The 60,948-nt window shown below is 38.5% G+C and overlaps 1 protein-coding gene across 3 annotated transcripts; it reads left to right on the forward strand.

The window, feature by feature from the left end:
* The first annotated feature begins 28,422 nt into the window (after positions 1-28,422).
* Positions 28,423-54,828, forward strand: ECI2 (enoyl-CoA delta isomerase 2). 3 transcript variants are annotated; one of them, XM_066545436.1, is made up of 12 exons: positions 28,423-28,503; positions 38,197-38,252; positions 38,744-38,931; positions 42,801-42,963; positions 44,244-44,342; positions 46,047-46,238; positions 47,053-47,122; positions 48,488-48,590; positions 50,170-50,290; positions 52,358-52,447; positions 53,319-53,462; positions 54,280-54,828. In XM_066545436.1, the coding sequence occupies exons 4-12, from the start codon at positions 42,841-42,843 to the stop codon at positions 54,433-54,435; spliced, it is 1,098 nt and encodes a 365-aa protein (XP_066401533.1). In that variant the 5' UTR covers positions 28,423-28,503; positions 38,197-38,252; positions 38,744-38,931; positions 42,801-42,840; the 3' UTR covers positions 54,436-54,828. The 3 variants fall into 3 exon arrangements, with proteins under 3 accessions (XP_066401533.1, XP_066401541.1, XP_066401524.1); XM_066545444.1 differs by lacking the exon at positions 38,197-38,252 and having other exon boundaries at positions 28,427-28,503; XM_066545427.1 differs by lacking the exons at positions 38,197-38,252; positions 38,744-38,931 and having other exon boundaries at positions 28,428-28,503.
* Positions 54,829-60,948: the final 6,120 nt, after the last annotated feature.

Raw genomic sequence — 60,948 nt, forward strand, 5'->3', positions numbered from 1 at the left:
CAGCTCCTTGCTTACCAAGCTATTACACTGGCAACTGTGTTGAGATATAGATATAGATATAGATATAGATATAGATATAGATATAGATATAAATGTTAGTATTTCTCTCAGTTCTGTTTGTTACATCTCACCAATTTCATTACTCCTTCCTGTTTCTTCTTTCAACCAAATTTCTAATATCATTTCCTCTCAGCATTCTTCTAGAGACAATTTCTTCATCAGGGCCCCACAAATACCTTCCTGATTTGCGAAAGTGTCATCTGTATTTACATTCGTGTTTGTGGGTCAAATACCAAGCTCCCAATCACTTCAGCATGTGTCTGCAATGACTTGCTGATGTCGACATGCACCAGCTTTGGGCCATGCACTGAAAGTGCAACGTAGAGCTCCATCTGCTGCTGGAGGGGCCACTTGCTTGGATCATCACCACATAGATTCCTGCAAATGCATGTAGGGAGGACACAAAGTTTGTGCCACTGAATGGTCTTTGGGAGTTCTACACAGTCTGCCATTCATGTAGACTTCCACATGAGACTTTCTGCTTTGTTCCTATGCCCAGGATGCTTGGGCAACATTAAAAACACTGGGTGAGACTAGTCTCTACCAAATGAAATGTTTGGAGTCACAGAATTGGTATTTTCTACAGGAAAACAGCTGCACCACTGGAAAATTTTTCTCATTAATTTTAAGAAAAAAATTCAGGGTTTTTTTGATTATAAAAATCACCTGAATCTTCTGTAATATGATGTAGAAAAATGGTTCCCACTCTTCCAAATATCCTTGAAAGAAAGAGAGGTATGCAGGCTAAAGTTAAAGTGGTAACTAGATATTAGAGACCCACAAAATATTACTGCAGGAGCATGAATAATACCACAAGACTAGAACAGACAGAAATTTAAAATATAATTTTCTTTTCTTAATATTTTCTCACAGAAAATTGTCTTTCTTTACAAGGAATCATCTACTTCACAAGACTATTCCTATTCTATTACAGATATCTGAAGAGAAATGAAAATAAAACTATAAAAGCTAATAGTACATATTTGGGAGCAAGGTTTTTGTACTCTAATTGGTCAAAGCAATAACATAGAGGAAACTAGATAAAAATTTTCAAGGAGAACCGACTTTTTGCAAGACTTATCAAGAACTGTGCTTTCTAAATTATAGCATGCTTAGGTATAAAATTGTTTTCCTATTTTAAGTTTAAAAATAATCACAATGTGGAATGACTTCAATATAGCTGATACAATTTGTTCGTCCATGACAGCATTCCATATAATTAGATAAACTTAATAGATCCAGGTTTCGATGAAAACTATCATTTGTGGCAGGTTTGACCCTATACAGAATGTACAAAACTCTGCATCTTCAGCCCATGTATTGAAAATGATGCATTTAAGCTATTTTGTTTTGCAGTTAAGTCCCCAAACGTGACCTCTCGCGCAACAGGATCAGGAGGCTGTAAGACTGTGAAAGACCTCTCGGGCAGCACTCAGCCAGCCTCTATCACAGTGCCGGGGATTGCAACAGAAACTTGGGCAATACACCAAAAAGGTCAATAAAAAGAGGAGAAAGACCTACTAAGCTGAAATAAATGGGATAAGTACATAAATCAAATGCTCATTGCCAAACCGTTTTTGACCAAATCCAGGAAAGACGGAAACAATTTTGCAAATGGCAAACCTCCAGAACAATGATACCTTACATATGGCTCAGGGAATGTTGCCTTTGAAGTTAAAAGGCAACCAAGTGTGAAATCTGTGATCAATATAGGAAGCAGAAGGAAAAAGCTAACCAGACACAAATAAAAATTCCTGATGGCATTTTAATTCCACATGCATTAGACAGCTCCCAGGGAAAATAACTGTATATACTTTAAATAAACTGCAGGCAAAATATGCAGTGCTTATCCTTAATAGTATACCTACATCCCTTATCAGTTAGGAACTCCTTCATTTCCATTTTCTTTTGATTCTCTAGGTTTTGAAAGGATGAGATTTTACAAAATTAAATAAATTTATTCTTCTTTGCTAAGGAGTATTGTTGATATTTTTAAAGAACATTCAAGACATTCATGTAGCTACAAATATTTGCTCTTTAAGCATTTAGCAACATTAGGAAGTATCATCAGCAATTAGAAGAAAAATGCATTAAACCTGAAATTAGATAAAACTTTATATTATTCCCACTGAAATTTCTTGTGGTGAAATATTGGCTGCATGATTTCAAGAAGGCCTGGCTCCCACTGATGCAGATAATCCAGTTAGGAAAAGCTTGGTGAATTGTCTGAAACTGCCTAAAACAAATTTTCACTCTGCTATATTTTTCAGAAATGAAGTATTCCCAGCTTTGACTAGAGACAGTTCTAAGGAACAAAGTTGGGCTCCAAAGATCAATTTTCCTCAAAACATTTGAGGAAAAAAAAAACATTTCAGTTTCTTTTTCTGATTTGTTTTCTGAAAATGAGATACAAAATTTTGATTATATCTTTTAGCTAACACCTGTTGTGTTGCCATTTAAAATAGGAGTGCTTCAGCACCTCAACTGAGCTCATATTTAATATCCTCTCCAATTTTAAACAGGTGAACAGTGTTATTGATTTCAACAGTATCTCGTATGTCTTTTAACAAAACAGAGAACAGAAGAATAACTGGCCTCCCAGGGCAAACTCAAACATACACAGCAGTCATTTCCAATGTGCGTTAAGCTGGGTAGGCATGGCAGGAGGCTGTTTTGGCAAATATCACTCCCCTTTGATGAAGAAAGATTTGGGAAGCTACAGGCTTGCCAGTCTTGTCTCAGTTCCTGAGAAGAAAACGGAGCAATTCTTCCTGAACATCATTTTTGGACAAATGAGGAAGACAAAGGTGATGGGACTACTTGTTCAGTAAATACAGGTATGAAAGTGGATGCCATTTGCCTTGCCTTTAGTAAAGCTCTTGACACAGTCTCCCAGAGGATCTTTTCATCCTGTCTGGAAAGGTATGGCTTACTATACCTTTCCAGATAGGAAAACTAGTTGGACTGTCAGCCTCAAAGAGCTCAAAATCAAAGGGTAGTCAGTTACTAGCAATGCTTCTAAGTGTTGATCTTGGTACTGGTATTGCTTAACATCTGCCTTAAGAAACAAGGCACAACCAGTCACTGTCTGCTACCAACACGCTGCTGGCAGTAGGAATAATCTTGGCCACAGAGCTTCAAGGCTTCATGGGGATGGACCCCATCTGAGTATAATGCTGTTGACTAGTGCCACTAGAAGGCATATACAATAATTGCATAAAGAAACATAAAGCACACGTCCTATATGTAGAACTTACTTCATATTGACCTCAATTTATTTTCTTTTCATCTGTCTAGATACATCAGAGCAGGGAAAAAATCTACTTTTTAGGTTTTTGAAAACCAGCAGCAGTGTCTGTTGTGACTGAGATCTCAGGGGTATCAGGAGCACGTTGAAGTACTTACAGCCACAAATTAGGAATCCTTTCTCATTTTCATAAAAATGGCCTCCTTGATTTAAGATTAGAAATCCAGGATGGGATTTTTTACAGCTAGGCAGGCTCATCAAAAATGTTTCAGATCTCTCAAATTTATAATATGCCATTTAATTTTCATGGATTTAATGCACAGTTTTGACATGTTTCTGTTGCAGAAGTAAACTCTGAATAAGCTGGATGAAAATCATCACTTTTCTTTTGTCTTCCTTTCTCTGTTCCAGTCATTTGGGTAACTACATGTGTCCTGAACATTTTCTAAATATGAGCTGACACTGTGCTGTGCAAGTCAGGGCATCATATTTAGTTTTTGTAACTACTCTATTCTCAAGTGACCAAACACATTTGACTAAGAATGTATAGTGTACCTATGAAAATATATATGAAAATATGAAAGATTTATTGCCATTTTTCCATTTAGTTAAATATGTGAATAGTATCCTAAGATAGCCTGTCAAATGTTAATGGAAGCATTGGGAAGGAAATCTCTTTAGCAAAGTTCTTTTTTTAAAAACTAAAAAACAATTGGTCTGGGAATACTCTTCATTACTCTTAGGGAAGAATAAAGCATTTATAAAAAACCAAAAAACCCCAAAAGAGACTTCATGCCTCCTGCTAGTGTCTGTCATGACTGAATAGAAGATGTATGAGACACTCCTGGAGTTGGTCATCCCTCTTGACACATACCTCTTGAGCCTCTGACCATTGTAAGAGACCTACAAGGGCTTGTAGCATATCATTTTGTGTAGGTCTGTTTGGTGGTGCAGGAACAATGCAGGTTTTGTTTGTTCTCTTTGTATCAGCCCTAAGCCCTCACAAAAAACACACTTTGAGCATTGGATTAGCAGCTCCTCTATACTACAAATAAGCGGACAGCCTTGAGGTTTATGCAACCCATCCTAAAGACCTTTCACACCAAATACAATCATCTACAATAACACAACAAATAGCTTTTGAGACTGATAGGAGACTACTGTGGAGAGCACTATGGATGAGAAGTATGGCATTCATATCCAGGTTTAGGTCTGCTTGCTGACTTTGTATCACAGGTATGCAGTAATGCCCTTATTGATGAGAGAAAAACCTTGGACACAAACCATAAAGCATCTGCTGCTGGATTCTACTGGAATGGAACTCCCATAAAGTATAAAATAACAAGTCTCTTAAATTTCCTATCTTGTTTTAATTTGAATTCATTCTTTCAGGAAGGAATTGAGTATGATCATTGTTAATACAAATACAAGACTCCTGCATTTTACCACTAACAGCAAAAAGCCAAAGCAGAAAAAGCAATTATACCACCGTTGTGGTGTACTGATTAATAAATATACTCTAAACTACAGATTACCAAGCTTGTGCAATGAATTTCCAGATCCCTCCTAAAGACTGTCAAAAGCAGTTGCTAATACCACTAACATCCATTGACTTCAGAAGTGTAATCAGGACAAAAAGAAGCACATCTAAGCAAGTGTACATTGTCTTTTAACAGCATGACTACATCTAGACCAGAAACAACGTACTGAACTTCTAATCAAAAGAAAAGAAAGTATAATTTGTTCCTTTTTTGTTCTTTTCTAAGTAAATATTAAGTAGAAATACAAATGGTTAAACAACAATATATATTAACAATATATATTAACAAATTTTGAGAGTTCTCCTCAAAATATAGTGATACATTTTTATCCATGCAAACAATATCTTATGACAAAACTTACTAAGTGAGGTTCCTTCAAAAAGAACACTTAGACTTCAGCTGACAGAGCAAAATTTACAATAAAACTGAAGAGTATCAAATTGTGGGTCCTGTACAAGGCTGTGGATTTATCTTTACAAAATACTCAATGGACTGACTGAAGTCCCCTCCTTATTAATGAACATCAGGCTTTGCAATTATAGGTGGGAGATTTCTTTCAGCCTCTGAAGTTTGTTTTCAGAGCAATGCCCTCTCAAATTACTCCTGCAGTTTACAAAACATTAGTACACTTGACTTTTAGTGACTGAATTTCACGATGCTTTTCTTAAAGGCATTCACTGCCAACTAGTGACTGGGGAAACAAAATAACATGCATTTGAAATTTACCATACTTTAAACATGTTGCAGTTGACTTAGGGAAAAGCACAAATGCTTAACATCTGCAATATTCCATTTCTTGCTTTCTCAAAAAGGAGGCAAGGGCACAAATTGGTTTGTGATTTGTTTATAAAACTATTCATATAAAATACAGTTATTAGAGATTTCAATAGCTGAGCTCAGTACAAGCTGTTCTATTTAGTTGCATTTATATAATCTTTTTGGTGGGCAAGTCAAAGAACTGGGGAAGCCAAAGAATTTGACCTTAAATTGGCTTCAAAAATATTAACACTCCTGGAAAGCTAAACAATAATTTAATTGCAACCATGGGACAATCTACTATAAAATCTTCTGGCTCTCACAGTCTTGGCCCTGATTACATTTGTCCCAGCAGCAGTGATGTGTAATTCAACTGGAGGCAATGTAAAATGAGCAGGTGAGACCACAATCATGTCTTTTGAGTCCAGTATCAACCTCTCCACACTTTTATTTGAAACAAAGTTTTTTCCTCTTGATTCATATTACACATTTCTTCCCAGATATACTGGCAAAAAACCAGTCTCTCTTTCTCTTTTACTTTTTTCTTCTTCAGAGGTATATGGAAATTACACAGCACATGAAGAAGCTGCCAAGGACAGTTCAGCTCTAAGTGTCATAACAAGCATCATATTTCATGCATTTCTTAACCAGCCTGGATGTACTTCAGGAATGATCAAATGATCTTTGGCATGTGCGAGCGAAGGACACACCAATATACCATGTCAAAGCTACAGCAGGAGGAAGCTGGTATGAATGCAAAGAGTTTACCTTCTCGGAAATATTTCAGCCTTGAAACTCACCAAAAGCCCTCAGAAAGAGTTTCAAACCATAGAAAACAAAACAGGGAGCTGAATATTTACATCTTTTGCTCCTCCTGGATCTCTCTGTGGGTGGTATCCCTTCCACCCTTAACCATGCAGTGATTCTGTGGGATTTACTTCCAAACTTGCACTGATGGATTACTACCCCTCAGACTGACTCCTTGTTTCTGCCTCCTACCTTCTCATGTGCAGGCTGTAGAGTAGAACAAGAGCCCCCAGGAATCAATAGGCCTGCAAAGAGGACAAGAGTGTATTAGAGGCCAGGCTGCTGGGATTCCAGGCAGGCACAACAGAGCACCATGGTCAGTAACAAAAGAAACAGGGAAAGTGTCTGTGACCTCTATTACAACACAGAGCACCTTCAGTCTCAGTAATGCTGTGTTACTGACCGGTAAAGTGAGCAAGAGTGTCTGATTATAATAAAATACAAACCATCTGAGCCTGGTCTTTTGCCTCATCACCACTCAGAATGCTGAACTGGATCCCTTACCCCATTGTTTCTTTTGTGCCTGTCAGACACAGCTCCATCATCAAACTGTACCTGATGTAAAAGTGGATGAATCCCACATTTAAGAATGGCATTAGTTTGCATTGGTGTGTTAAGAAGACCTTCTTGTCATTCCAGGAAGTAGCAATTACTACTCTCATGAGAACAATCTCAACAATTTAACAGGAAATGTCAAAGGAGAGTGAATAAATTAAGAAAGGACCTTTTTAACTTTGGTCTGTAAAAACCTGAGCCAAAACCCACCCAAGACAGCAGGAAAACCTGGCACAGAACCTCTGTGTTGCAGCTACACAGCTAATGTCTGTACTCTAGATGCAGCCTGCAGACAAGAGTGGCTCAAGGGACTAATTTGAAGATTGCTGTGTTGTTATCTGTGATATCAGCAAGCTACAGATCCAGATGGATTTTGAGACAGCGTTTTCCTACCACAGTGGTAGTCAGTTGACAACAGTAGTTTTTTCCAGGAAACTTTAAAAGAATTCAGGAGAAAATAGGACTGTCCTTACATTGATCTATTTGCAACACATGTCCCACAGCTTTTTTAGCATCTCCTCCCACTATAGATCTTACTTATTCATGTATCCAGCCTCATTTTACTGCAGCTCAGATTCCTATAAAGTGTTTTGCATCTTCTTAACTTTCATAATTCTAAAAACAGCTTTCAGGAAAAATGAGGTTTGGTCTGCTCACAAGGACCTTCCTACATGAAGTAAGATTTTTAAAGTACTTAAAGTCCTGCAAATTTTATTTAAATAAAACACTGAGTCACCCACAATGAGTTCAGAGGTAGTTAGTTTCTGCCATGATTTACTCCTTTGCCCAATGGTTGAGATAGATTGAGACAGGAAGGGCAAGTTCTTACGGCACCAGCTAGAGCAGCAGAGAGGCTTCAGGGCACATATGAAGGGAGGAAGGGAAGGAAGGAAATTAAGAAGGAAGAGCACTGTTTTTTGAGACAGGAGGAGGATTATAAACTCTCATCTCCTTTAGCAGAGAAACACAGGACCAGATGGAACATCATAAATTAATGTGTTCAAGTGCCCTGCTAAGGCATTCCTGCTAACCTCAAGATTATTCTATTGATGGCCATTTTATGCTCATTTGTTCATTGGGCAAGACTGGGAAGATGCATTGCCTCTCTCTTATTTAAAACTCAGTGATTGCTTGTTGATAATAAAGGCAAAAAAAGATGTCTGTTTCATTCTTATTTAAGCAACCCTTTAATCTAATTAAATCCAGTTCATCTGCTTTCCTTCCTACCTCCCCCAAAGTCTTTAGACAAAACCAATGTAGTCAAGACCTTCTTTTCACTTTCATTTTGTTAAAAATGTTGATTTGAAAAAAAAATAGAATTTCCTTCAAATGTCACTGAAAGTTAAAAATAGGAAGGTATGAGAAAAGCCTTTTATAGTGTAATCATAACAGTACCACATCACTGTTGAGCACCACAATTAAAATGATCCATTGTGACAGTGATGTGATACATTCTGCATTTGGTCTTTCAGGAAGCAGAAAAAGAAATAGTGCAATTTTTGTTCTGTCTGTCAACCAATTTTTCAAATCGGGTACTCATATACTTTGAGATGATAAAGTATTCTTTCCTTTAGATGTTGTGATATGGGTATTCTTTAAACACATTTTTTGGATGTTAAAGTAACATTATTATATAGCCACCAAGACAAGAAAAGGAAATAATGCTTAATACTTAGGTCCATAATACTGGATCCAAGAGCCACAGTTTGTTTGGAAGACTGTGGCCAGGATAGTTATGTTGCCTTTTGCGAATTAGGTAAGAGTTGCAGGTGTGAAATTACTTTATATATTTAGATAATTAAATTAATTTAGGAGACAAATTTGTGCTGACATTTATAAACAGGGATGCTGCTACAGTTCAGCCTGAAAATGAATTGTGAAAACCCTTTAAAGGTGAAGCATCTAAAGAGGCATTTCTGAGCTATATGAGTATTGTGTTTTCTTTACAGTGAAGAGCCATCAGAAGAGAACTGTTTTCTTCAAAAAATAATCCTGTTACATAATGCATAAATGATTACAAGGGTCCACAGTACACTACAATTTCAGTAAGTTACTCTTAATTTATAATCAGCTTTAATAAGATATTCATGAATACTTTATTCCTTTATTCTGTGTGAATTAAGATCAAGGAAAATTGCAAACTTAAAGGAATTTTTAGATGCATTTATTAAGTAGATAAAAGGACAAAGATCTACCATTACACCAAATCTTGAATATGCAAGGAATTGTAATAAATACAAACCTAAGTTTAAGCCCTTATAGGTATTTGAAGTACTGTGTTACAAACTGTGGAGACCCCCATGGCCAGCCTCTAAGACCATGCTCTTGAAGCTCCCCTCCAAGCTTAGACACAGAAATCATCTTTTTGTGATATGAATGTTGCATAATCCAAAATATTTGGCCAGTACTTCTTTGCAGAGAGGGCTTTGAGAAATGCAGCTTCTTTTCAGTTCTTTCTGCCAATACAGATGACACAAACTTTCATTCGACAAGATCAAGGTGTCTACCTCAGGATGACACCAATGGAAAAACTGGTGTAGGGGAAAATTAACCTCATGGGGTAAGAGTTTAATTACTGCTTAAGCAACACAGCAGTTCACAGAAGAGCATGCTACCAATGGGTTGCACAAATCAATACCGAGTGGAACCAGAGTATATAAGAATGATAATTAACTCAGAAAGAAGGCAACAGGGGTTAAAAAAAAACCCAACAAAACCCCCATAGCTATTTATAGTAAGGGAGACAGGGAGAGAAGAGAGATGACTTGCCAGGGCAGACTAGGCTACTTTGTATCATTACATCTGAAATGGAACTTTTAGAGAAAAGAAATAAATTCCTGATGTTAATTGTAGAGGTAGGAATAATTGGAATATGGGACAGTATAAAGGCCGTTTGCAGAAGGTGTACTACTGGGAATACCCAAACTGACTGAAGAATGAACTGAAACCATTAGAATTTTCTGATATTTCTGCCACCTGTAACATTGTGACCTGGACAGGAAAGTTCTGGGCAAGGCTTTGTCATCCTGCTGAAGTCAAAGCAGACAACATCCGTTGCTCCTTCCTCATTCATAGATCTAGTCATTTCATTACAACATGAATTGGATTGGTCAAGCATATAACACTTGACAAATCCACACTGTCTCCTCTCAGTGACCTTCTTCTCCTTCATGTGGTGAGGACTGGTTACCAAGGGGACTTGAGCCATAATTTCCAAAAGATGGAAGCAAGGTTGACTGAAGCGGTCCAGCTGGAGAAAGATTGATTGTCCTTCTCGGACGTCCCGGCTAGCTATCCAGCACCGCTAGCAGTACAGGGGCACTATCCCCATCTCCGTGGTTCGGGACAGCACCTAACGCAAACGCTCTGTGCTGTGACAGCAGTACTACCTTGTGGTCCTGGTTTGGCTTATGGTTACAGTCAGCAGAAATAAGAGAGCGCTCGCCAGCTGTGGCGAATCCAGATTTATTGGGCCCCAGGGGAAACCGACAACCGAAGAGGACGAGAGAGGGGTTGCAACAGCTTGTAAGGAAGGAGGGACACAGGGGAGGAGTCAGTCCTTGGACAAATAGGGTTTCAGAGGGGAGTGGGATACAAAAGATTGACTTAGGGAAAACCCCAAAGGGGATAACTTGAGGGTGGGGCCCCAGCCCCTGAGCCAATCACTCGATGCTCTGGCTGGAAGTTTCTAGAGAGTTCTAGAGAGAAGGGTGGGAGTGCTGAGTGATGGACAGGGCACTGGGGAGGGATTTGAGAAAGGGTACATCAGTCTCCAAGGCAACTGGGGAGGAGTTGGGATAACTGGAAGCATAAAGGAGGGAAGGGAGAACCAGGGCAGAACCATTACATGATAAGGGGGAACAGAACAGTCCAACTTATACAGACACAACACAACAGTTGACCCATCTGGTCCCATGTATTTTTATGGGTCGAGATTTCTCAAGTGAATTCTCAATTGGCCATTCAATACTATCTTTCCTATTTGAACATGTCTCTGGGCACAAAGCTTGGGAAATGCTGATAAAGACAGAGGCATTTTTAAATCTTCTGCCACTAATTTATCCAGCACTTTCAGCCATGGGCCATTTTTGTCATTTATTCTTTTTGCTGCTAAACTAGGAGTAAGCATGCCCTTGAAGTTTATTGTCTGTTTTAGCTCTAGCTGAACTTTTTCCTCCCTGCTGCCATCCATGCCATTGTGGCAGCCTCTATATTCTTTCTTTGTAGTCTGCTTCTGCCTCTTACATACATTCTTTTTGCCTTGGAGCTGAGCTACATGTTCCCTATTTTGTCAAGCCATAATACATGTACTCATTTTCCTAAGTCCTGGCATGGACAACATTTTGCCCCTTAGGAGTAATAACTTGAGCTCCTTTGCTCTTCAGTGATGCCTTTCACAGGATCTCACCCACCAGATCCCCATGAATAGGCCAACTTCACTTTGAAGTTGAATCTCTCTCTTGCTCTTTGCCTATCTCACCCCATTCAGGATCTTGAACATTGCTGCTCTATGGTCACTGTAGACAAAACTACCGCTGACCACATCAAGAAACTACATCATCTCAGGTCATAGTATTCCAAGGGCTGAGATACTCAGTCCTACAACACCAGTAGTAAATATTGCTCCTGTAAGGCTGAAGTCCCAGGGCTCTGAATACTTGCAGAGGAGGGTTCACTATACAGCAGAAAATGTTTTCATTTTCTTTTCCTTCCTAAAAAAATGGAAGAAATAGCAAAGGCTGTACAGCATGTTTGTATGGATTTCATTATTTAGTGGAATTTATATCAGCTCTTGCAAGAAAGAATTATCAATTTTGGCATGTCACATAAATATATTTATTCTTCATAGAACAGGGCACTGGAGGATTTGAAGCCATGCTGTTATCCACTTCCCTTTAAATACCCAGCAATGACAACCATACCAGTCTCCCATGAATTAACTGGCAGCTGTTTATTTCTTTATGCCTCACTGTCTTTCTCCACCCTGTTGTCTCTTAAATTGTAAGCTCTTTGTGGCAGGAAAGCTCTTTGTTCATTGTTTTGGGGTGGGTTTTCCTGGACAGCACCCAGAACAACAAGGAATGAGGTTCCTAAGCTTTGCCATAATACTAAGCAACACATGTTCATCATTTTTTCTATTTTTATATCTTTATAGGTGACATTTTAGACCCTTTTTACCCTGCTCAGCTAGACTCCAGAAGCTGCTCCATTCACATCTTCACAAAGATAGTGGTTTCAGCTGCACTAAGCAGAAGATTGATCCAAATAATCTTCAAATATGTGTGATGCAAATAATGCCCAATAATGTCATTTACAGATATAATCACTTTTCTGAAGAGACACAGAAGCACAAAAACATGACCATGTTACAGGCTGCTTTTGCCAGAGAAAGTAAACTGATCTTTGTTATATTGAGTGGTTTTGTTCAAAAATAACATAAAAACAAATAAGAAAGAACATTATGTTGTTCTTCATGATAGAGGAAGATGGTTCTTGTTAATCTCCACTGAAGAATTGACATACTAGTACTTCAGTTTTTACAGTAGATGCTTAGACCCAGAGAAATGTTACTTTCCATTTTTGAAAACTTTGGAACACCAGAATGCCAGTGTTTCATCATGCCTTCAGTGGTACATAGTCATGTGGAACAAACCTCACCTTTAAAAAAATTACACACTCTCTACAAGCATAGGTGCACAATTTCATGGACGATGAAGAAAGTGAAAACAGTTTGTCTCTAAAGGTGTCAATTCCTCTTTTCACAAGTTTTCACAAACTGTTTCTTTTACAATTATTTGGTATGTTTTGTATTATTTTGGTATGACTTTTGCAATTATTTGGTATGAGCTTGGCAAGTGCTACTTAAAATGCCACTACATTAAGAAGAGAAGCAACAAAATAATTATTGCATCGGGAGATGAGACTACTCAGGTCACCAGAGAGGTGGTCCAGCAGTACTGACAGTCCCTCTCATCCCAAATACTTCAGTGTTTAAGAAAATGGTCTACAGCTATGTAATTTATTCAAGCATAATCAAAATAGCCCAGGATTACAAGAACACTGATGAAAGACTCTATGTTCTCATCTGTTTCTATATGTCAGACCCACTTTGTTGTGGAGGTACATTGAATGGAACATCTTTTTGTTCCAGCAGTATTCTGAGCAACATTTGAATAAATTAGTCTCTCCTTTCACCTATGTGAATAAATTTGCCAACACTTTTAAGCATCTGCAAATAAATAATAAGAAAAATGACCTTTCATGAAGTCTGACTTGTGTAATATTTTGTACTTCATGTGTATTTCTCTTGAGAGAATCTCTAATGCTTTGAAACCTGGATGTGTTCCACATGACTCTATCAAAATTTAAACAATTTAGTCCTGTATTAAATATGTGTGTAATAAACTCCCAAAGAAGATCCACCACATTTACTTTACACCATGACATTCTATCAAAGATCTAAGAACTAAAAAGCAGGTATTATAACTGAAAAGCAGCTATAAAGTTCTCGTAGCTTGCACATGCAAAATATTTAAAGCGTGCCTCTCAGAATTTATTTACATAATTTAGTATTTTGTTCCCAGGTCTGCTAGTCTTACTGAGATGCTCACAGAAACACTTCAAGACATGACTTCATTAAAATGCATGTGAAAAGGAAGTAGCTAGATAATTTGAGTTCATCTTTAGAAGATTCTGCAAACAGCAAAGGATTCTTGTGGGTCATCTAACCAGGCTGGCTTTTTGTGTTTGTTTTGCACTGCAAATAGAGTCCCTACCTTGCAGTACTCTAGCTATTGCAGCTGAGGACTCACAAGGGGAAAGAGACTAATGGACCAACAATTTTCTTCCTCACCCCATCAGTCCTGGCTGTACCAGGACATCATGTGAGACGGAAGACTGGGCTGCCTTTTCACAGCCAAGATCAAGTCCCTTAGAGTGATAAAAATCACCAGCGGTGACAAGTCTATTTATAAGGGTGATCAGAGGCTTACACTGTACAGAGTGGCTTTTCCATATGAGCAGCTTCTGTGAGATGGTCAGCAAAATTGGTAAAGTCAGTGTTTTTCCTGAACCTACTAGTACTGCAATAATTTCCATAACACTAACAAGTAATTGATGCTGTTTACAGTAGTACTCAATGCAGGTTTGTAGGGTAAGGGCCAAAGGTATGGAAATAGAAACAAAGGAAGACCTAGTGCATGCTGTTCTAAATGAGAACGTGTAACATAAAATTCACACAGCTTCAGAAGATCCAGGTGTCCACCTAGTGTTCCTCCAAAGCATTAATTTATGGGACAGCCTCCAAAGAGCTCACAGAGCTTTAATCACATTGCAAATTGATATGTAGTCTGAACTTCTGAACTAGACTTAAATAAAACAGATTCAATAAAATGCTGCACCCCTGTTCTCAGTGAAAAGAGGTTCAAATATCATTGTGTCAAAAGAGCAAGGCAGCTACAATTCCAGCTAAGAATAAATTTCTAGGAAGTGACAAATTTCATGTGAAACAACAACACAGGGACAGAATGTTTCTTTTGTCAGACAAGAAACAAAAGCTTCAAGGCACAAAGGAATCATGAAGGATTAATTACTTCACTGATACTGTCTTCCCGAAGTGGGTACTTCAGTGAATCGGCAGTACTTATGATGACATCTACCAAGAAAAATGTAATACCACCTTTCAGAATTATTCATTTTCACAGACCATGTTTACTGAAGCATTTTTTGTTTACTCAAGAGATTGTGGCTAGAAAGCCTAATATTTTTGATGTTTCTTCTTGCTATAATGCCCATCATGACTGTACGAGTAGAGGCATTTAATAAAAGGAACTGGGTGCTACAAGTGGAATTACTGCCAAACAAGCTGAACTACCCAGGATATCTGTTTGTCTACAATGTGCATATAATAACTTTGTCAGCTTGACATCCAGTTGCCTACATGCATTGAAATAAAAGATTTTGGTTCAGACTGTATTTCAAAGCCCTTTTGAAAGTACTCCTTTAGTCCAGATGGTAAATAAGGTTTCTCAGACTTTAGGGATTTTAAAAGGGTTTCGTTTTTTAAGATGATAAGCATCACAGAATTGCTGACACCAGAGTATTTGTATATTAGACATTTGGATAAACACAAGGCGACTGGATAATTATTCTGAGCTCTTACAGATGACAGAGGTTTGTGATTCAAAGAGATCAAGAAGATTTGGGGACCTTGCTCAAAATATTCAAGAACAACTGGATGGATCCAGCAAGAAGTGATCAGGCAGTTGACAGCCTGTGATACTAGTCCTGTCATTTTTATTTGGAGCAAGGAGAAGACAGCTTCCAGATCTGCCTGGAAAGAAAAGAAAAATGTCATAATAAAACACCTACTAGAACTTTACAAGAGTTTGGACTTCATCTGAATGAAAAGGGACTGTCAGGAAATAGTGATATCCTCAAACAAGACAGATTTGTTTGGCCCATGTTAAGTGTTGCTCTAATGTCCTTTTCATTGCTTCAAGAACTGCTCTCCTCCTCCCATAGTAGGCTCAATTTCTACAGACTGTGATTAAAGACCCAGAATGAAGCAACCTCAGGAAAAGGAGCAGCAAAGAATGCAAGTTGTGCTAAACCCAGCCCCTGGCCAGGTTGGTATTATTGCTGGCCTAAGTTTGAGCCAAAGAACAAATATTGTTAATAGTAAATTGCAGAGTTTGTAGAGGTCATTGGCAAATCAAAGCAGTGCAAAAACATAGAATTGATGTGGTAATCCATACTTGCTGGGACACAGCAATAAAATGTGCTGACAGGTAAAACAGAGACTTACAAAAGTTTAAGAACACATCTGCAGATTACAATATGGTAGATAAATACATTTTTGCAGAGCTTCATCAATAAATTGCATTTCATTAAATGCTTGACCAAAAAGGATAATTAAAAAGACACTACAAGTATAAGCATAACAAAGGTATCTGTAACACTTCTATAATACTTAAAGCAGTTCCTGTGCTTTATGGTAGCCAAAGAACACTGTAATGAAGCCTAACTCCTCTAATTATCTGTGGAAGAGACATGTATGCCAGATAAATTGCTCTCAGTAGGTATAAAAAAATCAGTCACTTCTGAAGACACTCCATCAAGAGGAGTATAGGAATGAAATCCCAGATAGAATACCAGAAAAAAATGGAGCAAGGGAAAAACTAAACCAAAGTTCAGTCAGAAAGTGTGCTGGCTTGTAATCAATACTTGCAAAGCAGGGACCAGCCTTTGCAGCATTCTTGTTTACAAATTGCATCAGTAGCGCAAGGGAAAAATGAAAACACTCCACTCTTGGCAAGCATGTGAATTTTTAAGCAGACCTCTTCTGGGCTTAAGCAAATCTGGAGCTTCCTCAGTTTTGTCTCAAAATTTGCAGGAATTCTCATAGCATCTATATTGTTGGGTCATAAATAGTTTAGGTTGGAAGGGGCCTTGGAGATCATCTACTTCCAAAACCCCTGCTATGGGCAGGGACACCTCCCACTAGGCGAGGTTGCTCAGAGCACCTCCAACCTGGCCTTGGACACTTCCAGGGATGAGGCATCCACAACTTCTCTGAGTAACATGTTCCAGGGCCTCACACCCTCATAGTAAAGAATTTCTTCCTAAAGTGTAATGTCAATGCAGCCTTTTCAGTCTGAACCCATTTCACTACAAGTGCAACAACTAATATAAGTGAAAGCCATTAGCAATTCTTCTGCTCCAGAAATTTTCCAGTTCAATCCAGACAGCTCCTGCTCTGCAAAAGCCATCTATATCAGCTTGCACCCTATGCAAAAGCAAAGCTGGACTTGTGACATTTCTGCAGGTTTGGCCCATGGTAACAGTCTTAGGCAACTGGCTGGGTTGCAGTAAATTACCCAGAATATAGAGCTGTATTAGGTATAAATTTACACTGTTCAAATAAACAGTGAAGTAAAGGGTGCTAAAAATAATTTTAAGGTTGACTAGTGGAAAGAAAATTAGTAGGTTGCCTCAACTTTACATTTAATTCCTTATAATTAACTTAGTGTACACCTAATGGCCTTACTCTAAGCAGACGGCTACCGTGTTTATTTATAAAACAATAGGTATGTGCTATATTTCTTCAATTGTGTTAAGAATCTTTGGTTACTAAGGAAGCATGGATTAAGCCTTACAGCTTGTGTTTGTCTGTAGGGATAAGGGGAATTATATTACAAATACACATCCATGTTGCTATGTTCCAGGTTACCAAAGACTACTAAACCCTGGATGTAGAGTTAAGCATCATTAGAATTTATGCTTCAAATGTGACCAATTGCTAAAGTTTCTGATCTTGCTTCATTTACTTACTCAGATTTCACTGCACCTTGTAATCTGAAAACTATTCCATAGGAAAGTAAGTATCTACAACACTCTTCTTTATCTGTACTCAGCTTAATTATTCGACAGAGAATGAATCCTTTGATTAGGTTTGTTTTATTTGGGTTTTATATTGTATTTTATTATCTGTGCTGGTCCAATACAAAGGATGCCCCCTTAATATCTTCCTTGCCCTCGTTTTCCAGTACTTCACCATGAGGAGGAGCTGTAGGGAGCTTTGTAACGACACAGAAAACTCCTGGAAAATTTATCTTTGAACACACCCTCAGCAAGCATTTGCTCCAGACTCCGCCACTGCTGGTACAAGTATTTCAGACAACTGCTTACAACAATTCTTCTGATCAGGATAAAGGCTGCACTAGACTCTTGTCCTCTGAAATTATCTAATGTAATTTCTATTTTAAAAAAAAATCAACAATTTAAAGTCACTAATAAATAGATTTAGCTATTTTTCCTAGCTTTTACTCTTTCTCCCAAATGCAGGATGAATGAAACATTGTTATTGCCGGGATTCATGCACAGTCACATGTGTGTGCATGCAAAGGTCCCTTCTGTGTGGGAGGTGGGATTTTTTTCCAAGTAGGAAAGTCTACCAGAAGCTGAAATCTATATTTGAAATGGCTGAGTTCTCTCCAGAGAAGAGAGAAAAAATGAATTAGCATGTATTACACTCCAGTGTCCTCTAAAAATTTAGTGTACACATTATTTATAAATCCCTATGGAGAAATTAGTAAAGAATTTAATTTGAAGGCTATAGAATTTTATGTTATTTCCTGCTCAGTTTTACAGCAGCTTTACTATCTAGTTATAGAGATGTAAAACACCAACAGCATACTGTGAACATGCTCTTCAAAGCAATAGTCATGACAAATATTTTACAAGCCAAACATGCTCTGAAATGTTTTAACTTTTATTTCTAACCCAGATTAATGGCACATTTCTTTATGAAGCAGAAATGTTTGAGAAAATTACCACAATTTTTTCACTTGTTAGCAGGAGATATATATATATATAATGCCACAATATCCTTCTTATTTTCATTTTATTTCTGTGTTTCATCATTTAGCCTTCTCTTTCATAGAAGGAGATTCTTCAGTAATTTCCTGGTATCTCTTCTCTCCCTACCTTTTCTATCATTCTCTTTTTTCCAATATACGAGCAGTAGAAATCAGCTCACTCTTCATGTCTGTTCATTATTTTGCTTCTCTGCTGCCTGCTGTTGTCTACCAGCATAACAACTGGTGCCAGTGACCGGTATGATCTGGACACCTTCTTGCTAGGAATTAAAAACAAGCTTGGTACAATTTCATTGCATGCCTCTTTAGGTTTGCATTTACCTTTGCAAAAGCAATTCCTATTTCCCAACTTAACATGTTCAAAAATATCATCCCAGCATATTCAATCAAAGCTAAAGTTTTATTTTAATTCCAAGAACGTCACAATTTTGTTTTCAGTGATATAGTAATTAGGATAATTTGGAGCACTGAGATGTTCCAGTAACAGCTTTCATAACTGAAAGCAATGAATCACTGTCATTGCTGAGGGTCTCTAGGCCATCGTAGGAATTGGAGCCATACATAAAAAGAGCTGCTATCATGGCCATAACTGCATATATCAGGTACTCTCTCCATAAAATAACACTCTATTTTCTTTGTGTACTGCCAAAACAGATCCAAAATCAACAACAGACATATTTAGAGTCTTTAAAGATGAACTAGTTTAAATCTTCTGAGAGGAAAAGTACAGCTCTGCACCTTCCAAGTAATTGATATTTTAATGTTAAGGGAAATATCTGCAAAGCACTCTCCACATATGACTAAAAGCACTGAACAATTAAAGGGTATTCATTGCATACTGAAGGAAGAGGACCATTATCCTCTCCTCAACTGAGCAGTTCCACCACAACAGAGAGAATAAAATTCTATGGACTTACTGCAGCAGCACAAAAAAGGCACAATTTACCCCTTTAAGCATGAGGCAACACTTGTGGCTCACAGGGCTTATAGCACTGTTGGGATGCACAGATTAAGTGCATATGTGCAGGAACGAGACTTCATGTTTTACAACAAACTTTACCTTGCTCAAGAAACAATTTTACTTATTGGTACAAAATGGGTGCTGTTAGACTGAAGGACAGTAACAACTTCTACTCTTGGCTATGCCAATTCCATTTTAAGCAGCTTGGGTTACTTTTTTGAGCAGAAACAGTCTTGACTTTCATTTCAGCTACAATTTAAGGCCATTTACTGGTTATGCTCAGGTTCTCTCCATAAGGAGAGCATACTTCCACAGGGCATTATAGGGCCCCAGGACTGCCCTGGTTCATTCTGTAATCAAGAGCCCAAGTTCTCACTTCATTCATAGTCATAAGATTCCTGATTTCCTTAGTGGTGATTCCATGCAACAGAATTGGAAAATGCCATGGTCTCCATTACAGCAACATAATTTAAAGGTTTTCTCAGTGAGTTTAACAGCTAGGGACTTGCATGAAAACAAAAACATTCTAAAATCTAATTGGGAAAAGGCATTCCTATAAACACTCTTCTCTAAAAGATGCAGCTCAGCTATGGGGATTAACCTGCCTTAGATAAATATTGATGGAAATTATTTAAAGCAACTAGTAACACAGGAGGAAGTCTGAGGCTGGGTTGGTGGGGAGCAGGGAAGAGGCAGGAGAATAGAGACTGAGGGGGTAATTTGAGAAAAGGAACTAAGACGTAGATAAGAAAAACTTACAGGAAGAAAAGAGATAATATACATAAGAGAAAACGAGGGACACTAGATTTTAAATATAAAGATTTCAAAATTTTGACTAGGTATAATAAATATGTTTTTACTTAAATTGACTCTCAAGTTACAGGACTCCTTAAGGGATGTGTGGGGATGTGTGTGGGGGTGATTTCCCTCAGGAAAGTACACCTATTATTCTAATGATTAATAGATTCTTTTATATCACCTGCTTATCAATCCAATTTAAAACCAAAATGATACCTTTCAAACAAATTAAATAAATCAGGTTAGTTCACATCATTTCAAAGTAGTATACCTCTAGTATCAAAGCATCTAGGTAGCAGGTTTATTTCCTTAACCTTATAAGATTTATATGATATAGAGGCATTTTGACACAATTTATACAGATGTGAACAACGATAGATTCAGCTCTGTTTTAATTGCTATTGAGCACAAAAATGATATTATCACAGAATTATTACAGCTCAATACCTCAGCATATCATTAAAAATAGAATGGATATCATACAAAATTTTCTAGACTGAATTAATCTGACTTTTTATCATCCAGTCACTCAATATCATGATGTCCTTATGCACACCTTTGCCATTGGCATGTATCATTCCTTCTGTGTTCCTACTGTTCCTAGTCCATCAAGACTTATTAGGCCAGTGGAAGAGGCAAGAGCAGTGCATGAAATATATTGCCCTGGTTTCAACTGGGATAGAGTTTATTTTCTTCCTTGGAACTGGCACAATGCTGTGGTTTGGATTGAGATTGAGACAAATTTTTATTACACACCGATGTTTGTTGCTAAGTAGTGCTTATCCTAAGTTAAAGATTTTTCAGTTTCCCATGCTCTGCTAGGGAGGAGGTGCACAAGAAACTGGGAGGAAGCATGGCCAGGACAGCTGACCTGAGATGACCAAAGGGATATTCCATACTACAGAATCATGCTGAGTATATAAACTGGGGGAAATTGTCCTGGAGAGGCCAATCGCTGCTCGGGGCTGAGTATTGGTCAGTGGGGGGTGAGCAAATATATTCTGCTCTGGTTCATGGGTTTAACCTCTCTTTTTGTTTTCTCTCTTATCATCATCACCTTCATCATCATCATCATCATCATCATCATCATCATTATCATCTTCATCAATCATCATCATTATTATTAGCTTCAGTTATTAAGCTGCTCTTACCTTAGCCCCAGGGTTTTACCTTTTTTTAAATTCTCCTTGCCATCCCATCAGTTTCTCTGTGTGTGTGCTGAGTCAGAGGCTGTGTGTTACCTAGTTGCCAGCTGGGGTTAAAGCAAGACATACATACTGACTGAAATTGACAACAGTTTCAAAACCAAACTTGCCTAAAACCAGAAATAATGCAAATAAGAATTACAAAGGAAAAATGTTATGTATTAGGGTAGCTTCCAAGAACATCATCAACACCCCACAAAATCACAAGCTCCAATTTAAAGGGGAATCACCAGTCTCTAACACCTGAGTTGTGCAAGCAGTTCAAGCAAAGCTCTGAGATGGACCTACACCATACCCTTGTCAACAGATTTATGGTGGACTGGAGTCTGCTAGGTCATCCAAGCCCTGGGCTGTGGGAGGAAATGAATTAGCAGGACCAAGTCTTCAAATTACACTGGGTACAAGCAGAATGCCCTGCTGTTCTTAACTCCAACCCAGCTATAATTTACTGCTAAAACTCCTTTGCTGACACTGGTCACCACATGGAAAGGTGAAATAATGAAGGAACTAAGTGTTACTAAACACGGTGATGTAGTCCAAATGTAAATGTTTCAGCAATCATGCCATCTCAAAGCGTGACTGTGCTCCAAGCTGTGTCAGCTCCACTATTTTTGTAGAGAGGGTAAATCAAAATGGGAAACTGGTCCAGCTAATGGGTTTTCTTGTGTGGGTTATTTTTTAAGTGCATCAGTCCTTTGATCTGGTTCACTGAATGCCCACACAAATATCGGTGTCAGCACTGCACAGTGGGCTGTGCAAAGGTGATCACAAACAAGCAGAAGCAGAGAATGCTGCCACTTACAATACCTCAAGGCCCAGAAAATCTCACATATGAGAAAAATCTTTACTACAACAATTGTTTGATAGAGTACAAAGCTTGTGATGCAGTCTTTGCTTACTGGAACCATTAATAGTTTCACTTTCTTCTGTCAATAAAAAAAATGTGTAGGGATTTAATGTCTTCCCCTAGCTCTCTGTCAAGTTTCATTTTAACATGCTAATTGATGCAGATTGCTGTCACTTCATAACATGCTTCCTCTAGAGGAGCCAGGTAACGGTCATATTTGTACCTATTTATAGGTAGAGTGCTTCCTGCAAAATAAAACATTTTAGGAATATAAACAGCCCAAGACAGAAAGCATACCAAAATCCCTCAAGGCTATGACAGAAACTGAAGCAAATCCCCCAGAGGCAGTGCGTTAATGCTTTAATATCATAAGCTGACGTAACTGCTGCTGAAAGAAGCAATCCCATTGCCTGTCAGGCCCCTCCTTGGCACCAGCATGAGCTTGCATTCATGTGTGTGACAAAAAGGATAAGTTGTTTGATCTGGGTCACAATTAACCATTATTCATTTACTTACTGGGTTTTACTTGGTTAATTGTAACTCAGATTGATTCCCTGAGTCGGGTCAATGCATGGCCATGAAAACAGCCCTGTCAGCAGAAAACAAAGCTTGGGAGTGAACTGGGAGGGACTGAGAAAAGTAGAAAAACTGCTCCTTTCAGTAGTGTGTTTGCTTATTCTTGCTGAAAGTTTCAACTCTAAAATGATAGCCCAAAACACATTTTTTTAAATTTCAAGTGGAAGCACAAAAAGAGGAATGCCAGTTATTTGGCAAAAGGGTCTGATGAGCCCACAATGAACACCTGCATCACTTAATGGTTCAGGAAACTAAAAGGCACTCCAGCTTAAGAAGATTTCAATTCCTTAAATTAACATCAATTCTGCCATTTTTTGATTCACATGTAAAATAAGGATTCTGTAACTACATCTCCTTATTGAATTCCAGGCAATAATGTTTCTTTACCAAGTGCTTTTAGTGTGAAAAACCAGTGGAACCCAACATATCATTTTAGATGCATTCAAACAGGATTTTCTCATTTCCTACATTTTCAGATTAATTTTAATGGATATCTTGCCAAAGTACTGACAAATGACATATGATATGTAACCTTTCACAAATACTTGTAGCATTTTAGAACAGGGGGATGAGAATGTACACATTCCACAGATTGTTAATAGGGGTTGCAAATCTATTATTTGAATAATATATTTGAAAACATACAGGTCTTGCAAAAGCTAAATTCATAGATTTTCTGGTTACTATGTAAAGCTCCAGAAAATATCTTCCATGTTATTTCCTTAAAAAAAGTTATTTGCAATTGCACTTTTGTTTCTGTTTTGGTTAGACATCTTTAGAATAATATTCCTATGCAGTTTAAATGTTTATTCAATTAACCAAGCAAGATGAGGAAAGTGTAGCAATTTCTGAACACCAATACACTGGTTAGAGAGAGAGGCCTGAAAATAAGATTGCCAAGTAGTTTAAGTCACTGAAACTGTGACTTGTAAGAGTAGCTAAGTGCTGGTGATAAGAAGTACAAAAGTTATGATGATGATGACTACAGTGTAAACAGCCTTCTCCAGTGTCTGAATGCTGTAAGTAAATAGTGGATGACCAAAGTAAATAGGAATCTGCCCACATTCTACCCACAGAAAATTATACTAGAGCCTGCACAACACAGGCACCTCCTGCAACTGTATTGCAGATGGATCAGAAAGACTGCACAGTGAAATTCTGGAAGAAAATATTGAGAGACATTACAGCACACAGGGAGAAGAACTAAGCAATAAATTACAATGTGACAGCTAACTTTATGGTACACTTGAGGTAAGTCCTTCAATAGCAGTATAGTGCCTAACTAATTACAGTAGTTTCCAGACAGGAGACTTAGCCCCCCAGATATTCCTTTGTGAAAATATTTCAGTGAGATAGGCCTAAACATATAGTCCAGTACATAGGGTCTTGATAAAAATTGTACGTATTGTCCAACCTTACTAAATGCTGAGAGTTCTGGAAAGATTCATAATTCAAGATAGAAGAGATTATATTTTTATTAGATGAGGATAATCTGCAGCTATATGGGATACATTAATTTACATTCATGGTAAAAGAACTGCAGTGGTTTGAAGTAACAGGGATGTTTTTGAATGGAACATTAGGGCAAAGTGTAAGAAGATTGTGGACCAAGAACTTGGTATTTTAGATCCAAAGTAAGCACAATGCTGCAAAAAGGCTATTCCTCCAGAAGTATGATTGCATGAAAATGAAGCAGCAATCCAGCCAAGAAAAGTGGAGTATAATTTGTTAGCTCCTGATTAAGTCTCATGTTTATATTTCTCTTTTGGTAAAAAACTCTGCTTAAGTAAATAGGTCCAAGTCTAATTCCTTCTTGAGTGTCAGGAACTGAGCTTACTTTTCATGCTGAGAAAAAAACAGGTCCTATGTAAACAGGAGATTCCAAAGACATCAGTGATTAATGCCCTTTGCTAATATTGTAGTTTTCTACACTGTAGCAGAAAAGCTATGAAAATCCCTCTCCCACATGTCTGAAACAGGTTGTCATCATCAATGCAAAAACCATTCTAAAATAATCACAAAGTAAGTCTTGCAGGATTTATTGGACTTGTTTTCAAGGGGAAAACCATTTGTCATGGAAATCAAGTTCTGAATAATAAAGTACACAACACATCTGTTTTCTGGATAAATATTTCCATCAAAGAGAGAACAGCTGCCTTGTCATCATAAAGAACTGCAAATATTCAACTCCTTAATACTGAGTTCAGTCCAGTAACATTACAAAAAGCTTATTTTAGAAAATTTATAGGAAAAACAATCAATCACCGAACACAATGAGTACAGAAATTATTGCAAAGATGCAAGAATGATCATCACAGAAAAAGAAAAAAAAGATGATTGTGCTGGTCAGACTGTAGAATGTTGCACAACTGAAGAAGAAGAAACTGGTGATACAAATGATAGTGTGATCACCTCAGCATATCAAAATCAGCTTTGATTGTGTCAACACCATTCCTCCCTTCCACCACAAAGTTGTGCAAAACACTTGTTGAGGCTTGTATCAACACATCAGAGAACCTGCAATTATGCTGAAACACACAGCACATAAGCACAGATTACAACACGCAATCATTCTGCAAACAAAACATGAGGATCTGGTGGTCTGAAAACTTAGTCCATGAATTGGTATTTCATAAGAAGGGCCTAGTGTTTTTTCTAGCACATAAATGTGCCTACATATAAAGGGACAGAAGAAAAGTGCATAACACTGAGCCACAAAGAAAGCTGTAAGGTTTGTGACCTTGATCCCCCAAGATCACAATTCCAGGAATAAGAATCCATCACAAAGAAGAAACAGTTAAAAACATGGTAAGAAAATAAACCATATCGCATATGTAAGGAAAAGATAACACCACCTATAGGACAGAGAGAGGTTTATGTGATGGGCTATTCATAAAAGGGCGGAGTGGTTATGTCTTAGCTCACCTGAGCACTGAGATGAATGCTAAGAATTTGAGAGAAAAACTAGAGAAGGAAAAAGAGAAAAGAAAAAAGGAAGGAGGACACCCGGAGGTATAGGTTTCTAGAGACAGACAGAGCAAACTGCACTCTTGTAGACACAATACATGGATTGTGATCTGTATCTTAGAGAGGTGATGAGAAACATAAGTCACTGAGGTTACAATTTCTCTATGCCACTCTCTGTAAGCACAGAATACTGCTGGAGTCTGTATTTAATCCTATAGTACGCAATCCATCTTTGAATGCAAAGATGCCTTCTTGCAGTCTTCAGGCAAAATTGAAAAATGTTCATGCATTTTCAGAAGCTCCAATGTGACTTTATTAAAAAGCCTGGTCTATTAAAACTGACATACATTCAGCATAAAGAAATTAAGCAAAATTAAACTTCTAGGCAGTAGCAGAAAATATGAAGATAAGCTAAAGGAAAGAACATGAGAATTTTACCCAAGGATAAAAGTGCAGCCAGGAAAAAAATCTTCATCTTACCATTAATAATAAAATGCTAGAGAGGGCATTGCTATGAGGGACTTGTTTGTCAAACAATAAATCTGAAGCAACCAACTAAATGAGTTCTCTAGGGAGCCCTCTCTAGATTCATTACTTTAGTGCTAGCAATACTACTACAGTAAACTTTCAATTGATATTCATTACATTACATTTCTGTTGTGATTTTTCTGGCCTTTACAAATAACAACACTAAATTTTTTGTGTTTGTAAGGTTTCAGTTTAAAAAAAAGTGTTCCTATAACTTGACAAAACAAATGCTAGCATTTTAGAGCCAAATTCTCTTCTTATTCACAGCATAAACTTTGATGCTATATCTCAGAGCAAAACTCAGCTCACAGTTTGTCTTTATAAGTTCAAAATACTGTCTCTAACAAGTTACATACTTTTAGGCCATGAGTTTTGCTTGATTAGGGGAAAATAAGGATATAGATCAACAGAAGTATTTACTACAGCATCTTCAGGAGAGTGCTCTTAAAGCCTTCTGCAAATGTGAAATAATTTCCCATCACAGTCTAGTGTAGCAGAGATGGAAATTGCTACTGAGAGGCTAAAACACAAATAAATACCTGCTTTAAGTAGGTCTGCTAGAACTGTAAGCCAATAAAGGTTGTTTCTGAAATTGAGAAATGCTAGGCTTTTAGATCTGTAATCATGAGTAAAAGTCATATATCAAGTTCAAAGAACACCCATACTTGAAACCGAAGGCTAGGTTAGAAAAAGTCAGCTACATGTGATTTGACTCAGGTCACACATCATGACCTCCACAGTATGAGGGAAAAAATATGCCATCCTGATTGTTAGTCTCTAACAGTTATGTACTATTTGGAAAACTGTAATCAAACACTTAAGAAAGGAGAACTCTGCAGGTCATTAGCAGCTTCAAAACATTTACCCTTGAGGAGAGTCTTAAACACATTTACTTTTGGGGAGAAGGGGGGAAAGTCCCTGGACTAAAAGGTGATTTTATTAGATGTCTTTCAAAAGGAAACTAACAGAGCTGAGTACCTGAATTGTGAGGATCTTCAGAAACATCTTTCACAGAGCAAGTAACACTAGCTAGGGAAAATTAAATATACCTTCAGGAGCTGAAGATGAAAGAGCAAAAGCTAAGCAATAAACAGTGGTATCTTTTAAATGAGATGGGGCAGACACAGTGTTTATTCTGCCCTCACACAGTGCCAGTGCCACTGACGTACAGACACCAAGTCAACCAGCAGCCTGCCAGGTGATTTGTGTATACAAACAAGAACACAAACATTTTAGGAGCTTCCTAAATAGAAACTTAGTACAAGTGGCTGTAATTAATGGTGCAATGCCCACTACAAGTTGCTATTGGAGGGACTGAGACAAGCTTATGTCTTTTCCCCCTGAAAGGGTTCCAGTTTCCTGTAATTTTGTTTTCCATTGACTGCTCTAGCGACCTTGGCCAACCACCAGGTTTGTGCCACGACTGGTTCCATTTCTGACCCTGCAGAATGTGCAGCATGTGGAACTGACTGGTCTTCTTATTACCCTTGCTGTGGGTGAGTTTAGGGTCTTGAGCAGCTCCTAAAGCACTTTTAGACTCACAAGTTTAAGGCATCAAATGGGATTTTATCCAAGGGTACTGAGGGAGCTGGGGCACTAAGCTGCTCTCCATCATTTATTATCAGTACTTTGGGAGCTAGAGAGGAGGAGCTGGAGAGGAGGAGACTCAAGGGTGACCCCATCACTCTCTACAGCTGCCTGAAAGGAGGTTGAAGCCAGGTGGGATCAGCCTTTTCTCCCAGGCAACCAGTGACAGAATGAGAGGACATAGCCTCAACCTGCACCAGGAGAGCTTCAGGCTGGATATTACAAAGAATTTCTTCACGGAAAAAGTGAAGACATTGGAATGGGCTGTCCAGGGAGGTGGTGCCATCACCATCCCTGGAGGCGTTCAGCTGCACGAAGTTCATCTAGTTCACTTGGTGGCATGGTTTAGCTGACAAGGTGGTGTTCGGTCATAGGTTGGACTCGGCGATCTCGGAGGTCTTTTCCGACCTAAATGATTCTGTGATTCCCGGGCACAGCCTTACACCACTACCACACACAGCCGGGCCCACCTGCTTTTAAGGACTGGGCGGAGCTCGGCCTCGGCCTCGGCCTCGGCCCCGCCTTCAGGCCGCCCTCAGGCCGCCCTCTCTGCGGCCATGGAGGCGGTGATCCATGCCCGGGGCGGGGTTTGCAGTCTCCTCCCCTCCCGCCTTCATTTCCCCCGGTTATGGCGTCCGCGGTCCTGACCTTTGTCCGGAGGCTGTGCTGGCGGCTGCCCTGCGGGACAAGGTGGGTGCCGATCGCTGCGGGGCTGCCCGGCGGGGCCCCCTCACGGGGCGGGCGGCAGCGGCGGGCCCGGGGGGCTTGGTGCCGTGACGGGGGTGTCGGTGCCGTGCTGGGGCTGGGCAGTTCCCGCTGCCACCCGCCGGGGCTCAGCGTGCAGAGCCGTCCGTGCTGCCCTGCCCTGCCCTCGCCGTGCCGCTGCATGCACCGGGCTGCATGGCCCCGGCGTTACTGCACCGGGCCGGGCGCCGTTCTCATCCTAAAAACGGGGGCAATCGCTTTCTGCTACACTTGGGGGACCCCTCCGGCCGTGTCAAGCACCTTTAAGTGTTTGAACACAGTGTGGGAGTGGGAAACCTGTGTTTGATGCCTTCCTGAGGCGAATATTTCGCACCAGAAAAATTGTTGGTTAGGCTGGGGGTGAGGTATCCATGTACTGAAATGTTTAAAAGAGTGTGTGTGTTCGGGCCTTTTCTTGTTTTCTGTATTTTATTTTATCAGTCCCATAGATCATGTAATGATCCCATAAATGGTTTGGGTTAGAAGGGGCCTTAAAGTTAATCTAATTCAACTTTCCTGCCAGGGGCAGGAACACCTTCCAGTGGACCCGGTTACTCAGACCCCCGTCCAGCCTGGCCTTGACAAAATCAAGTTTAATTTTGTGTCCAGCTAATTAGGGCTCCTCGCTAAGACTGTTCTGGCTTTCCAGACAATCACACAGTATCTTCTACGCCTTTATTTATTACATATTGCCTTTAAGCTGTTTCCAAATAAAGTGCTACGTGCAGGAGCGTTGCACTGCAGCAGCTGTGCGCCTTCAGGGTTAGCTGGGCAGTGGAAAGCAGAAGGGGTGGCTTGAGTTGCAATTACACTTGGAATTGTGTGATATACATTTTTATTGGAAATTCCACTGTGAAGTTGCTTGTATATGCTGCTTATAAAGTTGCTTGTATATGAGTGAGAATCACAAGGTATGCCAATTCATAGAATTTCCTCTTCCAATCAAAAATAGCTTAATACTCAAGAAAAAGCAAGGTATGTTAAATATACTTGGTAAACAAGTTCCTAAATAGAGTAGTGAAGCAGAGATTGTCATACCAATAGATTTAAAGATGTGTGATACTCTGATTGGTAGCAACATTCAGATTTGACTGTTAAAATGCACACTTTCATAAATGAAATGCTTTTACTCAAGTATCCAAATATGTCTGTTAGGCATGAGCACATCTTAGCCAGAAAACTGTAAGACATTTATGCATTAAATTGTAATATTTTTCACCCAAAGCTTTGTAAGAACTTATTTGAAGTAAGTACATGAACATTCTAAGACAGAGGGAGAAACAAAGAGAATTGTGTGACTTCTGCCCTCATTTAAAAAAAAGAATTCTCTAGGCAAGCTTTCCCAGCTAAATGATATTAATTTAATGTAGCTAAGTTGTTACAACGAAAGTGAGGGAAAGCAGTTCTAAATTGGGAAAGCACATAAAAGACTGGCTGCTGATCATCATTAGGCTGGTGGAGTCCGAGGTATTTGAAATTACAAGATTCTATGTGAGACAGCAGTTCATAAATCAGTATTTATTAATACATCCTGAACATGGGTTCATGTTTTTAGTATTTAATCAGCTATAATAAAGAAAAATAGTGCAATTTTTCTAATGCTGGAGCACCAGAAAAGTGAGCCTTATTTTTTGTCTTAGCAGTATGCAAGAAGAATTTTATCAAAGACACTGGCAACATTGGTGTGCTGGTGAATTTAGGAAGCATTTTTTGCAGTCTAAACTTGGAAAAAAGACTCTCATCCTTGAAACACTGAAAGAGAAAGACTTGTACAAATATAAAGGCAAACCCAGAATTGCTCTTACTTTATTTTGTTTTGTTTGTTTTTCCGAGCAAGACATTCAGACATGGAACTGTGGGTTCCACAAGCTCTTCTTGTGCTGCCCTGTTGCAGTACCTAATATTTCAAGTTTAAATTCATCTGAGATGGGGGGATGCTGACACAAATGCGCATTCAGAAGAGTCTTACTGAGGCCGTATGCATTTGACAGTCTTTGCACTCAGATCTTTGAGGTGGGGGCCCCCCAACACCACTGCTGTGAAGCCTTATCTGCACTTAGGGCAGGTCGGACAGACCAGTGGGCACCAAATGCTTGGTGTTGAGAAACCTCCATCTGTGCTATCCTTGTTTTGGGGGTTTCCTTTGGGCTAGTTGTAGTGTGATCCCAGCACTGAATGCCTGTCAGTGGCTGGGGGACATCTCCCAGTTTTATGTAGTTTAGAAGGGATCTGACTTGTATGTGCCAAGCACAACCTGGGGGAGTGGAGTTGGCAGCAGTGCAGAAACTTTCTCCATGAGCACTCTCCTGGTCAAACCCAGACAGTAGCATAGTCACACCCAAACTTCCTAGTGTGTTCCTTTGTGTTTCAGCAACTTTAAAGGAGGTCAGATCTTGTCAAAAATCAATTTCCCATGAGCTATTCTTCTATTTCTCAGAAAAGTCTTTTTCATAGCAGCACTAGTAAATGCTGGTCTTTAAGTAAAGTGAATTGAAAGCCAGTTAATTTTCTCTTACACTATTGGCTTCTCCTTGCTTCTGTAGCCTTGTTGGTCTCTCCCTGGGCCTGGAATACTTCCTGCTCACAGTAAATCTCCACTACACTATCTGGTTTTCAGCTTGGGAAGCAGCAGTCTTAAGACTTCGAGTTCACTTCCCTCTGTCTTTTGAGCAGCATTCCAAATCTCTTCTCGGCATCTGCTTATCATCTCATGACAAAACATCTGGATGTTTACAGCCCACCCACATGGCAGGAGCTCAGGTGTTCCAGCACAATGCACAACAGTCCTTATTCAGTCTCTGCAGCCTTCCTGTACTTCTGCCTGGGAGTTTTTTGATCCTGCTCCCTGAATTGCATACTCTTTACTTGGTAGTGCAGGTTTTTTTGCATTTGTTGGTCATTGTCTCAAGCACCCTTTAATAGATGTATGGCAAAGCAGGACATTATAATCCTTCTTTGTTTTCCTTTACCTCTCTCTGACTGCTGACCTACAGCCCCACAGACAACAGCTATGGCTCTTTTCTGCCTTGCTTCCCACTAAGCCAGTGAGGTGTAAAGTCCTGGGTCTTTAGAGCCCAGAGGCTTTGCTTTGCCATGAAATTGTGCTTTTATAAGGAAGTTACTCCACTGAGAGCAGAGGCTGAACTGATCTCTTGCAGCTGAGACTATTTCTTGTTTCATCAAATGATTGTGCTCAGGGGCCTCCTTCTTAGAAGCAGTTCAGTATTCCAGGTCATTCCCTGAAAAAGCTTCTTGATTTCTGTTAATGATGTATCACCTACATCACAGGTTTTTATTTGGTTCTTTTTAATATGTGAGGAGCATGTAAATACATTTTTCCACTGCTACAGACATGCAATAAAATTTCCTGCATTTGAGGAGAGCTGTGGATGCCAGCGCACCCAGAGGACATGTAAGCCTTGCCTTGTGGAAAACCTCTTTGAGGCTACTGCCATCCTGAAGGTGCCTCTGGTCCCCTTTTCTGTTCTGTTTCTTTTTTCCAGGTTTGGCCATGAGGACCTAATTGGCCTCAGAGAGGAAGTCTGCCTTGTATCCCTGGTGGGGAATGTATAGTTCTTTATGTCAGTCCTATTCAGATAGTTGTAGTTGGGTATGGACATACAAATTTTAGGAACTTTGTTCTGACGTTCTCATGCTGGCTGAGCAAAAAGGGCACTATTGCCTCTTCACCCACTTTCCCCCCACCAGGCCCTATTTCTATATTGTAGCAGCTTCCCTTTTCTTTCCTACTGTCTGCTGACATCCCTAATCCAATTCCCTTTACAAGGAGAAAGACTGGATTTTTGCAGTGTTGCTATGAAGTAATAAATCAGACTATATCCTTAAAAACCCTGTTTGCAAACACTCCCGAGTCTCCTGGGGGTGTGTACCAAAACCTCTGGTGCTGGCAGTAGAAGTTGCTTTTATGCCTGAAACTTTTCCCCAGATATGGGTGAGTTGGATCTTGTTTCCCTCCTGATCCCAATGAGGGAAACAAGACCCAACTCAACCCATGTAGGCAGCAGATGTCCTGCATCCTCCTGAACATCTGCCTGCTGACTTCCCCGCTCACTAGCAGTTGAATAGGAATGCATCCTGGCTCACTGACATGGGAAATGTGTCCACGTACAAGGTTTGTGTCTCATCCTCAAAACACAGACCCTGATCCTCCACCAGGAAAGCCCTGTGGAGTGTGGTTTTTACTCACTGGCGCTGTCTTACACAGGCTCTTGCATTTTGGTTTCTGAAGTTTCTCTGAAGTTGTGCCTCTTGGTGCTGTATTTCAGGCTGCTCTAGTGTGTCTTGCTCAGCTCTTTGCTATTCCCTATCAACCAACATCTTTTTCTGTAACAGATTTCCATTTATCAGCCTCCTTGGCTTGTGCTGGATTCTGTAGTGCTCAGGTATTCTGCTCTGCTCCTCCTGCTCAAGATAACCATGCTTATCTTTGCAAACTTCCTTTTGGTAGATCAGGTCTGTTGGTGTTTGTGATCTAAGTTATGTGGGTCACAGACCCTTGCCTGGCCACCAGAAAAGCAAGCAGAACACACACCTATTTTAAATTTTAAAATAGATTTAATAGATTTTAAACCTATTTTTCCCCTAAGCTTAGTCTTTTCTGTCTTGGTGCAAGTCAGTAGGAAGTTTAGAGAGCTCATCATACTTTTCTTACCTTTCAAGTAGTAATTTTTTTTTTGTTTTATATATTAAAGAAACCACTTTCTTTCCTTTCTTGAAACTTTGTGCCATTTGACTTTTGCAGTAGGTTTTTGCAAAATACTGGTAAAATCAGCTTCCCCTGGCATTTTTAAGGTAACTTTCAGAGTCTTTCAGAAGGGTTCTTCATACCACCAATGGATCTTGAATTTCTCTTTAAGGGCCAGGATTCTGAAACATAGTCGCTGGAATAAACTAATCTGCTGTGTTTTGAATATTGGGCTTAACTAGTCAAAGGAATGAACGACTAAATCTCTTAATGGGAAGCTTTCTCTGAAAATACTTGTTTTAATTGCAGGGGTTACTACATCTTGTCTGCTCATGCTGCTTTACCAATACAACTTGAAAGACAAAAGGTAGTGGTGAGATGATTCGATAGTTTTTCAGAAAAGTGTCTTGGTAAACTTCTGTCCTTATGTAAGCACACTCTTAAGCTATTTTGAATGGAAATACACACAGCAGTTAAAATCAACAAAATGTAATCCAGAGCAGCAAGCTGTATGTAGTTGAGCTGGATTTCACAGTCCATAGCTAATATCAAGCCAAGTTGTCTGGAAATCCTGAGGATGGATTGTTGTGGAACACAGCCTTCTGAACAATCCCAGTTCTCTAGGACTCTCTTTATATGTGAGATGCTCCATCTTTGTGGTTCTTTTCTGGTCTCTTTCCAGTGTGACCATGATTCTTGCACTATGGAACTCGGGACTGGATGCAGTAATCCAGGTGTGGCCTCACCAGTGTTAAGTAGAAGAGATTCCGTTCTTAGTTATGAATAAAAATTATTTTTTGAGGATTAGAAATATTGTGTTGTATGGATTCTTTGATGATTCTTTGGCCCTCCAACAGAGCAGCTACTGTTTTTCTGGTATGGTGTTCTGATAATATTTTTTCTGGCATAAGGTCTGGTGTAACAGGAATTTAGCTTATAGAATGGCCAACAATTCTTGAATAATTTGGTCCTTGTGAGCTAAGCATTAAACAGGGCAAATTTTAAGTTTCAAATATGCTGTCATTTCATACCATGATACACATGCTTGTAAAATTCTTACGGCTTCAAACATGTCAGTATAGTCAGCTTGTTTCTGAAACAAAAGAATCTGTTTGGTTTTGTGTTGATTTTCTTAATTGCTAGTATAAAGCCAGACAAAACACCTTTATATTCAGAGGAAGAACTTCCAAGTTATATGGGTTGTCCACCTCTTTCCCAGATCAATAATTCTTCATGATCTCTACCATGATAGCAGAAGCCAGTTTGACAGTTGTATCCTTGTCAAGAAACCATAAGCCATTAATATTAAAGTATGAGTGTTCTTGCTCTCCATACAGCCAACACGATTTGTCCCTGCAAGCCAAATCAAAATGGCATTTTCCTTTCTCCATGGATTTTGAGTATTTGTTCATAACTTTTTGTTAAGTCACCTTGGATAATGATGTGTAAGGAATGTATTGGAGTTTGCTGCTCTCCAAATGCTGCAAATAAACTGAGTGGTTCTCAGCAAATGTCACATGTATGAGTATTGCAGCTCTATATTTTTTCTGCTGACATTCTTATTTTTAACTTTAAAGTGTATTTCTGTCTGTAAATCATCCTGCTTTTAGAGATGTCTTACATGGACTGAGCATGTACAGGAGGTTCTCTCATGATTTCCAGTCAAGTCTGCTGGAAAGAGAGAGTTCTTATGGAGATTTCAGGAGATGACCCTAGTGTCCCTCCAAGCAGCTGTGATGAGGGCATAAATAAAACAAAACTGTGTGTGTATAGAGCACAAAGATCAGATCACTTCATATCTCAGTGAATGGTAATCTAGAGCCTTCATTCTTAGCTGTTCTTTAATGTTGAAGAAGAAGCTATCAAGCACAGCTGAGCCACTTGCACTAAACAACAGTGATTCAGCACTTCAATTTGCCAACAGACACATAATTATCATCTAGTTTTTATATGTCAAAACAGTGTAGGAGTGTAAAATAGTAAAAGCTGATAAGGATTTATACACTAAACTTGTTCTTAGAACAACGCTTGAAACATTCTAATGTAAAGGGGAAAATAATTTGGCTTTCATTTCTTTCTGTTTGTTAAAGTAGCAGTAAGTAAATTGTTTATAGAGTATTTGAACTGATGTTTTCTACTAGTAAGATACATTGGAAATATGAGAACATTAGAAACATTCTTATTGCCTAATAGCAATAAATTTTAGTTACTCCATGCTGAAGTATAGTGGAGTACTTCCAGGGATTATGCTGGTGGAACAGGAAGGGATACATCTTGGGGATTTTTTAGGAAGGCTGGAGTTCTGTCTACTGAGTCATCAACTCCTTCATGTTGTTGCCATGGTTAATAAAACTAGGTATTTCCCCAAATGAACCAAATACATTGATATCTAGAGAATAACTTTGATGCTGATAAGACCCCATGGATGGAACAGGGACTGTGAGCACACGTGCAAGAACTCTGAGCAAATGTAACTCTAAGCATTGTAACCAGCAGCTATTAAGCTAATTTATTAAATGCTTTTAACAAATTTGTTCTAACATGCCGTGGTCAGATCTCTTGTTATCTCAACCCTTTGTGCCCCACACTGGGCATCAAAAAGGACTGTTGTGGTTTAACCCCAGATGGAGTACCATGCAGCCACTTGCTCATGACCTCCCTTCTCCTAGTGTTCACTCCACATTTCCCAGTATAAGAGAAGAAACTTGAAAGGACAGACCTAAAAATAAAAGCCTGAAGCAATTTGCCTTTGTTAGTGTAAAAATTGTCAAGCTGAGGTTTCTTTTAACATTATACACAACTCCTGTTTGAAGGAAAATCTGCCTATACAACTTAAAGGAAGAGTGCTTTGCAGCTGAAAGTCTAACAGGAGCAGCAGGCATTGTTGATTTGGTAGGCACACATGATAAAGTAATTCAATAGCAAGAAAAGAAAAAAAACAATCTGAAAAGAGTATATGGTGAGAAGTGTGTATAGTTGATATGAATTTCTTTGGGAACAGCCTGTAATAAGATGGCATAAAGAAAGAAAAGTTTACCTTTCTTCTACAGCCAGAAGAAACTATCCAGAATTTATCTGTAGATACACCATCTACACTCTCCATAGCTCTCCTTCATTTTTCCAACAGTAAAGGAGCAATGAGTGTTCCAAACATGCCACAGGATGCTCATTTTGCTTTAGCATTTTCAGGTGCCTCTTCTTTTTCCCAGCTCAGGTATAGGTAGCTTGTAGGGGGAGAGTGACAGGAGAGATATGGCAGAAATGAGCCCTCTCACTTTAAGCAGTATAGGAAAAGCTCTTATATTGCTGAATAAATGCTTGGGCTATGTAAAAAATTTATGAGTCCTTAATGTTACATTATTATCTGTTTGGTTTCAGTAGAATATAATCAATGGCATGATGAATGATAACTTGGGGAACCTGCAGATTAAAATTTTCTAATCATTTTTATGTTAACAGCATAGACAATAGCTTCCTCTTGTCAGCAAAATAAAGTGAAGTACAACCTTAAATTTACTGCATGCAGAAAATGCTGCAAGTGAATATGGAAAATGATAAATATTTTCCTGGTTACCAAGGAAGCATGGTACTGCTAATGCTTTGCTCATTGTCATGATTATTTGGTAATTAAACTTTGTTTTTTAAAATCTTGTTAGAGATTCTGATATGAAGACTTGGTGGGGGAATGAGAGAAGTTGGTGTGTCAGGTCAGACTTAAATCATTATTTTCAGATGGTTCACTCACTTTCTCATGGTTACAGTTTAAATACAGGTTTCTATTCCCCTTCCTTACACTCCTCGTTTCCTAGCAGTTGCTACAATTGCCAGTGGTGACAAGCTTTTGCACCAGCTCTGCTCCTGTGCTCCCTGATGTAGCTGAACTAATGATCCAAAGTTGCTATTCCATCTCCAGATCCCTTTTGCCCTCCAGGGAAAAAAATCAGGAAAATTTTAAGGGAGGATCAAAGTGAGAGAAGTGCTACTGAAAGAAGGGGAATGAAGCCTGAAGCTGGTTGGAGTGGTACTGTCCAGGCACCAGCAGGCAAGGACTGCCCCAGTGACCTTGGCAGGGAGCATGTGTGGTTCCTCACTATGGATGGATGTGTCCCCACAGCAGGAACAGGGAGCGAGGAGGTCTGATTTGGTTGCTCTCCTCCTGTGTGACTTCACAGCAGTCTGTAAGAGCAGCACTTGCTGGTGCTGGGGTGGGTGAAGCTCTTAGGATAGGTTTTAGGCTCCTGAACCTTGTATAAAAATTGGAGGTCTGGCTGGCACCTGCAAATCAGGTGTGGGTTGGGCTGGGAAATTTGTGCTGTCTCTTCTTTGCAGGGATTCAGGAGAGGCATGCAATCAGAAGCTTGTTTTAGGTTATAACCAAACACTGAGCACCATGAGGTTTGTGGGAATTGATTGCTTTGTGTCATAACTAAAAAAACAAAAATACCCATATAACTCTTCAAACAGCACCAGCAAACCAGTATTTCATGTAATTATCTCTTGAGATGGAAAGAACATGAGCAGAAATAATGCTGCTTTGTGATGCTGCAAAACTGTGTGTGGGAAATGGCAAGGGGTGGTTGCCATGCCCTTCACTGTTCTGCATGAGGAAAGTGTGGAAAGAGCAATGGAAAAAATGACAGCACCTTGAGATCATGGCAAAGAAGGGATGTTGTACACATGGTCTGAAGTTTTATACATAATGGACAAAAGATGTTGCAGGATTCATCCAAGTGACAGTTTAATGTGCTTCTTGCTACTAACACAACTTCCTGTTCTTTTTCTTGCTTGTCTCCCTAAAGCTACTTAAAATAATGTTAAATGAGTGTTTTCCATTTCTGCCAGGAGTTTTAAACCCAATGTGTATCTAGCACCACCCGCTGCTTTTAATCCTAATAGGATTTTTAACTGCTTTTCTATGTGCTTTATTTCCCCAGGATCTACTAATGTTTAAAAGGAAACTTGTACTAAGTAAATGGAAGATAGATTTCAGGTATATCGCTCCCTTTCTTTTGCTGAGTGTGTCTGATATTTCCTGTGCGAAGAGATCTTTTGACTTCTATTTAATCTTTGAGGAGAGTGCTGTGTTGCTTTAAAAGTTTGAAAGTGAGCAGTCAGTATTTTACAAAAAGTTGGCATTTTTAACTCTTCTAAAGTCCTTATGCAAGGGACAGAACTACACAGAAGTGAGTGGCCTGCCTTTGACAGGCTTTGCAGTCTTTTTGTGATTAATATAAACAGTGAGAAATTACTTTCAGTGTAATTGCAGTCCTAAATTTAAGAGACATTTGAATGTTTATTGCGATAAGGGACATTTAAGTGAACAGGTAGAGTGAATAGGATGAATGAGGAGCCTCCAAGGTATCCTGAATGACTGAATGGCAGCAAAGAGATGTCTGAACCAAGGGAATAAATACGGAATGGTTGTCAACCTGCATGTTTCAGGTTCAGACAGTGATGCCCAGGATTTATTTCTTTTTTCAGAGTGTACAACTTGCGAAGTCCCCAGTGACTGGTCTTGCAGGAGAGCACAGGCGTTTGTCATGGACTCTGACTGCGCTGCCAAGTTGTGACTCATCTTGCTTCTGTCTCTCTGGTGGGAGCTGGCTTTTTACCCAGCTGGGGGAGGTTGCCCAGCCCTCACCACTCTTCTGTGGCTGCCTACAGTGAAGGTAATTTGTAGCAGTGGGGCAGTGGCAACTAACTAGGCACTTGGTGCAGGGCAATAAACAGGAAACTTTGCGAAGGAAATGATTTCACTTTGTTGCAGTGAGTAGATGAGAAAGAGAAATACAGAGGGGGTTTTTGATTGCCTTTCCTAGGCTTCTTTTTCTGCTTGGATTAAAAGCCTGTATGTCAGGTTCCAGGCTCTGTGCCTGCCTTGCATGGTTTCCACAAAGTCTTGTGTGGCTGCTGAAGTGGGGCCTGAATTTGCCCAGTGAGTGACTAGGAAGGACTCAGTGTCACAGCAAGGGAGCAGCAGATGGAGAGAGCAAGCTGTTGCACACTGTACTGCAGCAGCCTCTTCTGTTCCTCTGTCCTTGGGACTGTGGCATGGCACCACTGTGCAGTGCCAGAGGTGGCAGTGCTGCTGTGCCTGCTGAGAGGTGTCGAGTCATCTCTTCACTCTGTGTGATCTATTGGGATTGAGGGGCTTTCTTACTGCTGTTTGTGTGTGCCTCTGAAGAATTAAGTCCTGCCCAAGATGAATTAATTGTGAGATAAATTAATTTTTCCTTTGTGTTTTCATCCTTTGTTGTTATTTTAATAGAGAAATCATAGTAATCAGCTTAGCCTTAGCGTGTTGAGAATTGATGAGCATCTGTGATGTGTAGGAAATGTCTGTAGAGATCAGAAGGCAGAAGGAATGGGGTGGATCATCAATGTCCTGCAGAGATCTGAGCTACAAGCAGCAAGGAAGAATGAAAGATAAAAGGTCTTTTCTTATAAACAGACTTCATTAAACACCTAGGTTGCACAATTTCCTATTACAAAGTAGGTAAGGAGGAAAAGAAGAATGAACCATGAAGTATTTGAAGCGGATAGATAACAATTTTACCAATGTAAAATTAACGCAAACATTTAACTAAGAAGCAAAAAGTGAATATAACCAAACAGCAAAGTTCCTCTGAGCCTGGACTTACTGAAAAATCATTCAACTTTTCCCCAGCCAAACTTTTTTGATTCTCCTAATTGTTTTCTTTTCATCTAACTTCTCTACTTTGCATCCTTAATAAGGTGTAAGTAACTGTGGCCTGCTAAATGCAAAGAAACTCAAACCAAACCAGCCTTAACCATAAATATATGTGTTCATACCTTCAGACCAGCTGCTATGGCATCCTCCTCTCCCTGGCTGCTCAACTTTTGTTAATTTATGATCATTATCAAATTGAATATAAAGGAGATTCTTAAAGCCTTTTTATGACACTGACCGTAGCCAGACTGGAGTGAAATCCAGATTGTCAAACATGGTGTAAACCCAAATCTTCATTTTTAAACACTGGATCTACCTCAGTCATTTCCTAGACTGACAAGAAAATTTGTAGCAGATACACAGATCATCTTGGGGACAGTAGCATTCCAGTAATTCCAAAGATGGATAGTAAAACTGGAAGAAAAAAAAGCCAAACCAAAACAAACTACTCTTCCAGCACTCTCATTTCTTCTTCCTTCTTGTTAATGTGGCTTTAAAAACACATTTGGGAGTAAGAACTGAAAGTGTCATATTCTGGCACTCCAGGACAGACTAATGAAAGAGATGCAGTGTTAGAAATCTTGCATCTGTATCCATTTAGGTGCACTTTTTCCTGTTGAAGGTATTTTTTTGATGCTGGAAACAGAGTCCACAAGTTGGCTGAGTAACCTCCTGGCTATTTAAGGGATGAACTTGTTAAACTCTGACAGGATTTTCTGAACACACCAGCTTGAATGTTGGTTACAGTGAGAGTTGTTTACCCTGTGTTTGTCTGGGTGCACTGTTATCTTAATAAAGGCTTACAGCTGATGAGCTTAATTAACGTGACTTTCTGTTCTTGCAGCCTTTTCTGATAGCCTGTTCCATTTTGTACTGTTCAGATAGGTTTCTTGTTACTGGCATAAGGTTTTGAAGCAAATTTTGAAATCCTTTCACTTTGAAAGAAATTCTGTGTATAACAAAAAATATTCTTTCTGTGTCTGTCATTCAAACTTGGTATCTCCAAAATATCAGAACTTTGACTTTATGAACAAAGAAGGGCTTTGGGTAATAGGACATAAAAACAGTAGGTCTTACAAATATTTTTATAAGACATCATATAGCTGCATAAAATTAAAGAGAAATAAAATTAATGGGGAACAGTTCACATTCTTCACACTTCCTGCCTGCAACTTCTAGGCTTTCAGCAGAAAATAAATTTTCTTTAGAAAATTAGAGCAATGAGGACATTTTTGAGGTAGGCAGTAGAACATCTTTTAAATTCTCATTAGGTGTGTATAAAAAGGCAGTATTTCCGTGATTTTTAAATGATTGTCCTGTAACTGAAATATTAACATTAAATTGATTAAGCATTCTGTCAGTCTCCATTTAAGATACTCATTAATTTTTAAATGAGACTGATTACAAAATCTATCATATATGATGTTCCAACATGACAGGTGTGTCTGTAAGTTAGAATAGGGAAAGTTGGGCCTTTTATCTTTTTACTAGAATAGAGAAGAAAGGTTCATACATAAACTGCAAGCATTTTAAAAATAGTAAAAATGCTTAATGTATATTGCAATTTTACAAAAACAAAAAGCTGTGACAACATGCTTTTGCCCTCTTGAAATAAATCAAAATGCCTAGGAAAAAAAAAGTAGGCTGAATGCTTCCTCTTAAATTTCTTGTATCTACAGTCATCTGGGCCTATAATGTAATGGTGTTGACATTTGAAAGTTGGCTTTTGAGTCCAAACTTTATTGGAGTAAATCTGCTTTTACGAAATATTATAGAATTGGGTAAGGTTTGCTACTTTTGGGGGAGGTTTTGATGGAACTGCCTTTTTCTGGTGGGAAGTTGTTCTCCCAGAATATTTTGACTACCTTTCTTTTTCTCAAGTGTCTACAAGCTGGTTTACTTACAGTCCTTTTCCAAAGTACATATTGAAATTAGTCTTCACTTGTGCTGCCTTGAAAGGAGAGCAGACTTTCAAATTTAAGTGTTTCTAGCTAGAAGCATACACACTTGAAAAGACCACGAAGGAGCAGCCAGGCTGCATACTCATCTTAATTAATGGATGTATAAAGCTGCTAATCATAGAACCATTTAGGCTGGAAAGGGCCTTGGAGATCATCAAGTCCAACCATGAACCCAGTACTGCTAAGTCCACCCCTAAACCATGTCACCAGATGCCACATAGACACATCTTTTAAATACCTCCTGGCATGGTGGCTCCACCACTTCCCTGGGCAGCCTCTTCCAATGCCTGACCACCCGTTTGGATATTAGGAGGATTTTCTTTGCCGATCTAAGCTTCCACTGGTGCAACTTGAAGCTGTTCCCTCTCATCCTGTCAGTTGTCACTTGTGAGAAGATAGTGACCCCCACCCAGCTACAGCCTCCTTTCAGGCAGTTGTAGAGAGTAACAAGGTCCCTCTGAGCATCCTTTCCTCCAAACTAAAAAACCCCAGCTCCCTCAGTTGTTCCTTGCAGGGTTTGTGGCCCAGACCCCTCGCCACCTTTGTTCCCTTCTTTGGAGACATTCCAGCACCAAAATGTCTACCTTGTAGTGAAGAGCCCAGAACTGAATGCATTATTCAAGGTGCTGAGTACAAGGGAATGAGATTTAAATAATTAATAAAAATTAAAAATTTCCAAAGGTTAATTATATCACAGCAAAAGCAAACTTCTAAAGCAACTTTCTTGTGACTTTTAATATGTTTCTTCTTGTTGTTGTTTTGATTAGTGTTGTATGTAATGTTTCACATTTACTTTAAATGTCTTAAAAAGCAGCGTATTTGTTTCTCCTCTAGTCTTGCACAAAAATGAAGTAATGGGATTTTTTTTTTCCCCACTTACTCCCAGGCCAACACAAGCTGTTCGTGTTCCAGTGATTCACCTGCACATGACTGCAGCCACCATGCAGGTTAGCCAGAAGGACTTCCAGAAGGCTCAAGAACAGCTGAAGCTTTTGAAAAAGGATCCTGGGAATGAAATGAAGTTGAAACTCTATGCCCTGTTTAAACAGGTAGGCATGACTTCACTTATTTTGTTTGGTAAGGAGCCTTTATAACCTGAGGGGATGGGCCTGTAAAATTTATTTCAAATACTGGCTGTTCAAATGTATTGTGTGTTAACAGGCTCCTCATTTTATGTGCTCAAACTGTGTTCCTGAAATGTCAGCCCCTTAAAACCTAAATTCTGAGGGAAACCAAACATGTTTTTTCATGCTTTCAGTAGAACCTTTATTCAAAGAAATAGAGCAAAATTACATCCATTGTGTGATGCCTTCCATATAGCAATATTGATTCAGCTTTGGAAAATGGCTTATGCCTAGGCAAAAAAAGAGTAGGCTGAATGCCTCCTCTTAAATTTCTTGTATCTACAGTCATCTGGGCCTATAATATAATGGTGTTGACATTTGAAAGTTGATTTCTGGAGCTTTTTCCTCTTTTTTTTAGTATGGTCATTGTAGGTTTTGTTTGGGGCTTTTTGTTTGTTTATTTTTAAATCAAGGAACTGTTCCTCCACAGTTCAAGTGAAGGTTATTCTTTACCACAGCATGAAAGGAGACCTTTGAAGAAATAACTTTATGCCCATAGCAGGGCTTGTATTGGTATTTCGTGAAGTATTTGTGGATCAGGACTGACTGCAGGGTCAGTACAGGCTGTGGCTTTTTATGTTGAGGAAGACAATCAGTAAGTCATTTAAAAAACCTTAAAGACAGCTTTATTGTTTAATAATAGAGAGCTCATAAATGTCTTCCTTTCCATTCCTTTCCTCTTTCCCTCTTTTTCCTGTCTCACACTTGAAATATTTCTTTCCAATAGTTTATTTTTCTTCAGGAAAAGGGATCACAGAATACTTCAGGATAGCTCAGACTCTTGCAGTTCAGCTGCTCCAATGCCCTTGCTCATAGCAGGGCAAACTTTGAAGTAAGATCCAAATTAATAGTTCCTCTTAAAAGGTCTCTTCACACAGGTAACAAGTTTTAAACGTTCTTTTATAAGTATAAAATTTTCACGGTTTTTGCAGCAGGAGAACTTGACATGCATGGGGGTTTTGGAAACCAGCCTCTCATATTGGCTAGGTGCTTTTGGAAGCCCAGTACGATATTAGAAATAGCAGACACTGAAAATCTCACAGTGTGTGAACTGTCAGAAAATTGTCTGACCAGTATTCCTTCTCTCTGAGAGTTCAATTCTGTATCCTGATCAGATAGGCATTCAGAACAGACATCAGATTTTCTACCAAATCATCTGAACTTTAATCAAAGGTTTAAATAAGTCTGTTTCTCTCTCTTTTCAGGCTACTGAAGGTCCCTGCAATGCTCCAAAACCAGGTATGCTGGACTTTGTCAAGAAAGCCAAATGGGATGCATGGAACTCTCTTGGCAATTTGTCTCAGGTGACAAAACCCATAATTTCACTTAGATACTTCGTAGATTACTCTGCCTTGAAGTGCCTGGTCTTTAAGTGAGTAGCTGATGACTAAAAATATTACATGCTAGTTGAGCATCTCTGCTTCAGCCATCAAAATGTTTCATACTGTATTCCTCTATCACTTCCCTGCTTCAGTGTTTGGAGATTTTTTTTTTAGTGTGTAAGTCTCATTCTACGTTATTACTGCCAGCTTGTAACTGTGTAAGAGATCTTAGGTGGTGACTTGCGATGAGAATAGTGGTTTTTGTATTATGGTGCATTCTGCTCTTCCCTTTAAGAAAGATGGATTGAGCTTCTCACTTCTTAGAACAAAACACAAATCTCTGAATTCAGCATATTCATAACTTGGCCATTTAAAAAATTCAGTCTCTTATGCTGTTGACTAAAAGGCTAGAAAAAACTGGTATATTGAGAACCTCTCTTCATTCTTTCTTTCTCAATATATCTTGATATTTTTAGTATCTTTCATAACCTTTAGAGAAGTCAAGTGAAGCAAGCAGGGAGCATAAAGATGCAAGAGATACATAAGCATTCCTTTTTCATACAGGCTTTAGTAAGTCTGACTGCGTAGAGCTGCCATGGTTTCCTCAGCTACTATCAAATGAAGGAAACAAGCTTTTCAAGTCATCTGTGTCAGTGTTCATTAGGCCTGCTGCTCAGTAGTAGTTGCTGAGCTCAGTCAAAAAGATGCTTTAATATAGAGGAGGGGTTTTGTATTTTTCTTTTTTTTTTTTTAATGAAAATATGGTTGCATAATCTCATGAATATAAGATATTGTTCTGCTTTGGGTTTTTTGGGGTGCATTTTGATATTTTGTTTAGTTTGGGGTTTTTAGGGTTATTTTTGACATGGCCCTGCAGCTTTTACGAGTAGTCTAGAAATACTTAAGGAAAAGAATTGGCTCCTCAAGTTAGAGTAGGGAGTGGATACACAATTTAATGTGCTACTCATTATGGACTATAGAACTGTTCAAAGTATGTTATCCTTTCAAGCCAATAAGTTGTAACAACCAAGTACTTAAAATTCTTCTAAATTACTGCTTACTTTAGAAATAGGGAGACAGGATTCTTTAGGATTCTGTGTGTCATGTTAGTGCTAAATGAAAACGAATGTCTTCAAGCAATTTTAAAATGCCATAAGATCCATTTCAGTGATCTTATTTTCAGCAACACCTATTCTAAAATAAAAACTTTTGTTGGAGAAATGTCTGGCTGGAAAGCAGAAACAAAGGATCCATAGAAATGTGTAAATGCTGGGAATATGACAAAGGTCTCTCTGGCAATCTTAATCATGGGTGGGAGCACTCTTCCAGCAAAATAAATGTCATCATCCCAGCATCTATGCACTTTTCATTCTGTGAATCTATTGCTGCTGCCTTTAAGGTGACTTAAAGCATGTTCTGCAGTGCTCAAATACAATATGTTCCCCTCGTCTCCCCCCTAACTGGAATATATTATAATGAAGATTTTAATTTTCTTTTGCCTGAAGCAGTCACCTTCCCCTCTCCCTCCACCCAGGTACCCATTTTATTAGTACTGTAACTGATTTCAATTGTCCCTTTTCATAATCTTGTGTGTGTTATTTTCTTCTTACTTTTTAAAGTATTTTTTTCTTTTTTTTTTTTCTTTTTTTCCTACCTTATTTTTAAATTTCTTGTCTTTTGTTGCAGGATGATGCCAGACAGAAGTATGCTGAACTTGTCTCAAGTCTGGTCTCTGCAGAATCTGCTCGCCAGAAGAAAGAGGCTTCTCCAGAAGAGGGCAGACACGATGGCTATGAAACATTAATAGTTACTACCAAAAACAATATCACAAAGATAATGTTTAACCGACCTGATAGGAAAAATGCCATCAACCATCAGGTAAAGAAATGAACTTGTGAGAATTAATGATTTTGTTCTTCCTGAAAAAGCTACTTTAATCTTTAAAGGATCCTTACTACGGGTTCAACAGAACTGACTGAAGCATGGTGGTCTGACCTTTGTGAGGGATCCAACAACAACCTAAGGAATAAATATCCAGTACAAAATGAAAGCATTCAGCTAAAATTTTACAGATTAGGCTTTTCTGTGTCTCTTGATTTCTTTCAAACTTAGTATAGGATTATGGTCTAGAGTAAATTAAAATAGCAAACTGCAGGAAGACTGGCCTGTGTTTTGGATGCAAGATTTGACTGCCATGTTGAGTATAACAAAGCATTTGTGCAGCCTTTGGCTCAGTACTGCTGCACGTATGTGTAGGTGATCTTCTGTTTCCCACAGTTATCTTCATGAGTAAGTCCATCCTGTTGAAAGCATCACAATCATCCTGGTTCACAACTGCAGAAATACAAGAGCAGGGTCTTCACCCCACTGCTGCTGATTCTTTAGTATGTTATTTTGTCCACTTAAACTGCTGTATTGAAATTAGCTGTTTCACATCAGTGCTTGTTTTTCCAAAGGACTTTATTTTGTCCTTTAGATTTGCACTGTAAGTTTTCAGTCTTGCAAGCGCGTGTCTTTATGGTCTGAAGTACTTCACGTGTAATACCAAACTTTCTGTGCATGACAAATTTTTCGGCAGTTAAAAGGATGATAGCTAATCTGTCTCTTGAGTTCCTTGTTGTCAATGTCAATCTCATTTTTAGGTTCTTTTGCAGCATCACATTTGTACTTTGTTGATTTTCCTTTTATGCAGATGTACAGAGAAATTATCAAAGCACTTGAAGAAGCTGGAAAAAATGATTCTACCATAGCAGTTATAACTGGTATGTTTTGTATTATACCAAGGTATAGTACTGACATGAAATACCTACCTGTGTTTAGGCTAAGGTAAAACTAAGTGAGGAAATCCTTTCCTCTTTTAACAACCAAAGGTTTTCCGAAGTGTTTTGGCAAATTTTCTTTAAGCTGGTGTTTTAAATTCTCAAGCAAGCTTGCTGTTACATCAAAACATCTTTCTCACCTGAGAAGATGGAATATGGAATACTCCTAAAGGCTTCATTACTCTTGAGTTGCTGCCTATCTGGCCCATCCTCATTGCAGAAAAGTGTCTTTTTAGGAAATTAGCCAAAACTCAAGTTTTGGCTGGTAGCTAAGTAGTGTGACTTCAAGGTGAATTTGGGCTTGACCCTGTTTACTCTGAGGTAATTGCTTGCAAATTCTTCTCCACTGTCTGCTTTACCAACACCTGGTTCCCATTCCCAGGATGCTGGATTTCCTTTCTGTAGCACAGACTGTGCACCTCAGCCCTTACAAGATAAGAGAGGCGATTCACACAATTGAAGCTGGAAAGTCTAACACATTATATAGCTGTGAGTCAACAGCAAACACCTTTGTAAAACCTTTCTGTTCCTTTTCACACAGTGAATAAGAGCACTGCAGTGTAAAGTAGGTCTCATCCTGTGAATGTCCTCATGGAACATAGGGTAATTTAGGCAATTGGGTCATGCAGTAGTCAGCTTTTAAGTGCTTCTTGCTTTTTTGGTGGTGCTTCAAATTGACTTATACATTGAATACCAGCTTATGTTTCTTACTGAAGAATCCATCTTCCAATACAGTGATTTCAATGCAGTGCTGTCAGTATTATGCTTAGATTGCTGTGCCTTTTTTTAAATAGATCATAAAAATCTGAAACTCTACCATATACTAAATAGGTTATTCTGTCTCCTTTTGATTTCTTCATCAGTTTGAAGGTGGGTGAAGGGAGATGCATCAACTTACATTTCCATTGCCCTGTTTAAAAAAATGTTTCTCTCATCTAATTGTTTGGATGGTTGCAAATTGACAGAAAAAAAACCCTAAGGAAGTGTGCAGGGAAAGAAATAAAATATTTTTTCAATCTGATAGTTACAGAAAAAAAAAGAAAATTAATTTTCCCCATCAAATATTTCACAGCTAGCATTCTTTGGCTTTTACTGATTGTTTTTTTCAACAAATTGACAGTCAAAGCATATATTTAAGCCCTAGATGTCCTTTAAGTTATTGTGTATATTTTGAGAAAATCCCTATAATTACTTAATGTTATTAGACACTCAGGATGAAATTCTTTTGCAAATGAGATAAATCAAGGCTTCTCTTCTCTTTCCTACTCAGAAACCATTGGTGCATTTACTCCTATGTGTTCTCTGCAGGAAATGGAGACTACTACAGTAGTGGAAATGATCTGAATAATTTCACTAATGTCCAGCCTGGTGAAATGGAGAAGATGGCAAAAGATGGAGCAGTATTACTCAAGTAGAACATCTCAGTTTCATACGTACATAAGTTACTGTAATGGGAAAAATATTATTTGCAGACATTGTGAGAAAACAACAGCAGAGACCCAGATTCATCTACTTAGGTGACTGTGTCCATGGGCTCACCATGTGCATAAACACAAAGATCCTATGGGAGGAAGTGGTATTAATTGTATGAAATAAATAGATTAATATTAGAAGTCTTTTTAAGTGCAGTGATGCTAAAGACTTGATTTCCTTGTTTAGTCCCCAAAGTACATACAGGTATAATGACAAAAAGATTAAGTGTATGTGAAAAAATTGTGGTGTTTTTGATACCCAGCAGTGTCTACGCTTCCAGGAAATGCCAAAATACCTTCTCTGACAGACTTCTTTGAACAGAGACAGGTGTAATGAGCTTGTTCAAAATTGCCCAGTAATTCTGGGATCTCGGTTCTGCCTTTAAGTTTTAAATTACCTGTTAAATTAATTTATTTTCTAAGGCCGAGTAGATCTGGGATATCATCTCACATAAGGGTCTGCTTCTTTTTTTCCCTTACTTAAGCAGATTTTGTATTCCCTTAATTCTGTATGTGATAATTGCATCTGAGAGATGCTTGCAAATTGGATTGTTTCCTTAGGGACTTGGAAACAAGTGCCTATATATATAAACAAGTCTATATATTGGTGAAAAAGCTAAAATACACAGAAAATCAGCAGTTTTGGTTTATGTTTTAAGAAGTACTGCAAGTAAAGTACTTAGTTTTGCAGCTTTTACTTAGGTGAGTTGTCTGTGGATCACAGTTGCCCCTCAAAGTGCTTATGATGAAGTGTGAGCCTGTTGTGAAGATGTTACTCAGTGGTACTTGGCGAGTGTTCCAGCCTGTGGTGTTTTGTAGGGTGTTCAGCACAATGCAGGGTCTTGTGTGCTTTATGGTCTTTAACCTTGCTCTTGTGAGAAGTTGCTACTACAGAGGCACAGTGTTCACTACAACCAATGCACAGAGAAGCCAGAGAAATGGAGTTCTTACAACATTGTTCTCTTTTGGAAAATGTTTTATTTTGAGAATGCATTTTGCACCTCTTGGATGGAGAAGCAGCTGTCAGATGAAACAAAATGCTGTTTCTCACACGTGTGCAGAAGAGCTCTAGGGAATTCTGTGTTGAGGTAGCATCACAGTGTGGTGCCTGTTGGGGCTTCACTGCAGAACAGAGTCTGTGAAGGGAATTGCTGTCCCATGGGTGGAGTTGGGATGGATGCATAGGCAGAGGGCTCTTGTCAGTGTGCTGTATTCACCAACTGTAGCTGAAGAGGAAAACACTTCCATAACTTGATCACAGGAACCAGAAAAGCTCTGCTGACATGTACATGTTTGATTCTTAGTTGCTAAGGAAATGCAGCTGTTTCAAATAGTTCTTATTTTGTCAGAAATAATTTCTGAAAGGCTCAAAACCCATACATTACATAGTTTCTGTCTAGCTCATGGGTTTTGTAATGCAGTGTCTAATCATGTGTTTTGCAATTTGTTTATATTGGATGAAAAACACTTGAGGTGTGTCTCTTACATCTTGCATCTTCTGTTTTCCCTTCTCTCTAGAGACTTTGTGGGTCATTTTATTGATTTTCCTAAACCACTGATTGCAGTGGTAAATGGCCCAGCTATTGGAATCTCTGTAACAGTCCTTGGTTTGTGTGACCTTGTCTACGCTTCTGACAGGGTAAGTACCTTGGATGGCCTATCCCAAGACAGTCTTAAAGCCTCTTTCTGTATTAAATACTATTTGATTTGGGGTAATTTGAAAGAAAAGAACTCTTCCGAAAAGTCTAAAGGCTTTGTATATCACATCAAGGAACACCTACCTGTATTAATAACCAACACAGGGGTGCATCAGCCACTGATTAACAACCATGGAATTTCCCATGCTGTAGTTATGCTTATCAAGTTACTGACTCCAGCTTAAAGACTTTTCTAAGAGCCCCTCTTCTAAGCTGGTGTGAAATGATGTTTGTAAGGCCCCTTTTAGGCAAAAGTTTATTATGGAATGGAAGTTCAGTAACTGGCTGAAGTAATTAATTGCAGATCACTGATGACTGTATCACTCCTGACATATGTATGATTTATTCACTCAACTATGGCCCATAGGTCTCTTTTTCTAGAAAAATCTTGCCTTCTCTCACTTTCACCCCTCTCATCTGATCTTTTTTTTCTACAGGATGAACCTATTTTTGTTGTTTCTCAGTTTAAAGAACAGTCTATATTCATCCTCCCATGGAATAACCTTAGCCATCAGTGTACTTAGCCTATTAGATGTATCTCAGGTTTACCTTCTCTCCTCAGTTCTTTCCTTTTTTTGAGTTGAACAGCTGCCATTTGTTCAGCTTTTCCTCATGTGGCCTGCAGTAATATTCCTCAGGACTCCTTCCAATTGCTTTGAGTCCCTTAAGCATAGTGGTACAAGCTGGACACACAACTCCAACTCGTGTCTTACTGATGTGAAATGGAGCAGAAGAACTTCTCCACATTCTGCAGGCTGTATTTCTGATTTGACATCCCACTGTGTTATTTGATTTACATACTGGTGATCTGATCTAACACCTGGATCCCTTATTGCAAAGTTGCCAGTAAAACAATTTTCCCTATTGTGTATCTCATGCTACATACCAAGTTGTTCCCAACAAACTTTAATTTGTCCATCAGTAGTATCTTCTTACTCATACCTCTCAATTTTATCAACACTATTTGGAAGTCTAGTCACTTGCCCTCAACATATCATCTCCTTGTAGCCATAAGTTAGTATAGATTTAGTTGAAGTTCAATCCAAATACTCATGAAATGTCTTGTCCTGTTAATATTATCCTTCTTTCATGAATGGCTTGAAGTTCATACTTGAACTTCCTTTTACTTGTATGTATAATCATTGATAAACGCATCTTATTTTTTGCCTTGTATTTTTTTCTAAATCTCTGTATGATTATATTAGTTGCATACTTATTATCTGACATAGTTTTCACTTTCTGTATATTTGTGTTTAAAGTCCATGGCAAGCTCATTAATATTTAGAGTCTGCTAGTACCTTCCTACCAGCACTGGGACAGCTTTTGCTTGAACACTTGTTAACAGTTTTTGGAGGATTTCTATAGGATCTAACCTAGCCTTTCACTTAGATTATCTTTCATGACAGTTTTCCTATTACCTTCAAGTTTATTGAAGCCTTCTCAAAGTTGATTGTTCTCTGTTCTAACAGATTGTTCACTGTTCAGTTCTGACTTGCAATTATGGTATTATTTTGTATGACTCCTTGCTGCATTTCTGGCACAGGCTTTTTTTAGATTTGCTTAACATTTGGTGAAAAAAGATTCAGTGACTAGAATTTTTCAGGAGAAGAATAAACTTGGCTTCAGAAAGGCAAAAATGCTTTTTGCCTCATAAATTATTTGGAATATGTATTTAATAACATTTAAGGCAAATGTGCATGAACATCCTTTCTGTGAAGATTTTGCACCTACACATTAGTTTCTCTAAGTGCTGTATTGAATTAATGTAGCTTCATCAATAGGGTTGTTGGATGTGGAAATAGAGTTACACAAAGTTGGCTGTGGGGTGCACTGAGAGGATGAAGCAATGTTACCAGATGGTATTTGAAGGCTATTATGGCAATAGTTCAGCTGTGTTTGGTGAACTCTGTCTCAGTAGAAGATTTAAAATTAAAATGAAGTCCTAGTATTTCAATTCCATGCTTTGATCTAAGGTTTCCTTTATTTTCTTCTCTTTTTTTTTTTTCCAGGCTACATTTCACAGCCCATTTAGTCAACTTGGGCAGAGCCCAGAAGGATGTTCCTCTTACCTGTTTCCAAAAATTATGGGCTTAGCCAAGGTAAGAATGTCTGCACAGCCTCTGGGATCATCTGACCTTTGTGTGTTGGTAACCTCTGATTGTGACAGCAAGTGTAGTCTTCTGTCCATAGTCTTAATTTCTCTATCTATTTTAGAAATAAGGAAACTAATTTATAGTAAAAAGAAAAAAAAAATGGGAAAAAACCTGAAAAATCAAGAGACAGCAGAATCCTTTTAGAATCCTTTTTTTTTCCTCAGAACAGCATAAATCCTTTTTGCTTCTTTTGATATCCAACAGAAAAAATCTGGGTAGTTTTAAATACTTATCTTATATTTCATGCATTAATATAATTTTGAGTATTAGTATTTTGAGTAATTAGTATTTTTTTGAGCAGGGTTTAAATCTATAAAGAGCAGAGCAAGTGCTTCATAGACATCCAAGTACCAAGAATAGTCTGTTCAGTGAGACACAGCTTGCCAGTACATGTTCTAGAAATTTTGGAATCACTGCAAAAGTGAACACATTTATGATGAGGTAATTTCAGATTGCAACCTGGAGCTCTGCTCAAAAAGACATGCACAGTCCTAGTGAACAGTAGAAGCTGTAGGCCAGTCCCTAGTGATTAAGCCCAAGGGTTGATTCTGGGGTGTGAAACTTGCTTAACTTTTTCTTTATGGCCTGGATGATGGGACTGAGTACCCTGCTCAAGCAGGGCCTTTGAAGTAGACAGTATCTGGAGGTTCCTTAATAATTACAATAATAATCATCACCATCTATTCTGTGTTCTTTTCAGAGGGCAGATATTAACAAGCAAGAAAGTAAAATGAATGTGATGTGGAAGCATGAAGCTTCTCTGTCAGATAACTCAAGTCTTGTGTCTTGTTGAATCACGCTCTTTTGTTTTTTATAGGCAAGTGAGATGTTGCTTTTCAATAAAAAGCTGACTGCAGCAGAAGCCTGTGCCCAGGGACTTGTAACTGAAGTCTTCCCTGACAGCAGTTTTCAGAAGGAAGTTTGGGCAAGATTAGAAGCTTTTGCAAGCCTCCCCAAAAATGTCAGTATTTTTCATTTTTCTCCACCTTGTAAGCCTGTAGCATTCGCAATTCTTCTGCCAAACCTATCCTGTCGCTTGGTTTCACTTCATCCTTAATTGAAATAATGAGGCTCAATATATTTTCCTTCAAGCACAGATTGGTCCCTCTGCTGCTGGGAATCAGATCCTTCTCTTCTACTCTGCATCTAAGACACTGCACTCTCCACAGAGATGCAGTGGCTGAAAAGTTTTAAAAATTAACTGATTAATCCACCTGTGCAGTGCCTCTGTGAGTGCCTTAGGTGGCTTCTTTTAGGTTTTTATTTTGGCAATATTTTATATTTAAGAATCTTACCACTGCTTCTGCAGTATTATTATAGAGTGTGCACCCTGGGTACTCAAGATGACACTGAGTGGCTTTAATTTTTGCTGAACACAGTGTTTCTGCTCCCTAGTTTAGGATTTCCAAGACTACTGAAGTCATGGTGGTCTTGTATTTCCTTGGACAGGAGGAGACAGCTGTGCCAGCTGCTGGTAATGTGAGTGGCATTTGGCACTGCAGACAGTTCAGTGGGTTTTGTTTCTTTTGCCCATCTACCCTGATTATGAGCACTTATGAGCAAACTGCTGGTTTGCTTCCCATGAGCCTTCTCCACCTTATTAGCAGTCTGGGGAATTAAAAACAGCAAATATTTCCAGCAAAAAGATTGACTAAAAGCTAAGAGATCTGATGTTAATGCATTTGGGTTAGGATTCCAGTGTGGGTTTTGTATTTTCTGAAGCATTAAAGTATAAAAAGAAAACTTACCTTCCTAATGTTCCTCTCTTTCTCCTCCAGTCCTTGGCAGTGTCTAAGCAGCTGTTACGAAGTATGGAAAAGGAGAAGCTCCATGCAGTCAACAGCAGAGAGTGTGAAGTGCTGACAGAGAGGTGGTTGTCTGATGAATGTGTAAATGCTATTGTCAGCTTCTTCCAGAAGAAATCAAAACTCTGACCTTCACCAGTAGAGTAATTCACCATCTGGCAGTAGCCTAATCTGCCCTCATCATTGATAAACTTCCTCTTCAAACAGTAACTCTTATACCTTTTCATGTGGTATATCTGTTCTGAGTACTAGGTCAAACCTGGTTCCCAAAATTAATACACTGTTATGTGCCTTGGATCCGTTATGGATGTTTAGGTTGGGGAAAAAGGTTCATTATTCTGTAGGCATCAGTGATGTTTCTGAATAATACTAAAGCAGGTTGTCTTCTAAAGGAAGCAAGAGATTCTCTAGCACTCTGTTTTAATAGCTCTTCAATAAATATCTTATGAATGATTCTTTTTATTTGTCTGGGGCAAAGGAAATACTGTATTAATGAAAAAATAAATAGAAATATTTAATTACCATTGTGGTGATTCTTATTCTTTCTGTGAAACATCCTGAGTGAGAGGGCAAGTAGTTCCTGGGAGCCCTGTTAATGTAATAATCGTACAGAAATTCACTTGACTTCACATTCAACTCAAAAGCTGTTTGTTTTGAGCTTTGTGGGTCTAATCCTCAATGTATTTTTCCATTAATTGCTTCATATGACTCCTTTTCTCTGGAAAAGTGTGATGTGTTTGCTTTCCTCATGGGAAAATGCAGCCTGTGATAACTTGTTGATGGATGAAACAGCAGAAACAGGGATGCCTTGATCAGTAGATGCCAGCATACCTCTTACAGCAATGGGAGATAAACCATAAGAAAAAGAATAAATCAACATTACTTCTAGGGAATAGAACTCCTGTGTGGTTTTGGTTAACTTTTGGAAAAGTTAAATCAGTGTCTCAGATCACTTAGAAAGTTCATAACTTTTATGTTCACAAAATGTTTGTTTGAAATTAGCATCTTTAGTAATTTATACACATTTTATAGGTGTCTGGTATTAAGAACAATGAAGTTTGATGAACCTCTTAATTTCTATTTACTCCATACAACAAAGCAGCAACTTGGGATAATTTCTTCTGAAATACAGTCACTTATTAATTATATCTATTATAATTAGATTGTGAGAATTACGTAAGTGTTCCTGAATGTTCCCTTCCAAGGCATTACTGTTGCATGGTGCCCATTTTCCTAATTGGGGGTGCAATGTACAATATGATTCGGGTCCTGCTTGGCACAGTGATGCACACACCTACTATCTGCCTCTGTGTTTGTATAGAATCACAGGTAAATAATCAGATGGACCACATGAATACCAGAAGCAAGATGCCAGCACCAAGCTTCAGAAAACAGGATGGTCTAAGCTTACACTGATTAGACCTGCAACATTCATTGATTACATTCACTGTAGTTACTGCTAATTCAACACCTGTTTGACTAAAAGCACATTTGAGACCAACAATTAGAAATCCAAAGTCTGTCAGAACCCACAAAACTCTGCCTATAAGTGATACACTTAGTATTTTCAGGCTGCATTCTGAAGCCAGCTTTTGTGTTTCTAACATTGAATTTACAGTGAATATCCATAACAACTGTGCTGTGTTGAAGTGCCTCTCCATTGTTACAGCTGGATGTGAACACTTGCATGAAGGTAATGTCATACATCTCTGATCTGAACAAGGTTATAAAAAGTTTTCAAACAGGTTAGAATTTATGATGAAAAACTAAACTATGGTCATTGTTAAAAGGTTTCCTGCACCTAGAAACTTTCTTACAGACAATTATGCACGTTACATAAACTTTTAGAAATCAAGAAAAATGTCTACATTTGCAAGATTTTCTTTGAAGATTATTTTTCTTTGATTTGCAAGCGAGCAAACATTAAAATGCACTCTGTATTGCCTCTAACATGTATGTAATGTCAATGTCAATTGGTATTAATACATTTTAGCCATAAGCGGGTGGAGTAGGTTTAGAATGCAACATGTAAAACCTGGGGAGGAAAAAGCAAGCCCAAAACCTTTGTCCCTTCCTAAAATCCCCATCTTCTTCATGCAGACCCAACACCTGAGGGATGTTAAAAGCCAAGTTCAGCTCACTGAAACTAAGTTACACGCTTGTAGCATGTTAAAACTTCCTAGTAAAGGATCCAAGGAAAAAGGCAAGTTGCTAATTTCTGAAAAGTGTTTTCACATGCATTATATCTCAAATTGGTTTTCTTTTTTTTTGCAGGACTCTTGCAGACCTATTGCTAAATTTGAGGTTATCTGAACATCAGTGTAGCATAACAGAGGTGAACTTTATTGGTCAAATAAATTAGGTGTCCTCTTTTATTTCATGTTCCTTGTGCTTACTGTGGAACAAATTTCTGATATTTGAACAAAATTTTCCTTACTGTAGCTACAGCTACTCAAAATATCAAAAAGAATGAATGGTTTTATGCCTGGAAGAAGAAAAATGACGGTAAAATTGTTCTGAGCAGGTAAAAAAAATGTTTTACTAATTATATCAAGTTAAATTGAGTAGTTCATGTCATAGGCACCCACCCAGGCTAAACAGGGGAGAGCAATGCAGGTAAAGACGTGTTAGCACTCTGAAATTAAATATCAACAGATAATCATGTTTATGTACTTTCTAATTGGAGCACTCAACATGTTTTTATTAATTGATGTCAATTTTTTTTGTCATTAAAGTTAAGAAAGGGCATTTGGGAGGTAAAGACCAGTATGTTCCAGTAAAAGCCTTGAGTCTTCTCTCAAGCATGTTAGTCTGTTGCACCCTGAAGATGCTTGTAGACATCTAAACATACAATTCATTAACCCCATTATTAGTATAATTTCTTCAGTAGATAATCTTTATTCTCTGTCTGATTGTTGGTTTTAGTTATTGATGAAGTAGGATACAGCAGGAAGGGAGGTTTTGCTTGGCTGTTTGTCTCATTGTTACTGGGCTTTCTCTTCCAATTTAGTTAAGATCCTAGAACTGCAAGAACCATGTCAGTACTTTCAATTTCAAACAACATTTCTTGTGCACCATATATTCTAATTCATAGGAAACATTTATGCAGATTGAGAACTCCAACTTGAACTTTGAATAATCACTTACCTTGTTTTCCCTGAATGTATACACAAATAATGATATATCCAATTTGTATCCCTCACAATAATTAGGGATATGAAATGGGTTCACCTTAATTTATATCTAGTGAATGTGTAGAGTTTAATGTTTTTCAACCAGTAAAATATCTATTGCAAATGTATTTTTTACCTTGTCTTTTAGATAAAAGTAGTGTAACTAATTTACAGATATGAAGTAAGGAATTATTTACTTATTGATATGAATGTTAATTTAAAAACCTGTAAAATATTTGCATAGCTTAAAAGACCAGGAATTAAAATACTTACAGAAATTCCATGGAGTTTGTAGCAACATACCTAAAAGAAGCTAACAAAACAATTTCTAAGTTGCTGCAATTTGCAACAAAGGAATGTTTTTGCTGTCTCACAGCACTGCTGAATGTTGTTCTGTTTCATTTTGACATTTAAAGTGATGACTGTGGAATATTTAAAAACTTTTTTTAAAGTATCTGAGTAACAAAAGCCAACTTCTGACATTCTGATATTGTTCCATTAGTCCTCATCTTTTGAAAATGTGTGACTTTACAGTTCTTTTGTGATACAAGTACAGAATGCCATTTTTTATCAAGGTCTGCCATTGTAAAAGAAGTAAAAGAAGTAAAAAGAAGGTACCAGGTAAGTACACAAAAAAAGTGGAGAAATTTCTTGGAAATCTCTAAGTAGTAATAGAATCCACAGACATAGAACAAAACATTTTGTCAAGGACAAACAGTATCAAATTGATCTAATTTCCTTCATTAGTGTGACCTGTTTGGTGTGTAAGTGGACAGCAGTGAATGTCTTTTAAGTTTAGTAAGGATTTTGTGCTGTTCTGCTCTGCAATAAACAAAACCGGGAAATGGGATCTAAATTAAATCACAGTTGTAGGGTTGAATTGGTTGAAATGCTCAACTAAACACTAAAGTTATCAAAGTGAGAGGGCATAGACTGGGATCTGCAGGAAAAACATAACAGTTTGGGCTGGAAGGGACCTTTACAGATCATTGAGTTCCAACCTCCCTGCAAGGAGCAGGGACACCTTTGACTAGATCAGGTTGCTCAGAGCTCCATCTAACATCCCCTTGAATTTTCCAGGCATAGGGGATCCTCCACATCTTTGGGCAACCTGTTCCAGTGTTTCACCACCTTGATTGTAAAAGACCTTGGCCTTAATATCCAGTCTGAACCTGCTCTCCCCTTCAGTTTAAAACCATTACCCCCTGCAATGCAACAGGTTCTGTTAAAAAATTCAAGTGTGGTAATGGCACATGTATTATGTAAAATTCAAATGTGGTATCTTCACATGTATTTTTCTGGAAAAGCACACAGAAAGAATTTGCTGCTGCTGCTTTTGCTGATTGTGTTTGTAATTTAGTTGGATGTCACAAGAAAACATTATTTTATAAAATACGTGGCTAACACCAAGTTTTAACAATCATAAGCTGGATTGTTCTTAATCAAAAGGATGAATTTTAGTGAAGAAAAGCACCTTTCCACTCATACTACTACTGTTGTATTTTCTTTTGATGATTCTACTAACAATTGTCTAGCAATGCTGCAATTCGATACCCCAAGCATGGACATAATTGCTCTAAAATTGTTACCTCAGAACTATTTCAATATTGATTAACTTTTTAGCAAACTTTACATAGGTTTGTTTCAAACTTAGTTCTTGCTAATCTACCCATCTAGGACAAAAAAATTCTGCAACATGAAGTAAAAACTCAAAAAACCTCTTCTATTAAACATTTCCCTTTCCTAAACCCTGCCCTTACCTCATAGTTCTTCATCTCTGAGAATGTGCTCTCCCTTTGGTCTTGCTGGAAAACATAGAGAAAGGTGATACTAATGGGGTGGAGAGGGGAATTGTACTAGGTTTTGCTATTATGTGCTATAGCTAGCAGAGAGCACATGGCCAGGTTTTGGCAGGTTTTTTTTCTTTTCAGTATGCCTTTGCAATTGTTTTGCAAACTCTGTATTTCAAAAGATTTAGGAAGAATGTCTGTGATATTAAGTTTCCTGTTACAAGACAAACTTGTAACAGCTGTGCCTTCTCCTATAGTAAATCAGGAAAGCAATGGAACTATGTGTGATTGTCTCTGCTCAATTTGAAACTGGGAGAACCATGATGGGGGCTTCTGCCACTCTCTCCTTCCCTACTCCATAAAGCCCTGTGGAAGTCCAGGGGCTTAAGGAGTGCTCAGCAAAGGCAGATAATATTTTACCCCTGTGATGGATATTAAACCAAGAAACCACTACGAATTTTTAAACTCCTGCCCCTTGCAGGGATTCAAAATCAGCTTAAACTAAACCACGGTTTCCCTTGTGCCCCTCAAGCTTCATTTCCTTTTATCATTCCTATCACAGATAAAGACCCTGATAACACTTCATTTTCTTCTGGCCCGTGTATTATCACTGGGGATTCATCACAGGCCACTGGACTGCTCATGGTTGTGGGAAAAATGAGATTGGAGCTAGAACACTTTTTAGACCAAAAACCACACTGTGGTTTGCGATTTTTAGTTTATTTGTTTATTTTGCCTGGCATCTAGCTGTGTTATGATGTTTGGATAGCTTTTAATTCACAACATCGCAGCACATACTCTGAACAAGACTCTGCTTTGCCTCAAATTTCTGTCACTGAGGGGCAGCTGGGAAACAGGAAGGAAGCCTGGATGTTGCCTAGATGTTACTTGTGTTTTGATATCTTGGTTTATGTGTTAGTTCTATTCTGTGATTAGTGTACTAGAAATCAAAGAGATGTTGTGAATCCAGTAGGAACAGTACAGGAAAGGTCCTCAGCCTCCCCTATGAGCATGAGAAGGTAAAGTGGGTGTGCACCTTCATGTGGGAGTCTGGAACAAATCTGGAAGTTGGTTACACAGGATTAGCTGCAGTCTTTGGAGCAGATCATCTGTGAGATGTCCTAAATTGCTCTCCATTTCATGTATTCAACTACTATGTAATTTATTACAGGAAATGAGGATTTCTGTATTATTTTTAAAGAAAACCTCCAAGAAAATAAAGGTTTTGATCTAGGCATTATTTGGGATTGTCATGTAAACACAGCTCAGGTTTTTTATTAAGGCCTTATAAATAGATTGCAAATTACTTGCAAATAAGAATGGATGTGGTATATTAGCTTTAATGAGCTACAAAGCAATTTGGGTCAATTTGTGAAACTGCCCATTTCCTATCCTGTCAGAGAGTGCTGGATGTTCTCTGTAAAAGAAGGAAGAACCTCTAGGCCTATTTTTGCTCTGCCAGATTTATTTAAGCCTCCTACAGGGAAAAAAAAAGGATAGGCATTCTGTGCATTTCAGATTTAATTTAAAAACTCACAGTGACCAAATTGTCATTATTCTGTGTGAAGGAGATCACCCAAAGGAACACTGGTTACAGGCAGTCCTCACGTTCAGCCATGATGCTGCATCTTCATTCCAGAGGCTGAAAGGAACACACCTTTACCAGTTTAACCCAGCTG

Source organism: Molothrus aeneus, chromosome 1 (genome assembly GCF_037042795.1).
Source record: "Molothrus aeneus isolate 106 chromosome 1, BPBGC_Maene_1.0, whole genome shotgun sequence".
Taxonomy (NCBI): domain Eukaryota; kingdom Metazoa; phylum Chordata; class Aves; order Passeriformes; family Icteridae; genus Molothrus; species Molothrus aeneus.

Coding starts and splice junctions, on each gene's coding strand:
- ECI2 (XM_066545427.1), top strand. CDS start 28,442: ATGGCGTCCGCGGTCCTGACCTTTGTCCGGAGGCTGTGCTGGCGGCTG. Junction 47,123..48,487: donor TACCATAGCAGTTATAACTG/GTATGTTTTGTA, acceptor TGTTCTCTGCAG/GAAATGGAGACTACTACAGT. Junction 52,448..53,318: donor AAATTATGGGCTTAGCCAAG/GTAAGAATGTCT, acceptor TGTTTTTTATAG/GCAAGTGAGATGTTGCTTTT.